At 44.2% G+C, this 59,828-nt stretch overlaps 2 protein-coding genes across 5 annotated transcripts; one reads left to right on the plus strand and one right to left on the minus strand.

Annotated features, from left to right (window-relative positions):
* Positions 1 to 997: 997 nt before the first annotated feature.
* Mia3 (MIA SH3 domain ER export factor 3) lies at positions 998 to 43,087 on the minus strand. Of its 4 annotated transcripts, XM_041635521.1 has the most exons (29): positions 42,939 to 43,087; positions 38,833 to 38,966; positions 35,087 to 35,173; positions 29,330 to 32,039; positions 26,636 to 26,941; positions 24,019 to 24,164; positions 18,422 to 18,553; positions 14,562 to 14,583; positions 13,861 to 13,949; positions 13,545 to 13,622; positions 13,326 to 13,436; positions 10,985 to 11,056; positions 10,708 to 10,812; positions 9,992 to 10,114; positions 9,791 to 9,902; positions 9,056 to 9,111; positions 8,511 to 8,601; positions 8,207 to 8,345; positions 7,079 to 7,180; positions 6,173 to 6,233; positions 6,028 to 6,063; positions 5,886 to 5,953; positions 5,668 to 5,768; positions 5,378 to 5,512; positions 4,569 to 4,637; positions 4,388 to 4,461; positions 4,235 to 4,306; positions 2,798 to 2,948; positions 998 to 1,812 (listed from the first exon to the last, which is right to left on the minus strand). In XM_041635521.1, exons 1-29 carry the CDS (start codon positions 43,069 to 43,071, stop codon positions 1,496 to 1,498), a joined length of 5,832 nt encoding a protein of 1,943 aa, XP_041491455.1. In that variant the 5' UTR covers positions 43,072 to 43,087; the 3' UTR covers positions 998 to 1,495. The 4 variants fall into 4 exon arrangements, with proteins under 4 accessions (XP_041491455.1, XP_041491456.1, XP_041491457.1 ...); XM_041635522.1 differs by lacking the exon at positions 4,235 to 4,306; XM_041635523.1 differs by lacking the exons at positions 24,019 to 24,164; positions 26,636 to 26,941; positions 29,330 to 32,039; ... (1 more) ...; positions 38,833 to 38,966; positions 42,939 to 43,087 and adding an exon at positions 19,395 to 19,664.
* LOC121435943 (cysteine-rich protein 1-like) lies at positions 39,002 to 39,371 on the plus strand. The gene has a single exon (XM_041635525.1). It carries the CDS (start codon positions 39,002 to 39,004, stop codon positions 39,233 to 39,235), a length of 234 nt encoding a protein of 77 aa, XP_041491459.1. The 3' UTR covers positions 39,236 to 39,371.
* Positions 43,088 to 59,828: the final 16,741 nt, after the last annotated feature.

Raw genomic sequence — 59,828 nt, forward strand, 5'->3', positions numbered from 1 at the left:
ACCCTGTCTCAAAACAACCATATAACTGAACTCAGTCCATAGTTGTGTACTGAAAACACAGGTAAGTTTCCTAGTTTGCCGTCATTTGTCCTCTTGGCACCTTCCTGATTGTTTCTTGTCATATTCTTGAAAGTCAGCTGCAAGGTGATGTGAGAGAGGATAGAATATACATTTCTAAAAAGAAATGGTTTTACAGTCATGGCACATGATTTTTATCTTGTTATCCACCCTTAGGGCAAGAATAGTTTTAAGCCAGGCAGTAGTGGTGCATGCGTTTAGTCCCATCACTTGAAAGCAGAGGTAGGCAGATTTCTGTGAGTTTGAAGCCAGCCTGGTTTACAGAGTAAGTTCCAGGACAGCCAGAGCAGCTACAAGAGAACCTTGTCTTGAAAACTTAAAAAAAAAAAAAATAATAATAATAATAATAGTTTTAAAAGCAACAAAGTATCATGTCAAATAAATTTATAATTTACATTTTTTCCCCATGTTTCAAGGTGTATGTGTGTACAACTTGTGGAATTTGGTTGTTTTCACTGGGTGGATCCAGAGGATCAAACTCCAGCTGTCAGGCATGGCAGTTAGGTGTCTGCTGAGCCATCTTGCTGGCCTACATAATCTTTTTTCCCCCCTCAGTTTTTGAGACAGGCTCTATGTAGTGCTGGCTGTCCTGTAACTCACAGAGATCCACCTGCCTCTGCCTCCCAGATGCTGGGATTAAAGGTGTGCGCCATGACATCCAGCCCCAAATAATTCTTGATACTAATGCAAACGCATACTCAGAAAATCGTTCCCAAACAGGCAGACAGCAGAATCAGGACGAGCGGGGCTGCCGATTTAAATAAGAGAAGATTCCCGTAGTGCTCAGTGGTGACTTAGAGAACTTAACAATGTCACATGGAGTGTGTACACTCAGCACTGCAGTTCCAGAAGCCCAGCTGTCAGATTTCCTAAATGATACATGTCTCAAAACAACCCAAAGAATCAGCAGACACTTGGAAAATATTAATAAACAAAATTTATGAACTATTACTACAAAGAACTTTAGCAACAGGAGTTTATGATCGAGTAAATGTTTTTTAGCGTAACAGTCTTTGAGACACAGATAGAGCTATTGATGCCTTGCTCCGTGTTTGCTGACACACACTAGACCAAGGCCATGGAAATATGTGTTCTTAAAGCATTTCCACAGGAAATGTTCATACTTCAGGATATTCTAAATCATTTAGCAATTACATATGTTACATGAACTAAACACAGGTATTCTTTATTGCACATTTCAAAGTTGGAAGGACACTAGCTTAAGAGGTGATTTTTTACTTAGAAGGGAAAATAATATTTTTTTGTTTGGCTCAAAAATGCAGACTGCCAAGGCAGCTTAGTACTAAAAAAAAAAAAAAAAACAAAACCTTTCAGGTTTTGAAGCCAATGAAATCCTTTGCTGTAATGAATTATGTACTGTCCACTTTCTCTTCTTGAGTCATGATGGAGGTCAAAGTTAGGGGCTGGGTTTTGAAGCCTGTGAATGGTCCTGGACACTGCTTGAAGAAGCAGGTGGGGCTTCTTCTCTTGGGCCGGAAGGCAGTGAGTCTCTTGCAGCAGGTGGTGGCAGTGGGTAGTCCTGAGGACCATGAGTTGGAGGTGGTAATCGAGTACCAGGAGGAATAAAGAAGTCTCTTGGACCAAGTGAACCTGGAGGTCTAAATGGTGTATGCCCTGGTAAAAACTCACGAGGATCAACAGGCAGGTCCCGTTTCCCAGGCAGAACACCTGGTGCATATTCTCTTATGCCTAATGGTGGGCGCATGCCTGCAACTAGAACACAAGAGCCACGTAAGTGAGCAGTCATCCCAAGTGCAATAACATACTTACTAATTTTTTTTTTTTTTTTTTTTTTGTGATTTTTCGAGACAGGGTTTCTCTGTGGTTTTGGAGCCTGTCCTGGAACTAGCTCTTATAGACCAGACTGGTCTCGAACTCACAGAGATCCGCCTGCCTCTGCCTCCCGAGTGCTGGGATTAAAGGTGTGCGCCACCACCACCCGGCTCATACTTACTAATTTTTTAGCCATAGAAAGTCAAGTGACTTTCTCACTGACTTTAAGGCAAGTAAGACTTAGTAAATTTAGTCTGTGGCCACTAAGCAAAGGACCGGTTTAAACACTACTCTGCCTAATTCCAAGTTTTCTTTTCACTCTGCAATTTCAGAACAGCTCCACTTAGAATAACAGCCATGCCAGGAAGATAGTGAAAACACAGATTCACTGTGAAACACACATTCACTGCAACCACGTTGGTAAAGGAGATGTTACTGCCTACCACAGTGTCAACTGAAAGTTCATGTGGCCAAAATACATTAAGGAGCTGGACTCAAATTGATCTACATTGACTAGGTTGCTATGATATTCTCTGTAACACCTCTCTTCTATCTAGTCCCAGTGAGAAGGGATTGTTTAGCTTTCCTGTCTATATTCTATGACCAGTGGCTTATGCTTCTGTTTGTATCTGTGACGTACAGGGTGTTATGGCATGTGTCACCCATCTTTTCCAAACATATGTAGCACCTGCAGAGGGAACATTACTGGCTTCCCTAAATGATCCCTTACCTTGTCTAACCACGCCCAACTCAGTTTAGGGAGATTAAATAGTACCTAGATGTGCTCAGAAGCTTGAGGATAGGGTACAATGTATTCGCAGTTTTATCCTCACCTGGAAAGCTCTATGGTAGCAACTACTTTAGCAAGGAACAGAAAGGATGAGCATGTTTTACAAGTCAATCAATACTGTTCAGATTATCATACCAAATGGTGGAGGAACTGGCCGAGGCCCAAAAGGCCCACATAACTGAGGAGGTGGTCCATATCGAATGGGTGGTGGTATAGGGCCTCCCAAAGGGCCACCCAAGAGAGGCACCCCTGGAAACGGAGGGGGCCCTTTGGGAGCCATGTTAACCTGTAGAAAAGAAGCAATTAAGAGTTTGGAAATGCTTTTATATGATAAAATACCAAGACTAGTAAACTGGCACCTGTCCAAAGAACTGTCAGCGTAACACCACCCCCCACCTCACGTTGCCCATGACAACTGGAGAGGGGAGAAGGATGCTGCAAGCAGTGACTCGAGTCACCACTTAATACCTGCACAGGAACGGGAAAAGCCAGAGGACTACCGGCTTTATAGGAAGTGATTGTGACACACCATACCCATGCCATACCCACTGCAATCCATATCAAAAGAAGCACTCATCACTGTCATTCCATATGTGCATATTAGGAATAGAGGACAGAATGAAAATCCATTTTCTACACAAGCAGTAAGCGCAACCATTCATGGTAGCATCAGTAGGCCTTTGCCATAGTATCCAATTCTCAGATCTCAGCCTGTGTTGACTATTTTGCTTTAAACATGAAAGGCAAGAGGAATGGAGCTGATTTGCTGTAGGTCATACTGCATGTAGGAGGGCAAGCTGGAACTCAAATGCCAGGCTTCACTCCAAGGCTGTGCCGCTCCAAAGCCTCCATAATTTAAGTCTCCAGTCTCTGAAGTCTCACCCAGACTGGCCTTGGATAAAGACTTCTCAAAACATGCACATCCCTGGGACCCTGTACTCCATTTCACAATATTTTCCGTTTCATGTTTGTAATTAGAAAGATGGTGCTCCAGTAATGACCCTCACTGGCTGGCAACACTACAGGACAGGAATTTCCATATTATGTTAATGTAGCACAGAAGGCTGAGTAACTGCAATAGCCACACATGTCACAAACGTAAGCACTTCTGTGAACACGGAACTTGTACAGCCATGGCTCAGGACCAGATCAACAGATGCTACACGTTTCTTTTCGTAAGCAATCTGATTTCCTATCATTCAAAACAGTTTGCCAGGTACAGATGTAGGGGTTTCTCAATGGCACAGTTTCGAGCAGATAAGCCGAGTAATGTGATTTACAGTGAGTTTATTTTACTCGTGAGTTTTCAGCACAAAGCGCACAGCATGAGTTGCACTGATGGTTTTTCACTCTGTAGCAATGGCTGCAGCAACTGCTCTACACTGATTAGTAACTTAGGACACCAACAACCAACCACTTTGGCTCAGCGACACTCCAAAGTCAAGGAGAACTGAAGTGATACTGCCACTAGACAGATGGTGAGCAAGATGAGTATCATGCTTTCATAAACTTTCTAAGGACAAACCAAGCAAAACCAAAGCCCACTCTGACCCTCGATCTCTAAACACTTACTGCTACTGGATGCTCAGCTAAAGGGGCCATGCTGGAACCTGAGGGGCCGTCAGGCTCTTGGGGAACAGTTTGCTTTTAAAGAAACAAATAGACATATGAACAAGAGAGGTGGTGGAGACCAGCAGGAAATACTCATCTGCCTGCAGAGCGTACCTTGCCTTCATCCGTGGCCTTCGCTGGGGAGGAGCTCCTGGAGCTGCTGTTCATCACAGGAGCTGGACCTGGGTCTGCAAGAGGCCGGAGAACAACTTAGACTCACCCTGCCGTGGGCTCTGAGAAGTATTACTTGAAAGTCCCTCATGCATGAGGCTTGGAAAGTCCTTAGGCCCCTTACCAGAAGCAGAGTGCTTTCCAGATGCCTCTGATGGCCATCGAGGGCGAGGTAAATGTCTGTCCAATGACCCTTGAGAAAGAAACAACAGAGGCCTTCACAGGTAGTTTTCAAGGGGAATAGCCTGTTGTGGATAGGGCTCAACTCTTAACTAGAAAGCAGCATTACAAATAGACCTGCTAGGCAAGAGAGCATATACCTGCAATTCCAAAGGGATCTCAATATATGAGTCACAATTTATGCAGAGACTTCAAGTATTAAAACAAGAGTTGTCTCAGTTTTTGTAAATTTATTTTAAAATTATTTTCCTTTATTTTTGTTTTATGTGTATGGGTATTTTGTTTGCATGTATGTATTTATACCACATGTGTGCAGTACCCATGGAGGACAGGAAAGGGTGTCAGATCCCTTGGGACTGGAGTTAAAGGTGGTTGAGAGCTGCCATGTTGGTTGTATGAAGTAGATCTAGGACCTCTGGAAGAGCAGCAGGTGCTGCTATCCACTGAGCCACCTCTCCAGCCCCAAGAATTGCTTTAGTTTTAAAGATGAGCAACAGACTTTATAGTAAGGATACTGGTCTGGTGCTTGAGGCTAGAGATGCAATCACACTGTACTGGTGGCATTTTCCCAGTCTGACTGACAGTCTTCCTAAGCGCCAGACAGAACCAGAGGAAGGTGGCATTTCATAGTCACAGTTTAATCTTACAGCAGCGCTTACAGTGGCCCGCTTTTCTATGGGGACATACCTGAATTCTAACCCATTAAGAGCCCACATCATGTACTGTAGTGCAGAGGGATACGCCAGTGCTCACCACATTCACTTCTAGGCATGTCTCCTTGACTGAGTGTGGCAGAGAGAGGTCTCCCAGGTGGCTCTGCTGGTAGGGGAGGGGAGCATTCTCCGCCACTCACAGGGGATGGACCAAAAGAACCATTCTGGCTCAGACCTGAAGACAGCAATGCCTTGTTACCACTATGACAGCCCCTTCCCTCCAGGAAGCTCAGGAGTCTTTCTAGGGCAGCATACCTATTACAGAAGTAAAGTTTAATTTACACACATTCCACACCAAAATCCTGCTGCCTTGTACAAAGTGCTTCCTACCTCTCCGGGGAGGGTTCTGAGTATTTGGTCTTCCCGGCATTGGCTTTACGATCACAGGTTCATCTTGCCTCATTGCCATCTTTTGGGTCATTTCCAGTAATCTTGAATATTAAGAAAGAATGGACTTAAATTGAAATAGCAATCAGTTCCTTATTAGATACCAACTAGCATTAAAACACCATAAAAACCCCTGAAAAACAGGTGTCAAGACTCCGTACTTGTGCCTTAAGTTAGCAGCTTCTCTCTTCTCCTCTGCCATGGCTCTCTCTGCAGCACGAGCTTTGAGCTGTTGGAAGAGAAAAGCATTGTGGTTCAGATGGAGTAGGCTGTGCACAAAATCCAAAAAGAAAAACCCCTTACCCAGTTATCATGAGCTTTCTTCTCGTGAGCAGCGATCTGAAAGACAACACATTAAATACACATTCAGGCTCTTTATACTGCCTACTTTAATATAGATTAGTTATCAAAACAATCTGCAATTAAGGCAGGTCAATATAGTTTTTACCTGGCTTTTAAATGATCGTTCTGTTTTCTGTAATTCTTCTTCTATTTCTTCAATTCTCCGCCTAAGAATTACACTTGGCATTATCAGTTAAAATACCACTCGATAAAATTGGCAGCAGCCCAACAAGGTTCCCTTAACTATGGGCAGTTACAGTTTTAAAGATTTTACCAGACATACAAAAACATGTTTTATATAAATTTACTGAAAGTACAGTATAATCAAAACACATTAATTTTCCTGTCATTTCATGGCTAGAGATTCTTAGATTATTATTTCCTTAATGATCTTCAATATAGTCTCAAAAAAATCTTGCAATGAATATCTGTTTCTATACAATTACACAACTTATTTTTCTTTCTACAAAAAAACAAAAAACAAAGCTAAACAGGCTAATGACTACTGATCTAGCAATGGTATAATCACTGCAGGGATTTTTTTTTTTTGAAGTTACATAGCAAACTGCATTGTTTAAAGAATGACTCTAAAACAACCTGTGGGATGAGACCCCTTTGACAAATCTCTATCTTCAAAAACACATTACGATTCATAACAGTAGAAAAATTACAATTATGAAGCAGCAAGGAAAATAATTTTATGGTTGGGGTTCAGCACAACATGAGGAACTGCATTAAAGGGTCGCATCATTAGGAAGGTTGAGAACCACTCTAATATGTAAAACTCCTCCCCACCCTGCCACCCACAGCCACCTGCAAGAAACAAGGGCCTTTTTACATTCCTAAGTAAGTTAATGTTAGCCTCTTTCATTTAACTTTTCCCTAGGTGAATGAATGGTCTTATAGCCCCTCCTCACTTAGTTTCTGTGTTGTTTTCTTCTATGAAACAGTTGTAGAAAGGAAATTGCAGCCCCGTGCGAGGCCCCAGTCCCCATGCAGAGCCTGAACTTACTTGTATGTTTTTACTTCCTCCGCAGCCAGAACCACCTTTTCATCTGCAGCCGACAGTCGCTGCTCTCTCTCTTGCCGCTCATACTCTTCTTGACTCAGTTTCCTAGGATCAACCATTTCTTAGGTGAATGTCGTTTCTTACAACAGGCTCTCTCTCTATTCAATTGTCATCTCCTACCCTGTGTTTGTTTGTTTGTTTTCCAAGACAGTGTTTCTCTGTGTAGCCCTGGAACTCATTCCGTAGATTGGCTGGCCTTGAAATTGGAGATCCACCTGCCTCTGCCTCACTGGGATTAAATGCATGTGCCAACACCATGCAGCTTCCTAGTCTTCTCTTAATGCCCCAACACATGAAGACATGCAAAGAAATGAAAACCTTCCCTGACATCCAAGAAATCAAACTGACCTCTTGGCAAGCAGGGTGCAACATTCTAAGTGTACCCCATAATTTCCTATGACAAGTAAGGAAAACAACTGTAAAAAGCACTATGTCTATGGGTAGCCTGTATGAAGGAAGGTGTTAAAGTGCCTTCCCGTCCTATGGAAAACAGCACTCTAATTCAACTAAGCAGGGGCATCTGCCCTGAAAGGGTACTAATCACTTTTTTTTGTTTGTTTGTTTGTTTTGGTTTTTTTTAGAAAGGTTTTTTAGTAGCTATGGAGCCAGTTCTGGAACTCACTCTGTAGACCAGGCTGGCCTCTGGCTCCTAAGTACTAGGATTAAAGGTAAAGGTATGCGCCACCACCGCCCAACACTAATCACTTTTTTATGTTGTACTAGAAGAACCATTGTATAAAAAGCTAAGTGTGAAGGAGTACACCTATAGCCCCAGCAGGGGGAGGCAGAGGCAGGCAGATCTCCAAAACTCACTGGCTGGCCAGCTTGCTCTTCTGGTCAATAAAGGATGTCTCAAGAAACAATGGTGGACATCAAAGGAGGAAAAGACAACTAACTATGACCTCTGACCTCCACACCCCACCCAAATCAAGTACATATAGTACACATGCGCACACACAGCAAGTCATAGAAAATAAAGCACAAAGGAAAAGTCAAGTCTCTGTGGGGAAAGTGTAAATGAACTTTAGACAAAGCGGTGACTGCACAGCCAGTAGAACAGTGGGACCCTACTTCTGCAGAGCTATCTCCTTCTGCTGGTACAGCTCATTCAGGATCTCCACTTTCTGCCTCAGAGTTTGGCATTCTTCTTCCAGCCCAGCTTTAGCGGTCTGCAGCGAGTTGCGGTCATCTTCTAATTTCTTGATTTGGTCTGTCAGGAAGACAAAGATTTCCTCTGTATGTGCACAGAGGCCTCAGAGACAGGACTGAGGGGGCAGTTCTGAGAAGTGAGAAGCATGAACACTCGAATCTATTTATCTTTTTAGTCAAATTTTAAATTGTTCTAATACATGGCAATTTTATCTCCAGAACCTACCTTCCAGGTTGCATTTGGTGGACATTGATGTTGTTAGCTTAAGCTGTAAAAGTTTTAGATCCTCTTCAACTACCGAGATTGCAGTTTGTGTCTGAAAATTACAGAAGAAAGATCTAGTCTTAAAAGTAAGCCATAGGAAGGCCTCCCGTGATGGGGAAGAGTCTTCTGGCTTGTGTTAATTTCATTGGTTAAATAAAGAGACTGCCTTGGCCCTTTAATAGGACATAAAATTAGGTAGGCGGAGTAAACAGAACAGAATGCTGGGAGAAAGAAGCTGAGTCAAGGAGTCGCCATGATTCTCCCATTCCAGGCAGACGCAGGTTATGATCTTTCCTGGTAAGCCAGCTCATGGGCTACACAGATTATTAGAAATGGGTTAAGAGGCTGGAACTAATGGACCAGGCAGTGTTTAAAAGAATACAGTTTCCATGTAATTATTTCGGGGCATAAGCTAGCCATGTGGGTGGCCGGGTGCCGGGGACACAGCCCCGCCGCTCCTATTTCTACACTCCCGGATGCTTCTGGGACTTCAAACAGGATGATACCCGAGAGACGTCCATCATCTGCTTAATCCTATTCTTGATCTTCTCATTTCGGTCACCTACAAGAGAAAAGGCTTCAGTTGCTTTTTCTTTGTTGCTTTTTAATGACATTCCCATGACTTCCCTCAAACCATGATCATATTCAAACAGTGGAATAAAAACAAAAACCTAAGAAAACTGATTAACTAATTTAGAACTGAAAATTTATATGTACAGAGTTTACCAGTTTGTGCAATAAAAAAACATCATCCTTGCTCCGAGATAGAGTGCTTTCCTCTGTCAGATCACCTCCACCTGGATAAATGTCTACTTAAAGATACCCAGGCCTTTATTCTCCCTCAAATCCACTGCCAGGTGGGACTTAAAGCACCCACAGTGGTAAGGAGCAGTTAGTATTCAACTTGGGAGACATCACCCTCTAGCATCCTACAATGCCGTATCTGTGAGTCCAACCACCTCAGGCCTAGAGACCACACCCCACAAGGATGAGGTACCTTTTTAATACTTAGAGGCATGAGAAGACTCACACAGCTCCATGATACATGTCAGTGTCTTTGCATGCCTACACTGTACTATACCTGAGGAACCCACCTGGCCTAACACAGACATTCATATCTACAAGTCCAGCGGTGTGAGCGCACTGCCATAAAGCTTACCACAGCTGAAAAGTAGCCTCAGTGAACTGAAATTGAAGCCAAGAGGACAAAATAGGTCCAGCCTCCCCGAAGCAGCTCTTACCTCCTACCTCTCCATTAGCTAGCTCATCTGACTCATTTCCTCCTTCATTCTGATCCTCAGATTCAAGTTCACACTCCAACGAGCTCAACTGTGTGATGCAGTTAGTCAAAGCCTAGCAAAGAAGTGAATGGTATAAGAGCCTCTTGGATTAAATCAGAAGAATTCACAGGATTAAATGTGTACTCATAAGGATAAACTTACATTAATATTGTCGTCTTTGTGAGTAAGAGCTACTTCTAAGTCTTTCTGGGATCTCTCGAATGACTTGATTTGCTCAGTGAGCTCAGCATGTGATTTACTCCACTCTTCAATCTGCTGCTGCAACTGCAAAGTCAAAACATATAAATTCCTGTGTGTATGGGAGACATCTGATCTATGTGGGACAGGGTAGGAAGCCACAGCTCTGCTTGGCATGTCACTAGGTGCTAAAATATCAATAAAGAAAAAGGGTGAATGGTCCCAGAACTAGAGGAAGAACATGAGCCTGATCAAGGATGTTGATCCAATTATTTCAGCCTTCAGAATACTATTGCTAACTCAACTTTGTTTTCTTCCCACGATGAACGGGTGGGTACATCTCAGACTCCTAAGTTCAGACTCTGATCATATAACCTCCTCTTGGTCAGTGAAGAAATAACTATTCAAAGAATGATTATAAAATACTTATCTGATATAAAAACCCTGACTATTTTTGAGGCTACTGATGTCAACGACTGACTGGCATTTGACAGGATAAAGAATAAACCCCGAGTGCTGGGTTAAGTTGTGAAGAAAACTCATGACACAGACATTTGCTCAACCTGGGAAGCATGGTTTCCACTTCTCAACACCCAGCCTGAGTACTTACTTCCTTTCCTTGGCAGGGCCAAGAAAAGACTGCTGAGAGGACACGCCACCACCTTTAGAACTGGCCTTACCTGCTCTTTCTTCTTCTTAAGCCTGGCATTTTCTTCCTGAGCACGATGACATTCAGATTTTACATTCTCTTCCCTAAGCTTGGCTTCATTAAGGGCAATTTGAACCTAACGTAAAACACTCCCAGTTAGTAAATAAGTTCCCCCCTCCAAAGTTATATTTTTCAACCAAACATCATGCAACTTTCATCTTTTACATGCTTTAGCATGCATCAAACTTTTGCTCAGCCAGACTAAGACAATGCTATTACTCTTGTGCAGGGCATACAGGCAGCCTCACCTCTGAAAGTTCTGATGCATCCATCGAAATGACATCCTTCAACTTTTCGATAGACTTCTTATTTTCTAGTATCTGACCCATGAAAGCAGAACACAGAGCCTCAGGTCTCAGCACAGTCACTAGTATACACACATGCTGTCCTTATTTGCTTTCTATTGCTGTGATAAACTAACCAAAAGTGACTTGGGGAACAAAGGGTTTATTTCTGCTTACAGCTTTACCATCCATATCTAAGGAAGTCAGGAGGCAGGAACTGATGCAGAGGTTACAAAAGAACACTGCTTACTGGCTTGCTTTCCTTGGCTTACTCAGCCCATTTTCTTGTAGTTTCTAGGACCATCAGCCCAGAGGCAGCACTGCCCACAGAGAGCTGGGCCCGCCCACATAAATCATCAGTTGATAAAATGCACCACAGGCTTTCCCCACATGCCAACCTGATGAGAGCATTTTGTCAACTGAACTTTTGTGTTAACTTGACATAAAACTAGCCAACACACACTAAAGGCAGAAACACTAATACATCCTACAACAGCCTATATTTTTGGTAAAAGTAAGGGATCCAATTTTGGCCTAAGGAGGGCAGGGAAATCAATGTAGTAATAATCCAACCATCTTAGTTAGGAGATAATAATGTGGGATTCCCCTCTGTATGCTGTAAATGTGTTTTGTTACCATTGGTTATAAAGAAGCTGCTTGGGCTTATGTCAGGGCAGAATAGAGCAAGTCGGGAATTCTAAGCAGAGATAGAGAAGAAAAGAAGGTAGAGAGTCAGGGAGACACCATGTAGCTGCCGAAGGAGAAGGAACTGGATCCTTTCTGGTAAGCCCCAGCCTCGTGGCAATACACAGATTAATAGATATGGGTTAATTGAAGATGCATAAAAATATGCCTGAGTCATTGGCCCAACAGTGTTGTAATTAATACAGTTTCTGTGTGATTACTTCAGGTCTGGGTGGCTGGGAAATGAACAAGCAACCTCCACCTACAAGATAATATAGCAGATGCCCACATAAAAAGATAAAAGAAAATGTAAAAAAATCTTTCAAGTCAGCCAATTCAAATTAATGTCACTGTTGTCTTCCATCCCCAGCTCCTCCTAGTGGTAGAAGAAAACTAACTTGGGGAAAAAAAAATTCTCTGCCTAGCCAAGTCTGCTAATAATGTATACTAATTTAGGAGACTGAAGCAAAAGAATCATGATTTCAAGACCTGTCTTGGTTACAGATAGAGTTCATAGCCAGCACAGGCAACTTAGTGGAAACAATCTCAAAATTAAAAAATAAAAAAAGGTAGTGCTATAGCTTAATGTTAGAATACCCACTTACCCTATGTGAGACATTAGGGTCAGAATCCCAGGGAATATGGGGTATTAGAATACCCCCTTACCATATATGAGACACGAGGGTCAGAATCCCAGGGAATATGGGGTATTAGAATACCCCCTTACCATATATGAGACACGAGGGTCAGAATCCCAGGGAACAGGGGGTGTTAGAATACCCACTTACGCTATGAGACACTAGAGTCAGAATCCCAGGGAATACGGGATTTTAGAATACACACTTACCCTATGAGAGACACTAGGGTCAGAATTCCGGGGAATAGGGGGTGTTAGAATACTCACTTACCCTAAGTGAGACACAAGGGTCAGAATCCTGGGGAATAGGGGGTGTTAGAATACTCACTTACCCTATGAGACACTAGAGGGGTAGGGAGTTGGGGTTCACTGCCTACACTAAAAACAGTTCGGTTTGGAAGAAAATAGATAAATCTCATACAGAAGAATTCCAAAGATTTATGAAGATACCACATCCTCAAGGGGTTGTAAAATGTAATTCTTCCCTCTAATTGTGAGCCATGTATAGTGATTTCCAAAGAATGCAGTAAACAAAGCTGAAAAGAATAATTTTAACATCAGAGAAATGATTGGCTATTACTTCCTTAGCTGGGTGATTAGCACAGCTGGGATAGGATATAACGGGAACTCTATTTTCTCTGTAATTGTTATATGAAACTGAAATAAGTTTATTAAAATGAGAATTTTTAAAAAAAAACAAAAAAAGATCAAGAACTATTCAATAAGGCTAGAATTCCTAGGTCATCTACCTGTTCTGGACAGCAGAGCTAAACTATTTGGTTTAATTATCTAGTGTTGAGAACAAAAATACTCTTCCATAAGAATAACTCGCTGGGTTACAAGTTAAACTCCTCCAAGACAAGCCACATTAGGTTCAACTTCCCTGAGTCCTCCTTTCGATTTAGTTAACAGCTCGGGAGAGTTGCCCTCGCTGCAGAACCCTTCAAAAGCTCAATTACGTCACCAGTTAGCAGCTAAACTTACCACGCCCTGATTCTTAACATTCTGTTCTCTTTCGGACTCTAACAGAAGATGAAGACTTTTGGCTTTGTCACTCAGAATTTCATTAGCTTCTTCAAGTACTTTAATTTTATCCTTAACAAAAACAAACAAATAAAAAGGATATTTAGATTAGTAAGAATTATTCATTCCATTTATTTTCACTTTTAGAATGCAATACTTACCCAAAGAGATTTTTTTTACCTTGTATTTAATAGCTTCATCAGAGAGAATCATGTTTTCTTTCTTTGTGTCTTGAACATATTTTTTGGACTCTTTGATCTATGTAAAACAAAGTGTTTAAGGTTAATAGTTACAACACAGAATGAACTACAAATTATAATGCTACCAAAGTCATGTCCAAGCTCACTACCTCCTACACAAAGCAACCGCCGACATCTTAGATGGCTCACAGGAAATGATGAAGTAAAATATGAATCTTAAAAAAACTCATAAATGGAATGTTAAAGACAAAAATTCAACCTGGAACAAGGGGAGGAAATTAAAAGAGTAATTATACCTTTTGTTCATAATCTGACAATTTTTCCATAAGTTCTGCATTTTCTTTCTTGATATTCTCCAACTTTTTAGAAATTTGCTTCTCAGTTACTAAAAAGAAAGGAAATGTGTGAGTTTGTGAGCCCAAATGAAGCCGATGCCCCAGGGAACTGCGGCAAAGGCATGCTGTCAGGTCAGGCACTAGGAGGAAAACATGCTTTGCATGACTAGTCTGTCCTTAAAGCAGTCTGTAGTGACTGCAATAAGGATGTAAGAATATTAAAGTTTTAACTTATTTTAGAGATACAGAAGAATCTAAAGAAATGCTATAACTTGATCCCATCTCAGAAAACGGAACTGCTTTAGATGTCATTTGCAAAGAGAAACAGAAATACAAAACAGCAGTTCATCCCACCATCCTGCATGTCATCTACTCAAATACAGATTTAACGTGTTCAGATGTAACAAACGTGCACTGCACCAACATTCAAAGTTAACTAACCCTGCTCTCCCCACTCTCTCAATTTACTGCTGCCGCCTGTCTCAGCTGGCGTCATCACGGTTCTATCAGCCAAGCTGGTGGCCTAGAAACAGTAAGCTTCCAGGAGTTAATAAAGCAGTCAGGCATGAGAAGTCACGGTACCTCTGTCTAGCTTAAAGAAAACTAACATTAAACACCAATGCAGAGGGTTGGTATAAGGGGAAACAAACCTAGAGATTTACCTTGATATACTCTACTCTTTACCTAAAAGAAAAGAAATAAAATTAAATTTGTTATCAAAACATAATTATTATATTGTTCCTAATACAGAAGTGAGAACCATAAACAAATGGAAATTTAGTAACAACTAGGTGCAGCAAAATAAATCCCCAGTATTAAAAATAAGAAGAGCTCGGGCTAGCATGATAGAGCAGCAGGCAAAGGTGCTATCGCTAAGCCTGATATTCTGAATTCCTTCCCCTGGACCCACAGAGTGCAAAGAGAGAACCTGCAAGTTGTACTCTGACCTGCACACGTACACCATGGCTCAAATGCATACAAATAAATAAATAAATGTAGTCTAAAAATTATTTTTAAAAGACAAAGCTAAAAGGCAATTCATATGTAATTGGTATTCATACTTCATAAATAGCTTCAATAGATAAAAACACTAAGATGTGTATCTTGTTTTGCAGCTACAAGTATGTTTGTGCATCTATTAAGGGAGCACCAATCTTAAGATATGAGCACTGATGCTTAATACACATGGCTACTAGCTTAGCAATAAATCTATCAATAATTTATTTACTTGATATCATCTGACAACTCCCAATAGCCAATCTCTAGAAATGAGCGTTTAAAAAGACAAAGAAACTAAACTAAGGGGAAAATCTTTGTCTTTAGATATGTACTCACCAGAAAACATCCTATTCAGAGTTGTCTACCTGCTGAATTTAGAAATAAACTAACATGGTTGGGGCAGTGGTTAAAACATTTGCCGTGTTAAGAGTGAGGACCCACAGGAATGGCAGTACGTATTTGTAACCAGTGCTCCCACGGTAAGACAGGAAGTGGAAATATGAGTCTCCCAGAATCCTGCAAGCCAGCAGCCTGCCAGATGTGGCATTAGATAATTAAATAGGAAACCCAGTCTCCAAAAAGAAAACTAAGACTACACCAGGGGTTGACCTTTGAGCTCCACACATGCACACTCACACATGTGCGTGCACACACGCACACACACACACACGCATGCACACAAACATCATGAACATACAAAAAAAATTAACAGCAACTCGGAATCTGGTATCAGAGTACCACATGACTTCCAAGACTACTAACAATGGTAATGTTAGTAGATGGTAATGGCCTGAAAAAGATGTATTTTCAGAGGAAATGTACAGGAGAGTTGACAGCTAAAACTGTTGTTCCCAGAGCAGTAAAGCAAAGGCAGTTATTAGTGCAGAAAGATTTACTAAATCTATTTTTTCTTTTGAGCTATGGTCTTATTCTGCAGCCCTGGCTAGTCTGGAACTCTCTATGTAAACCACGTAAACCATGTAGTCACTTGCCTATGCCTTCCGAGTACTGGGGTTATAGTTATAGACGAATGTCACAATGTAGTCACCTGCCTATGCCTTCCGAGTACTGGGGTTATAGTTATAGACGAATGTCACAACACCAAATTGCACTTATTTACTTATGTGGGGGGGGGGGGGGGGTGCACATGCCATGGCATACATATGTACACATGGAAATGAGAGGTCAACTTGTGGGAATTGGCTCTTTCCTTCAACCATGTTGGGTCCTGGGATAAAATTCAGGTTGTTAGTCTTGGCTGCAGGCACTATTACCCACTGGGCCACTGTGATGGACCACTAAATTTCTTTGTGACTCAAAACATATTTCTCTTTTCCAATGCTACTATTTTAAAAAAAAATTAATATTTATTTATATGTGAGTGTTTTGCTTGCTTCTATGTATGTGCACCCTATGCATGCCTTGTGGCTGTGGAAGCCAGAAGCAGGCGTTGGATAGCCTAGAAACCAGAGGTATACATGGTTATGAACTACCTTGAGTGCTGGGAATCAAACCTGGGTTCTCTGCAAGAGCAACGAGCACTAAATCATTGACTGAGCTGTCATCTCTTCAGTTCCTCAAATGCTACTATTAAATGGTGATGAGATATTCAGACCCATCCACAAATCACACGTGGAATTTCAAACTTATCAATAGAACACACGTATAAATATCTTGTAAGAAAATGCATTTGGGGGCTGAAAAGATGGCTTAGCAGTTAAGAACACTAGCTGCACTTCCAGAGGACCTGGGTTCCCAATACCAACACGGCAGTTCACAACCATCTGTAACTCCAGTTCTAGGAGTTAAAACAAAACAAAACAAAACAAACAAAAGTTTCCAACACAGGAAAACAAATGTCCATCTCTTTAATGGTGTAGCCTTGTCAATCAAAGAATCATCTGTACTCATCCCATATCACCCAAACTAACAGAGCAGGTAAGAATGGGGAAGCAAACTGAGGAATCTCAGGGAAAGCCCAAGGCTCCCACACTGAACTGTGAATCTCAAAAACAAATTCTGCTCAGGGGGAAAAAAAAAAGAGAATGAAAATGTAATAATGTGTGTTGGGAGCAGTGAGACCCCCCCCCCCCCCCGCCAGATCCTGAATTTCTTGTAATCCCCTGATCTGAGTGCCTACAGCTGCTCTGAACACGAGACCTTCAGGAGTTCCTGATGGCAGGAGAGTGGTTTCTGGTGGGTCTGGCTGGGGCGTGGCTATCTCTATATAATCTGCCCCTGAACACAATAAATGGGCATTCTTGGGGAATTCAAGGATGACCCGTGTCGCTGTCTCTCTGTCTGTGTGTGTCTGTGTATTTTAACCTCCAGCCCCCTTGCCGGAAGCTCGCGAACTGGGTGCCAGCGCACAGAGCGCAGACACGGGGGTGCTGTGCACAGCAAATGTGTCTTTGGACAACCTACAATCTGTAATCTCCAAATAAAAGAATATTTTTTGAACAGCACAGCATGTGATCAAACCAGAAAACTTGGGAAACACATACAAAGGCCAAGACTTTAAAGATGACTCCAGAATTAAAAGCCCTCTTCTCTTAGAGAGGACAGGAGTTTAGTCCCACAACCACCTGCACTCCAGCTCCAAATTCACATGCACACAAGCATATACATAGACTGAAATGACCTCATCTGCTGCCGTGTGTCGCTGTACTATTTTGCAGTGTGCATGCATGTGTTTATATGTGCAGTTTAACATTCCTTTTAAGTCAGTTTGTGCTTCATTCCACTTCACACTACATTATGAGCATTTGCTGCATCTCACTGTCTTTGTAATCATCAAATATCCCATTATATAAATATATATTAGGTTGCTGCAAGTTCCCGCTCTAATAAATACCCTTCCAGGGCTGACAAGATAGCTTAGCAGGTAAAGGCGCCTGCTGCCAGATGATATAAGTCTGATGATGAGTTCAATCCCTGGAATGCAGGTAAAGGAAGATGATGAGAACCAGATCAACAAAACTGTACTCTGACCTCTGCACACCCTCCATGGCCTGTGTGCAAGTGCACATGCAGAAAACACACACACACACACACATCTAATAACTAATTAGAAATAAAGACTGTGCCATTCAGCATTCTTGTGTAAGATTTTTAATGTATATGATTGGTTATTTCTTTCATAGAGATCACTACACAAGATTTATCATACTATTTAAGAGGATATATTATCCACCTGACTTTATTTTTAAAGCTTCTGATATATATTATGAAATTATTTTTAAGGATGACTTTAAGAATTCCCAGTTCTACTTACAGTGTACATATATCTAATGGTATAGGAGTTTTTAAAATCAAAATGATTTTCCCATCACGATAATAAATGTTACCTTGTTTTCTTAAGCCTTTATCAATACAAAGATTACACTAAATTACCAAGATAGAATTATAACCAGCAAGTTGCATTCATGTTACTAATTTAAAATAAATAGGTAAAAGGGGCAGTGAGTACGAAATACCTCATACACTTCCTGAGTCATGTGATAAGGTCACTGAATTTACTTACAACAAGAATAGTTCTCCAGGAGAAAATTGCAAATGAGACAATTCCCAAGATGGCAGTCACGATCACAGGCTGCCATGGTAGTCCATAAAAGTCAGGGCCGGGCTGAACGTTATCGGGCAACGTGGCAATCAACTGAAACCAACACATCAGAAATAATGGGAAACCTTGAAAATGTTTACAATAAAACATTCTAAAAGAATCTTCCCCGAAATTCTAAGTAGCCTGCATCAGATGAGCACTCCTGGCCTTCTAGCTTCAATACCTCCCACTTTTAAAAAATACAGGATATTGTCATTCTCATGTTTGTTTAACTTGGAGTGTTTTCAAGTCAAGTGTCTAAATATCTTTAAGTTGGCCATATATTTCCAGTTTCTGATAGGCTCTGCCATATTGTATTGTTTATATATAGTTAAAAATTCCCTGGATCATTCTTTTAGATAAGTTGTTTTATTACTTTGAAAAGTACACAACACGAAAACTTTAAATATAAACTAATCAACTTTTGTGGGTGCAATTCAATCCAGTGTGATAATATAATGTGTTCTTCCCCTCATAGTTTAAGTATTGGCTCCAGGTTTACATAAACGAAGACAAGTGTTGAATAAGTTCAGACAGCTCTTGATAACCGGTTTTAGGGGTCCTGCTCTCAAAAGTCATCTACGCGACTATTAGCTCTAAATGTTTCCTTAAAGGCAGGATTATTACACACCTGCCCACTCCAGACTTTCACTACCTGCTAATTATAATACTGGCCCCACCCCCCCGGCAGTGCCACCAGGAAAGGAAGCCTCCACGTAACGCGGTGCCTGCCACCTCGACAGTGCTCCGTGAAAACCCAGTAAGCAACCTAAGCGGCCCACACCGCAGCCTCGCTCCCCTCTCCGGGGCTGTCGCTCTGGGCACCCACTCTGCCCAGCACTGGTCCACCCGCCAGCCACAGCCGCGGCCCCTCCCTGGGAGTGGGAACTGTCACCTCCAGTAGCTTGGCTATGAGGGCTGCGTAGAGCACCGACAGGGGGCCCAGCAGCTCGGGATCCCCCGGGGAGGCGGTGACAGCAGGCACGGTGGCAGGCACTGAGTCCATCGTGTCTGGGGCAGCTGCGCGGAGGTGACGCTTCCTGCGGACAGCACCTAGCCGGCTTTCACCGCTTCCGCCTCGGGAAGGACCGGCTCAGGGGGGGCGGACACCAGGAATGAACTTCGCCTTCCCTGGACGCGGCACCTTCCGCACTAGGCCTCCGGGGAAAACACGTCATCAGACGGCGCCCAGGAGCTCACGTCAACGCACCCAGGAAGCGGGCGAGCCGGGAGTACAGGGCCGGGATTAATGCGGGGGCGGGACTAGTGCGGGACAAACCAACCGAGCAGGGCTGGGGGACCACAACGCGCTGAACGGAAGAATCCGGTGAGGGGGAAAGGTTGAGTGAGCATATAGGTTAGCTCACTCAGATCCATCAAGGAGAGAGAAGGGGAGAAAAGAGCATGGGCCTGGGCAGGAGAGTCCAAGTGAGGGCCAAGGGCGCAGAGTTAACTAAAGTCCAAGTGAGCGAGGCTGGGGGGGGGGGGGGGGGGGGGCGGGGGAAGGGGGGCAGAGATGAGCGCTAGAGGACCGAGAAGTGAGCGAGGGGAAAATAACATGTAGAGTTGGGCGGAAGAGTCCATTGAGGGAAGAGAGGGGACGAAAGCACAAAGTGGCTCTCGTCCAGTGAAGGACAATCCAGATGAAGAAAGCTCACTTGCCACATAAGGTCAGCATGGCCAAGGAACTATCAAAATGGGATTGTGGGTGGAGCCTGGGGAAAGAGAAAGCTGGGTTTCTCAGGCCCCTCCAGCAGCAATAATAATTGTATGCGGTGCTGGTATATGGTTTCCAAATATATTAAACAAGCAAAATGGGAAAATAAGAATACTGACCACCAGGAAAAAGATAAAGAACTAAATGTTTAAGGCTCTGGCATCATAATTCAGAGAAAAAAGGCTACACAATAACTGGTCTGAGATCTGTGCTCTTTCAGAAAGAGTCTAAAAGACTGGACCTTTCTCAAGCATTTTTTATTTCTGTGTGGCAAAATCTTACAGAACTCCTTCCAGATTTGAAAATGAATGTTTCATTGTTATAATCTAATGTTATCGCCTAGTTAGTCTCTCTGCTTTTGTTTGACATTTTCATGACAAAATATTAAAAACCTGGGCATGGTAGCTCCCACCTTTAATTCCAGCACTCTAGAGGCAGAGACAGGCAGATCTCTGTGAGTTTGAGGCCAGCCTGGTCTATATACTGAGTTCCAGGACAGCCAGAGCTATGTAGAGGGACCCTGTCTCAAAATAAAACAGAACAAACAAAAACAACCAATAAAATTTAAAACAGGCTCTAACTTCACATATTGAAAGAATTACTGTGTATAAAGGAATTAGATCTTACAGAGAGTTTCACACAGAAGGACGTTTTGAATCAGTACAAAAAATGAGTTGACTACAGTAGAAGGATATGTGCCCCTGAAAGGCAGGCAGCTCACACTAAGAATCGCTGATGCATGCAGGAAAGTAGGTCCAGCTAGAGATGACCACATTGAGTGGATTAAGGCAGTCTCAGAAAGACAGATATGTTTTCTGTCATTTACAGTTCCTGGATTTTAACTAGGCACACAAAAGCATGCATGTACATATGCCATGAAAACAGAAGTGAAACTGTCCAGGAGAAACTTCCTTCCATGACGAACCAGCGAGCTGGGGAAGGGCGAGCAGGGGAAGGGCGAGCAGGGGAAGGGCGAGCTGGGGAAGGGCGAGCAGAGCGGTGATGGGGCGATGCTGAGCACAAAGTATCTATTTGTATTCAACTTCAAAAATGAATACATTTAAAAGAATTGCTAATGCACACACCTCATAATAACCTGTCAGGAAGTTACTGTAATTAGTGAGACACTGGGGCAGCCATCTTCCAAAGGCCCTTCTAATTGTAGGATTCCAAGTGTCAGCCAACAACGGACCCATGACGCTGTGTTTCCCTAATCAAGGCGGAACTCATTACCTCCTGGGTAACTGCACCTTGTTGGAAACTTCATATTGCCTTGTACATCGGTCCTCGGGTTTCACATATCCTACCTCCATAAGCCTTGCAAAAATCAAGACTACGCTTGGCCCATGTTAGACTCCCTTTCACTACATTTGTTTGTGGGTGGGGATGCATGTGCATGCCATGGCACATGTGTAGAGGCCAGAAGATAACTTACAGGCTCTCTTAGTAAGAGATAACTTACTAGTGCTCTCCTTCAACAATGTGGGATGTGGGACTGAACTCGGACAGTCAGACTTGGCAGCCAGTGCCCTTACCCGCTGAGCCATTTTGCTAGCTGCCATACTAGAACCCTTAATTCCTAGCAGATGCCTTGTGCATAATGAACCATTAGAATGCTTTTTAGAGCATGCCCGTTGAGCATGCCAGCATCTCGTAGCGTTGCATCCCTTCTTGCCTTTCAGGTCTTACCTTCCTCTGTCACCCGACAAGTGGAGGCCATATCCTGTAGCATGTCTGTGTCTCTAACTCAGACCCAGAAGACAGCCCATACATGCCTAGGAATGTGAGGAAGACAGACTTCCTCCCACATCAACCACTGATTCCTTGCACTGGTCAGAGGATACTCCCGAGCCTGGCTCAGTCATCGGAAGCACCGGAACTCTAAGGGCTCAGGACCATCACACCTTTGACAGGCAGCTGCCGCCAGCATGAGCAACCGTAGAAACAGCTAAAGATGGATTTGCTCTGCTCCCTCTTTCTCACCCAGGCAGCCTTTCCCCTGAATTTGCTGGGCAGTCAACATCTTTACACTGCCCTCTGACTATAAAGGAGAACCAGCCCTGGGAGGAAGTCCCACAGCGTTCCAGAGACCTCGCCAGATGCTTCCCGCTGTCAGATCTCCGGGTTACCACAGCAGGAGTCGTTTTTATTTGACCTTTTCAGATAAGGAAGCCGAGATTCAAAGTTTAGTCACTTGCTACTCGTCACCTTAGAGAAAAATGGAAAGGAACAGTGGTTGGTAGAGACAGAAGGGAGAGTTGGGAGGACAGAAAGGAATTAAGGAGCAGAAAAGCACAGCGGAGCTAGTTCTGAGTGTTTTCAAATGATTAAAGTAGAGGGGAGAGATGGCTCAGCAGGTGTTTGTTACCAACTCCAGTCACCTGGGTTTGGTTCCCAGAGCCCACAGATAGAAGGAGGGAGCTGACTCCTTCAAGTTTTCATCTGCCGTCCACATATGTATTCACAAACATTAAATAAATACATACATAAATATAAAAACTTTTTAAAAAAAAAACCCGAGTACACGTAGAAATGACCACTGTCCTAAGTATTCCCTGATTTGATCATTACATAACATACACATATATCCAGAACCCACACCATAAGGATCTGCAGTTCTTATTATGCTTCAATTAAACAAGGCTTAGTAATTTGCACAAACTTTTAAATAGGGATTTGAAAGCAGATCTTCCTGACTCAAAACCTGTTTACAGAAACATCAACAGCAAAACGCCATTACACAAACCTCAAAATTACAGGCCCCACAGGAGACTGCTGTGACCCAGGTGACATCTGCAGTCCTGGCATCACTTTGTCCTCCAGCATCATCCAATTTACCTAGAAAAATGTCCAATGCCCCCACACACCGCAAGGGGGAGCTCAATCCTCCGCACTTGACTGAGCTATTAGAGATGGCTAAATGTCTTTCTTGGATCCTGACTCTCTTCAGAACGATTAGCCTGAATAAACATTTTGCCATCATAGCTCTTTCTAGGACATGGATCTGACAAACCACTTCCCTGTTTCAAACCTTCAAAGGCTCCCCGACACTGGCAGCTCAACAGCACTCAGGGACACGCTGCCCATCACCCTGCACAGACGCCATGGCTTCCCTAGTTATCCTACGTCCCCTTAACAGCACTAGGGACACACACTGCCCATCACCCTCCACAGACGCATCAGCTTCCCTAGTTACCATATGTCCCCTTCTCTTCATGCTTCCCTTTCTCTGAACACGTCACCTCTGTCCCTGTTGCTCCTGTCGCCCTTCCCACCCATTCTATCCAACAACAAACTATACTTCGGATTCCCTTTGATTCTGCTTACAATATCCCAGCTCTCTCCTAACCTTCTTTCTTCTCTTCCAGTCCTGACAAAAACCTTATTTTCTGATTCAAGTGAGTGTCTCCAGTTCCCTGAGGTACCAAAAGGTCCCCAGGAGGCAACTATGCTTCATAGGTGTGTGCCTGCCCAGCCTGCCAGGCAGTAAACACTCATGTGCTAAACTAAGAGCTCCTAATTAAAGCCATCCACCTGCGGCTCTCCTCAGGCATCACCTTCAGAGTTCAGAAAGACATTTTAAATTCTTCCCTCAAGTGACACCAAGGTGGCGGCCCATGGCTATGGCATCAACACTTTAGAGGTGCTAAATGGAGAATCGAAAGTTCAAGGTCAGCCTTGGCTGCATAGTGCATTTAAGGCCAACATTAAGACCTGGTACCACTCCTCACCCATACCGTCTCCCTGCAGAACACCCCTGTACTGGGCAACATTCTAGCTGAGGAAACTACGTCAGACTTACCATCTCACTTATGTAAAGGATGCAGGAATACAGAGGACCGAGTGCATTTTCTCGAGGCGGGATGTTCACTGGCTCCTCTGCTCCTGTCTCCAGGAGCTTTTCTGCATCACCAGCCCCAACAGGAGAGTCTTCCGTTACAAGGAAACCTAAAAGGAGGCAAAAGACACCTTATTTGCTCTTTTGCTTTAGAATAAGAATTGTTTCTCTTCATTTAAATATTGACTGAGTGTCCTCTAAATATTCGTCATTGAGCACAGAATATTTGAGTCCCCTAAGGAAAATTACAGAGAAAAGCAAAAGCCTTCAAGATCTTAATCGGATCCATCAAATTCTTAATAAAAATAGATTCATCTCCACTGTCCAGGGTACTCCTTCATGTCTCCCGTCCATTTACAGAAACTGAAGACAAACGCCCAGGTGTTCTCCATATAGACAGAATTGCCGGGCAGAGTGGTGCAGGCTTTTAATCCCTGCACTCAGGAAGCAGAGGCAGGAGGATCTCTATGAGTTCAAGGCCAGCCTGGTCTACCTTGTCTCAAAACAAACCAAAAAAATCCCCACAAAACCAAACCAATCAACCAACAAAAACCAAAACAAACAAACCAAAAAAACCAGCACCATCAAACTAAACCGTACAGACACAATCACATTCAGTCCAGCCTAATGACCCGAGTTTGATCTCTGCAACCCACATGGCAGGAGAGATCTGCCTCCTGAATGCTGTCTTCTCCACATGTGTGCCATGGCGATACACACGCTAAATAAAAATACAAAGAAAATAAAGGCTTGCGGATAGAATGCACTAAGGCTTAGCATAGCTGGCATGTAGCGGGTGTTTGATATTTCCTTTATGGACAGGTGACAACTGCGTGAAATCTGGTAAATGCCAGGAATGATGCAAAAGAATTCCCTGTGGAGTGGGAACTGGCACGGAGGCTTTGTGAAAGAAGGAAAGCCCAGCTATACCTGAGAGGTTGCCTCAGAGGGAGGTGAGGGGAAGGCAGGCGGGATTTCAGCTTGAGTCAACAGCCGTTAGTGAAAGGCAGGACTGGACTCTCTGGGGTCCCTCCCAACCTTAAGACTCAGTTCACTATTGACCCAGTACTGACAATGGGTGACATCCCCCCAGCTGGGTCAGCATCCTAGCACCTGAGGTGCATGCTGTGCCAATGGGAAGACTTGCCTGGAAAGGTAACCGGCACCGCATGGGAGGATATAAAGCAAAGATGCCGTTCCAAGTTCTGCAAGCACAACTTTTCCCAGTCCTGAAGGTGTTGAGCAAAAAAGCAATGAATCTCAATGGTGCCTGACTCTTTTTCAGTAAACAGGAACTTTCTGAATTAAAAAGAACTTGGGCTGGGCAGTGGCGGCACACGCCTATAATCCCAGGGCTTGGGAGGCAGAGGTAGGCAGATTTATGTGAGTTTGAGGCCCGCCTGGTCTACAGAGCAAGTTCCAGGACAGCTTCAAACCTACACATAGAAACCTTGTCTCAAAAAACAAAACAAAACAGAAAAAAAAAAAAAGAACTTGAAAAATGTTCCACATGACCATGCCATGCTCTGACGCATCCTTCACTCTTGGCTGGGCGACTTCTCTCTGCTGAGATGCTCCCTACCTTTTGTGCTTTAGCTGGAGAGCAGGGGATGGTACCCTACTGACTCGAACCCTTCATTTCTGGAAACTAACGCACAACAAAACACTGTGTATATGCTTCACATATACACAGGCTCACGCACACACAAAACACTGCTGGAGCTGACAGTCAGTGGAAACACACCAGCCTAACACACAGGGCCCGGAGTATGGTCCCCAGGACTGTGAAAAACAACTCTCCCCAAAAAGAAACCCAGTAAGGACATCCTCATGGTACTGTATTGGATGGCAGAATAACACAGTGAGAGCTTCTAGTGAACTAAGAGTGAGCTATACAACAATTAGAGAAGCATTGAAACCATTACTGAGGATTGTCAAAACCAATATTTATCTTATCTCCCACCAATATTTCCCATGTGCGTAAACCAAGGATTTACAATTATAAACGTCAGTCTAATCTGGACTCTCATTCCTGCACTGTTTCCTAAAAGCATTCTTTCAAAAAACATCTGGACTCCTTTGCAGCATCTTTAAGAAGCTGTATTTGCCTTATGGAGGAGAAAAATCAAAACAGCAACTGAATTCTGTAGCTATTCAGAGAAGTGGAGATGAAGAGGAAGAACCAGGACCCGGGAGTTCAGACTCTTAGCTGGTGCCTGTCAGCTTTTCCTGGGCCTATTTCACACAGCCTGCTCTCCCCGGGTCAGCACTTCATGTGCTGTTGTCTGACGGAAGGCTCTGCTTTAGAGCGTGTGGCCTTTGAAGGACAAGAGCTCAGGTTCACACTGAGGTGATTGACAGCGGCTGGGTATAGCCAAACAATGGTCTGCAATGACGGCCCCTGGCCTCTTTCCTGTTTCGATCTCATGTGTCTGAACGCTTGCTTTTCTGTTACTTGTGGAAAATTTTTAAATCTTATACACACCTGGATTGTCCTGTCTTTCCTGCGTTTGAGAATAAAGCCTTAGCAGGCCTTTTTACAATGCATGTCTACTTTGTAGAGAAAAATTATAAACTTTACCTGGATCTACGTCTTTCTCAGTATTTGATTTCTGTGATGCCTCTGAGGCACCCGTGTGCCCAGTCATGGGTTGATCCGAGAGACCAGGCTGTTCCAGAAGCGGCACACTGGTCACGGGTTGATCCGAGAGACCAGGCTGTTCCAGAAGCGGCACACTGGTCACGGGTTGATCTGAGAGACCAGGTTGCTCCAGAAGCGGCACACTGGTCACAGGTTGATCCGAGAGACCAGGCTCCTCTGGAAGCGGCACACTAAGATCTCCTGTGTTTTCTTGTGGTAAGTTGTTGTGCTGGGGTGGCTGCACCTCTGGAGAAGAACACATGGGGAGGGCTTGATCAGAGAGCCACCAGCAATCCCTCTTCACACAGCCCAACGTCCTGGATCACGTATGCACGAGTGAAAAGGGAAGCAGGAGTTTTAACTTCTTCCCTCTAGATTAACAATGACTGACGTGCAGGTTTACAGAGAAGCCTTCACTCCACGGTGTTTCATGAAAGAGAATCCATTGCTTTGCCTTGGCAACCCAGCGTGTGCCCACATAGACACGGAGACGGTAATTGCAGTCCAGCACGGAACACGGGAACCACATACAGAATATAACCTCCTTCATACACAGGTGGCTGGGTTCACAGAGCTCATATAGATAAGGGCATTCTGCACGTGGGTAGCTTGCCAAAGAGTCTTTCAAATCCTATCAAACTACTGCCAAGCAACAAAGAGTGGGCCCATTTCCTTCCCTATGAGCCTGAGTGCCTCTTTGCAGCCTAGTATTTTTCATCAGACACTAAAAAGAAGATGATTTATCTTATTTTACATGTATGGATATTTTGTCTGCATGTACCTATGTGTATCATGTATAAGCAGGGCCCACAAAGGCCAGAAGAAGGCATAACATCCCCTAGAACTGGAGGTATAATGGTTGTGAGCTGTCATGTGGGTGCTGAAAACAGAACGCAGCTCCTCCGCCAGAGCAGCCAGTGACCTAACTGCGGAGTCATATCTCCAACCTGAATTTTCCATCCTTAAGCAAAAGCTTTGATTTTTAAGAAATGCTCACTTCTCCCAGGTCTCAGGAAAATTAGCACCTCTGTGAAAACAGATGTTCCTGTAACTCTATGCCCACTTCGTTTGCCTGCAATGCAGCTACTTCTGTTTGCAAAGCATGGCTACCCAGAACACAATGTGTAGCCAGGGATCAGGAGCTGATGGCAGGGTATCCTGCATCAACAAATGCATCAACAAATGCATGCTTCTATTTGTCCACTGATGTCAGAAAGCCCCTCGACCTCGTTCCGGCCTTGATTAACCTAACACAAGAACCCCAGGGCCCAGTGAAGCATAACTGGAGTAAGTCACTGTCCCCAAGAAGCAGGAAACAGCAGGACACCCACAAAAGATAAAAATTACGCAGAGTGAAGGAACTCACGCAAGGCATCCATTTAATGAGCTGTTTTGGCCAATCCTTGAATAAAACACAGTTATTGTAAGGAAACTGTCCAAGATGCATGCATAGCAAGGGCTCTGAAAAGGATCCCAGTCACTCGGGGAATAAGGCCAACGAGTGGAAAATGGGATTTCTTGAAATTAAATAGCTTCTGCTCAGCAAAGGGAGCATCAAGTAAAGGAGTACGACAGAATTGGAAGAAATGTGCTCCCTACACATTCAACCTAGACTAGCCAAAGAACTCAGAAGGCTACATAGTAACCACATGTCCAGCCTCACCAGCCACCAAAGAAATGAAAGCACACTGAGTCTACCTCACTCCAGTCAGAACTGTGTCATTAAAACAAATGCTGGTGAGAGAATGACAGACACGAATCCGCATTTGGTGCTCAGGTATGCAAACTCATCCAGCTACTGTGGCAATCCAAAAACTAAAAGCAAATCTACCGTAGGAACCCGCTACACCACTCCTGACTATTCACCCAATGAACTCCAAGATGACGTAACCGGGAAAACACTGCAGATCAATGCTTGCTATCACCCTAGTCACGACTACTGTGTTATGGAGACAACCTGGGCGTCCGACAACAGAGGGACAGAGAAAGAAAATGTGGGATATACACATGGTAGAATCTTTTCTGTCATAAAGAATAAATTATATCATTTTCAGGATAATGGATGCAACCGGAAATCATCATAGTAAGTGAAGTAAGTCTGTCTCCAAAGGACAGACAGACATTTCTGGATCTCAGGGTTTAGACAGGTACATAAAATCATATAGATATCATGAAAGTTGAAACTTATCTGTCTGGAAGAACAAAGGTGCATCAGTGCTAACAAATAACTGTATGAAGACCCTGTGTTAAATAAAGCCCCTTCTATAACCTTCCATGAAAGCTGTACTTTGTTGAGAGTTTTACTTTGTGAATTATTTTCTTGATTATATATTTAAGAGTTTTATAAAATTTCCTTTTAGAAATGAAAACCAAATTCAGCTCTTCCATGGAAGGGAAAAAAATTATTAGGAACGTGAGCCCATCTGCATTCATGGTCAGTCTGAAAGGAAGCTGGAAGGGGAAGCCTTCCTTGTAGGTTCCTCTCCTTTACACACACGGGAAGAGTGACTAGAACTTTACACAAAGGAAATGAAGCACTTTAGTATATCCCTACCCCAAAAGTACAACCCCTCCCCACCACCCTGCTCCTGCTTCCCCAGCCTAACTCCACAAGGTCAAAGGCAGGTCCTTTACCTTCTACTGGTCCAGCGCCACCTTCCTGATGAGGTGGAGGTGTGACCAGTGGGGCCGTCTCCACTCCAGAGTGTTGGTACCTGACAAAGTAGATCAGGTCCTGCACATCATCCAGCACAGCAGCTTCTTCTAACAGGCTGTTCTCTTGTGTCCCCATATCTCGATTTTTGTGCTCTCGGGTATCGAGCATATTCTCTGCCACGCTTAGAATTCGTGACTCAGAGGCACGGAAGACTTTATCTAGGACTTTTTCCACATTGTAGGGCAGACTGTCCCGCTGCGCTGACTTCAGCCTTATGGACATATCTTGCAGCATGCCCTCCAGCACGTGGACGTCAAAGTACTTCAGGAAGCGATACAGGGACTTGTGGTCCTTGAAGAAGCTGTTGATGATGGGCAGGTCTTCCCGTATGCTCTTGAGCACCACGTCGGGAATTTCAGGGGTAGTTTGTTGGGGCGGGCCATTCTCAAGGTCTTCAGCATCAGGCCCCTGGCTTTCTGAGCCTCCAAGCGCCTCGGGATCCTCAGGCTCCCCCTCTGAGATTTCTTCTCCCCCAGGAATCTCCATAAGCCCCAAGGTATCAACTAGTTCCTTGGGGTTGTCGTTTTGTAGGTCATTCGGATCCTGACTCTGAACGGCTTCCCAAAAGCCTGGAGCGTGAGCTGCCATCTTCTCGGGAGGGCCGTGGGCTTCAGACGGCCCCTGAGCGCTCACGTCTGCCAGGGGGCTTTCTTCCTTGTCCACCACCCCACTGCCTGACTCCTCGCCCATACCATCTGCCTCTTCCGACGAAGTTTCACTCTTTTTTCCAACCTCCAAAATCATATTAGATGCTTGTTTGTTTTCTTCAGTGTCAAGATTAAGGGTTCCTACAATTACTTTTTCAAAAACCTCAGAGTTCATATCTGACCTCCTGTGGGGAACGCTGGGGCGCTTTTCTTTAGACTGCCGTGCACTGACAGCATTTTCATCCTCCAGTAGCTCCTCAGGGGGATCGTCGTCCTCCTCTGCTTCCGACCTTTGGGTTTGGACTCTGGGCACTTCCGGGCTATCGGCCTCCTGTGTCCCTTGCATGACCTGGGGGTGAGATGGTTCCACAGCTGCAGGGTCTTCTCTGCCCTCTCCACCAGCTTCATCTCTCCCCTGCTGCTGCCAAGGAAGATTTCTTTCCAGAGTAGGAACTTTGTCCCCCAGTTCTCTCGAAAGACCAGTTTCCTCTGGAGAGGGGAATCTAGGTTGATTCTGAAACGCCTCCCGTTGGCCCACTTTCGGCTCACTGACGGAAGCGCCCGAGACTTCAGTTCTGTCCTTGGATGCGTCCGGCTGGTTATCTCCTAAAAGTGGCGCAGCATCCAAGGATTCACGTTTGCTATGATTTCCCATCTCTGGGCTCCCCACAGCTCTGGGTACCGAGTCACTCTCTACGCCGTCTCTGGTCTCTTCTTCGTGGTCTATTTCCTTTGAGATATGGATAACTGGTTCTTTTAGGCCATTTTCTTTTTTTTCAAAGACGGCTTTTAATGTAAACTCTTTGCTCTTTTCAGCAGCTGGCAGAGGATCCAGCTTGCTACTCTGAGGTTGGTAAGTAGCCGCCGTTTCCGACTCTGCAACCTCTGATTTGGGCTCCTGGTGTGCCAGACCTCTCCTGGATTCCTGTGGTAGCTTCTCTTCTGCTGTAAGGACAAGTTCTGGCTCTGTTTCTGACTTCTTCTCACCATTTATTTTGGAGTCTTCTACAAAGGGGTCATCTTCTTCATCCTCAGGGTCCACTTGGCCAGCTGTTGACTCTGGCTTCCTCTGATGGCTACCTGAAACCATCGCATCCTCCTTGTCTTCCACCGGGTTAGAACTCTCTAAACCCACCGCACCTGTTTTTCCTTCGCCTCCTGTGACAATAGAGAAGAAAGTATCCCCCAAGCTTGTCAATAAATTTTTATTGTCCTTTTGGATGCTAGGAGGCAGAGTAGGTTCCACTTTATCTTCTTCGCCCAGGTCCTTATCTGTTGAATATTTCCCCATCACAGGCTTCCTGGGGACTCTCTCATCATCTTCATCTGCAAAGGATAGTAACAGTAGCTTATCAGAGTTGTCTGCATACTCCTCTTCTTCATCCTCCATTGGGTAATATTCAGCATCCAGTTCTTCATCGAAATCATCTTCTAACGAAGTGACCAGTCTGGTGGCCTCGTCGTCAGACACCAGCACGTCGGCAGTTGAGCCAGACTTGGTTTTCAAGTCAAGAGTCATTTCTGTTTTCAGAACTTTGTAAGCATCTATCTTCCCCTGCTCCGCGGGGACAGGAGAACTATTGCTGGTTCTGTTTTCACTTCCTGACACTTTCAATCTATCGTGCAGCTCTTCCTCAAAACTGTCCAAGGAAGACCGCACTCCCTGAGCATGATCCGCTGCACTGGAGGTATGTGGGTGGCTCTCCTGAGCTGGGGACTGTTCCTGCAGTTCCTCGGGGCTCTCTGAGAACGCACCTTCTCGTTCCCCTGAGTCAGCTTTGCCTAGCTCAGGCTCAGGCGGGGGCTCAAGTTCAGTGCCCTGAGCCCCTTCAGGAGATTTCACTCCCTGCTGAGAAACTTCTTCAGCTTTCTTAGACTCTTCCGGTACAGAGTCATCCAGTTCCAAAAACCCTAGAAGTTCCTCTACATTATAATTATCAAAATCGTCTCTTCCGCCTTCGAAGCAGACAAAATCTGTCTCCTGTACGGAAAAAACCAAAAGCATTAGTGTCTCAACAATCAAGTGTCCCAAGGGCACTTATACGGGACAGAGATAACTCTGAGTTTGTGCCTGGTTCCAGGATGTCTTTGAGCCAGGGTTGGGCTACTGCGGGGATATCAGGGTGGAAGCCACTTTCGTTCTCCCTTCCTCGGGAGAAGAATGACTCACGTGGCTTGTGAGCTCGCTTGGCCCCATTCCTGGTTTCTGTTTGGAAAATAATCTGTTCCCCCATGCTGTCAGTTTTAGGGGGACAGTTGGAGGCTCCCAGTTGGCCAGCTCTGGTGAGGTAAATCTGTCTTATTCTACACTGCAATTATTCCTGCATTTGTCAAAACCGTGTCATATTCTCTGAAAAGCACAGTGAGTAAACAAACGGAGACATGTTATCCTCCCTCTGCGCGATTCTGTTTCTCAGTTTGTTCTCAGCACTTGCTGACGGGTGGCATTGTCAGCTTGGCAGTGTTTGTAACCGCTTAGGAGACAAGCCTCTGGGCGTGGCTGTCAGAGTTTCCAGACCAGGCTAACTGTCGAGGGAAAGAACACCTTGCATGTGGGCAGCACCTTTTCCTGGGCTGAGGTCCTGGATAGTATACGGAAAAGGAAGCGATCTTCACATCAGACTTCATCTCTCTGAGCTTCTGGAGCATAACACAAGATGAGCAGCTGCCTTGCTGGGTGGTGGTGGCGCACACCTTTAATCCCAGCGCTTGGGAGGCGGAGGCAGGCGGATGTCTGTGAGTTCGAGATCTGCCTGGTCTACAAGAGCTAGTTCCAGGATAGGCACCAAAACTACAGAGAAAGCCTGTCTCAAAAAACCAAAAAACAAAACAACAACAACAAACAAAAACAAAACAAAAATCAAGATGAGCGGCTGCCTCACGCTCCTGCAGACAAGACTCCCCTGCCGTGATGAGCTCTACGCTCAAACTGTGAGCCCAAACAAGTGCTTCTTTCTTGAAGCTGCATTTGCCAAGTATTTCCCCAGGGCAATGAGAAAAGTAACTAACATAACAACAGAGGAGGGAAGTGGGGAGACCTGGACGGAGTCTTCCCGTTTCTAAAGTCTGTGCCTGATGACCTGGATGCTCAACTCCTAAGGATCTGTCTGGGGAGCTGCAGGACCACGCAGCGTCTCTACCCTAAATCCTCTATGCTATACATCTCTGCCCAGCCAGCTAGAAACAGGCAGAATTAACGGCTGTCATGTTCTAAGTCTGCATGGATTTTTGGAACATATTTTCCTGGACTTAGAAATGCCAACTTAAAATTTATCTTATGGCAGATAGGTGCACAGAGAGTGAGAATCTAGAGCAGCGCTTCTCAACCTGTGGGTCATGACCCATTTGAGGGTCAACCAACCCTTTCACAGAGGTCACCTAAGACCGTCGGAAAACACAGATATTTATATTACAGTTCGTATCAGTAGCAAAATGACTGTTATGATGTAGCAATGAAAAGAATTTTATAGTTGGGGGTCACCACAGCGTGAGGAGCTGTATTTAAAGGGCCGCAGCTTTGGGAAGGTTGAGAACCCCTGCTCTAAAGGGATGAAGAAGGCTGTCTGAGGGGATCTCCACTTTTATTACTAGTGGAACAACAACTTGAAAACAAAGCTCAGTGCGATACCTTTCTGTAAGTTACAGTTCTCAACGGTGATGAATATCTGCTTTTAAGACTATTCATAAATCTGCATTCTTCCCTTTTCCCAAAAGTAAGCAATCCGGTACCAAAGGAATCGCACACAGTACTCTGGAGAGGCCTGGCCAGTGCAAAAGGGGCTAATAACTTCCTTTTCTCATCACACGCACTTCTGCGCCATCTTCTTAATGTCAAGAGCAGGGTGATGAGAAATAAAACCCAGAGCAGCTGAGGTCTCGGGTCCCATGAGCATCTCACCTCCTGCACAGCCTTTGTCAAAAGAGAAGTCCGCCAGGGATCATGCTATAATGCTCCCTGAGATCGAGGACCCTGAGGACCGGGGATGGCTCTGCAACACTGACTACAGCCTCACCCCACTCAGGAACGACCCTCGATCAGCAGCTTCGTGCTCTGCGGCCACTTGAAAGAGATGCCCAAAGTGACTGGGGCAACAACTGTTCCCAGAGAAATGGGAGTGATGGGGATGAGCGGGAATAACTGGGAATGAGGGTTCTAGAACAAAAGAATCATTTTAGACCCAAGACCACTGTAAGCTGTGCCATGAATGAACGCTCTGTAGAGCGAGAGCTGGAACCTTACAGATTTGAGATTGGACCTCACAATAAAGCCCTTAGCATCGCTTTTCCCAGTCTGTGACTTAAGTATTTAATCACTGGAGTCAGGGAAAAAGCCTTTGTACGAATAGGTCTGCACGCATTTTAGAGTCTGAGTAATTGAACCTGATTTCTATGTATTTAAAATGTTTAGTACCCAGTAGGTAATTTTCAAATCAGGACACCTCTTTTTGCGTGTAAAATAAAATTATTTACCTCTCTGATAACTAAGTACAAAAATATTTTTCTTCTTTTTTTGGTTTTTGTGAGACGAGGCCTTGAATAGTTCAGACTGGCCTTGAACTCTTGATCGATCTCTCTCCACCTCCCAAATAATAGGATTATAAGTGAGTAAGTGAGTATCATTACACTTGGCTAATGTATTAAGTTCTTAAGTTCCACATGCAAAAAAAAAAAAAGAGAAAGAAACAGAAAAAGCCCTGCTTATCAGTCTATAGTCTCTCATAAGAACATCAACCTTAATATATTGAACAATTATCAGAATGCATAACTCCTCCAAATGCTTTTTAAATGTTCTTCTCTCTCAGTTAGTCTGATTCCAAATTAAAATCTGCTACACAAACATCGGGTTGTTTTTCCCCATCCAAAACATATTCGCTGACTTTCAAAAGAGTTCACTGCACCTCTTAAGATCTGTAAGGGAAAATGCAATGTCTTGCCTAAAACTGTCTTCAGCTGGCACTACCAATACCACCAAAATTTTAATCGATTACAAAGAACATAGAAACCAATTTGTAACTGAGAACAACTTACATCTGATGGAACATGTAGCTCCTTTTCCGTGTATTTGTGAAGAACTTTGATCAGATCCTTTGGAAAATATCCAAAGATTTGTCCAACCTGTGTGAAAAAAAAATGGACAAAAGGGGCAAATACCAATTAAGTTCTGTATAGGAAATCAAAGGAGAGAGTTCTAGGAGTGACAGGAAATACACAGACAAGAAAGAGCTAAAATTACCCTGCAATGATTGTGCCAATGAAAATTAATATTATTAAACCAACAGTTCTCCAAGCCGTGTTTTTTTATATATTGGCACATAGCATACAGTTAGAAGTAGTTAGAGATCTATATAGGAGAAGCTTCCTGAAAACTGTATGGCCAAGACTTGGCAAACCAAAGCTAACACAGTTCCAAGTGATCTCTGGCAAGAATTTACACGAGCACTTGACAGCATTGCCCATGAACCGCTTCTTACAAGTCTCCCCTAAGTCAATCCACAGCAGCCATGGGAATAAGCAGAAGAAAACGAGACTTCTGAAACGTATACCGCCACAACAAAACAATATCTCTTCATACCAAATACTATGGTAGCTTTCTCCAAGAACAGTATTTAGAAGTATCTGGGGGATTAAATAAAATTATGATGTGATGCATCCTTACCTACCTCTCAGGCTTCAGTTCCATGTGAAATGAATCTATAGAAAATGACCCCAGTCTTTCCCAGCACACATAATTAAGATGTATGAAGTGTGCAGACAGTGAATAAAAGCTCCACCTGAGAAGTGTCCTTCTCTAGCCACAGCCTGAAAGGAAGCAAAGTCCTGTTCCCAGCCAATAAAGCAGACTGATAGACGGACCGATAGGCCAGTCAGGGGCACAAGAAGAAGAAAAGCCACCTTATCACTGGTTCTAAAATATCGCCATTCACCAGTGTTCTTGGTTTATCTGGAGACCATCTGGAGGCCATGTTAGTAATAGAATAAAGCCCCAAAGATTAGATAAGACCTGGAGCATTAAAAGCTACAAGTCTGGCAGATAAACCCTGAAACTCTAGGAAACAAAAAGAGACTGTCAGACGGGAATTAAGATATGAAGACAAGTCATTCTGAAGATGAGGGAGACTAGCTAATTCCACAAATGTTGAGGTTCATGAAATGAGAAGGGAGAGAGCAGAATTACATGCCACCCATCTACAGGACTCAAATGCTATAGAGGCTGGGCTAGAAAAGAGAAGGAATCAGAGATGTGTGAAAAGGAAGGGGAAGTCCCTTCTTGATCTGTCAACCGAGGCCACAGCTTACATAAAGCTCCACCATCAGATGCGGGTGCTTCCCTCTCCTACCGTCTCGTGGAATCCAGGCTCTCGCAGAAGTAATTCTTATGTCTAATTTTGCTTCTGCGTACCGTCCCTGCCAAAGTACTGCTGATTTGATTTGGGGATGGGGAACAGACTCTGCCTCACGAGGGTCAGTTCTGCCTGAGCTGCTGCGAGAGCAAATGTAAGTAAGCACTATAGTACCCCGTAAGGAGATACTCGAAAAGAAGGGAGAGAAGACACGTGGCTAGTGAGCTGAGACACCAGCTGGCTGACGAGCAAAGCAGTAAAAAGGCGTCACAGGAGCAGGGCAAACAGAGTCCCACCCTAACACATATCTATCGGCCGAGATCACCAGGCTGGGTGCTAAAGCAGGGTTTCTTAAGGGGGTAAGGTGAGGACTTGGGCTGTAGACTCCTTGCCTATCATGTAGAAAGTCTTGGTTTGACCTGAAGCATTACAGAACACAACAGCACTGGGGAGGCAGAGGCAGGAGAATCAGAAGCTTAAGGCTAGCTTGGATACCTGAGAGCCTGCCATTAAGCAGAGAGAGAGAGCCGTGATGCAGAAGGAAGCATCTGTCCAGAGGTGCAAATGCTAAAAGGCTGATCTATCCAAAAGCCCAGAGGCGGGGAAGGTAGAAGGACCTCATAACTACTGTGTAAACAAATGGAGCACAGGTATATGGGGAGCAGCTCCAGAGTCAAGCCTATCCAGACACCCACTGGGGAGACACGAGAAAACAGCACAGACTCTCCCTCATGTCCGTGATACTGCTGGGAGGCGTCTAAATAAAAAGACTATGCCCCACCACTCCATACTTTAAAAAGTCCCCCATAGGAAGCTGAAATTTTTTTTCTCCCTAGGGGGCTTCTAGAACCTTATTCTGTGTTGGTTATTTGGTGTTTGATCGAGAGTCAACACTTTCCATGGTTGGAAGTGGGACTGTTTCTAAGGCGGAACAATCCCACGGGACATCACAGGCCCTCAGTCAACAGCCTTCCATGGACCAGCCCTCTTCAAAGGGAAAGGCAGCTCCCATGCTTCTCAGCCAGGTCTGCTGAGTCTCCTTAAAACATATGAGCATGACAGATTCGGTCGTTGTCTGCTGTGTCTGATACCAAGAGGCCCGAAGTGTCGGGAACAGAATCCCAGGGGAAACTTCTAGGCACAAAGCAAAGCTAGGAAAAGATACCTCAGAAGTTACAACCAAACAAGAAGATCCACAGTGAATACAATATTTCTCCTTTTGTGTGTGCCTGCCTACATGTGATATGTCTATGTTCATGTATGTGAATGTTTATATACGTACAGTGTGCGTGTGTGTGTGTGCACGCATGTGTGCAGTTGAGTGTGTATGGGAATGCATATGTGTGCAGGCCAGAGGACAAACTCACTGCCATTCCTCAAGTGCTGTCTACCTTATGGTTTTTGGTTTGGTTTGCTTTGGTTTTTGTTTGTGTCTTGAGATAGGGTTTCACTATGTAGGCCAAGCTGGCCTGGAACAGGCTATGTAGTACAAGCTGGCCTTAAAATTCCAGTGGTCTGCCTGCCTCTCCCTCCCTCACATCTCACCTTCCGTTTTTCACTCTCCAAGTAGGTGAAGCTGGGCGGCCTAGGCGGCCTGCTGGTCCACCTGTCCAGTACCTCCTAGACTCGGCATTAAAAGCTCACCCACACAAAGCTTGGCTTTTTAAAGTAGGTTCTGGGGATCAGACTCAGGTCTTGGTTGAGCTATCTCCCTAAACCTGTTTCAGCTTTTTGAAAGATTTTTTTGTTAACAGGGAAAAGGCATACAAACTTTAACCCTGAACACCTTAAGTGCTATCTTGCATACTGCTTATAAGATTAAGTCTAATGATAACAAATACTTCTTTCTTGATGCAATGAACTTTTAAGATTTTCAGGTCTTGGCCATTTTGACTTGAATTATATGTACAGCTTCGTGTATAACTGTGGGGCAACAGCCAGAACCAGTTCAGTTCTGTTGCAGCAACCTGTCTGCTGCTATTGTGTTTCAGGCCTGAGGCTTGCTAGGACCATAGGGTTGTCTCACCCCTACTGTGTGCCAGGCCTGAGGCTTGCTAGGACCATAGGGTTGTCTCGCCCCAACTGTGTGCCAGGCCTGAGGCTTGTTAGGACCATAGGGCTGTCTCACCCCTACTGTGTGCCAGGCCTGAGGCTTGTTAGGACCATAGGGTTGTCTCACCCCTACTGTGTGCCAGGCCTGAGGCTTGTTAGGACCATAGGGTTGTCTCGCCCCTACTGTGTGCCAGGCCTGAGGCTTGCTAGGACCATAGGGTTGTCTGGCCCCTACTGCATGCCAGGTCTGAGGCTTGCTAGGACCGGTAGGGCTGCCTTCCATTTACAGTCTAGGAAAGACAATATTAACAGCATTTAAATCTGCAGTACTACAAACCTCAACAAAAGTAAGGAAATAAAGGTTTTCGTGGTTCTACTTACACTCCCAGCCCAAACTTCCGGGGATCCCCCTGCAAGTTTGTAGTAGACATGCACATGGTCGCCTTTCTTAAAGCTCACAAAACGACAGTCAGGGCCTGTGAAGTCTCCAAGGGCTTCAGCGCGGTACATTAGCACTGTGTTCAGGAAAAAAAAAAAAAACAAGACGTTAATGCCGAAGTGTCCCAAGTGCGACGAGGAGGTGTGTTTCGCTGAGCGAGTGACATCACTAGGCAAGGACTGGCATCGCCCCTGCCTGAAGTGTGAGAAATGTGGAAAGACACTGACCTCTGGGAGCCATGCCGAGCATGAAGGCAAGCCCTACTGCAACCATCCCTGCTACTCAGCCATGTTTGGGCCCAAAGGCTTTGGGAGAGGTGGAGCCGAGAGCCACACTTTCAAGTAGATCCAGGTTGTGGAAACCCTCCCTACCCGCCCAGGCACATGCCAGGCCGTAACCTTGGACAGCGGGGGCTCTCAGTAGCCCTTCATGCCCTTAATAAACCTGATCTTTTGGAAAAAAAAAAAAAACAAAAAAAAAAAACAAGACATTAGGATGTGACTTCTCACAGCTTCCCACACGTAATTTAAAAAACAAACAAACAAACAAACAAACAAAAACCACAGGATTGTTTGTACCCCAAGCTGGCCTTATACTTTTTTGGGGAGCCAAGGATGGCCCAGAACTCCTAATCCTCCTGCCTTAACCTCTCAAGCACCGGGATTGCTGCTGGCACCTGCCGAATCTCAAAGCCGGGGTTTGTGTGTGTGAGGCAAGCCTTACCAGCTTAAAAAGCTCTTAGAGATTTTTCGAGAAATACATGAATCCCATTGCAGACAACAATCAATCCCTCCCAGTACTCTGCTGGAATGGATTTCAATTCATATTTTCCAAGAGTCTGAAATCCCTGGAGCCTCACGGCTGTAAGTCCCATCATCCGCTATAATCGAATGAGGGAATGTTTCTACTTTTCTCTCTGCCTGTCTGCGAAACCAAAGACAACGCATCGGCCACCACAGACCGCTGCTCTCAGGTCAACTCTGTTTCCCTCTCTAATCTTCTAGCGCCCCCCCCCATTCCCTTCTGCCATTTTATCATCATAAAAGGCCTCACTTTGTGGATGTGTAAATGCAGGTGCAGGTGCTGACTGGTTTAAACATAGCTAACTGTGGGGATAGCAGGGAGCCAGAAAGAACGCCTAGGAACCCCCAAGGGGTCAATTAACTCGAACCAACCACTAACAGGCACTACCTGTAAAAGGCTGCAACGGCCCCTGTGCAGCAGTAAACACCATCCATTTCATTTGTGGCTAAGTTGTCCCTGCACAGTGTCTGTCTGAATGAATTAACAGGAAGGCGTATTATCACACGCTATTAGGAATCCAATCAATCACAAGGCAGTGTTTTCTGAGCAAATAATGTTGATGTGTCAGCATTAAGAAGGTTTCTAGCCAGGCCTGGTAGTGTCGACCTGCAATTCCAGTATTCCGGGAGGCTGAGGTAGGAGGATCATAAACTCAAGATCTGACTGATGAAGAGAGGGAGTTCAAAGCCCAACCTAGGTAACTTAGTATAAACAGGCCCGAAGATGTACCTCAATAATAGAATGTTTGCATGGTATAGACTATTAAACAGGCCCTAGGTTCGGTCCCCCAGTTACACACACACACACACACACACACACACACACGCAAATCTAAAAAAGCTTTCAAAACAATTTTTCCTAAAAACAAAATCCAAGATGGATATCTCATTTTTCAGGGTCCAGACAAAACTATGAGACTAGGTCAGAAGTTTTTCTCTCACTTAAAATGCAGAACTATGGTCAGGCATGGTGGCAGATGCCTTTAATCCCAGCCCTGAAGAGGAACAGGCAGGCAGATCTCTGCGAGTTCCAGGCCAGCCAGGGCTACATAGTGAGACCCTGTCTCAAATAAACAAACATAAATACAGAGCTTCAATCACACTAATAGAAGCAGTATGTTTTTTAAGATTCATTTATTTGTATGTGCACTGGTATTTTGCCTGCATGTATGTCTGTGTGAGGCTGTTCGGTCCCCTAGAACTGGAGTTACAGACAGTTGTGAGCTGCCGTATGGGTGCTGGGAATTGAAGCAGGGTCTTCTGGAAGAACGGCCAGTGCTCTCAACCCCTTAGGCATCTCTCCAGCCCAGAAGCAGCATCTTGCCAAATGAAATTAACTGTGCATTAAAAGGCAGAGACACGGAAGTGATGGAAATTGCACTTTGTCTAAAAGCCAATTAGCAATAGTACACAAACACGCTTAAAAAAAATACATATTCAAGGCACAAGCATACAGATCTGGAGGGTGTAACTTGGTTTGTGAAGCTAAAATAAGACCATTTTCACATATATCAGCATCCTGTTTCAGATGGGACTGAGCAAGAAGCCAGACTGAAGGAACCTAAGGCTGGGATTCTACTCAAATTGGAAAAGGCACTGTTTCTGGTTCCCTCCTTAGACTCTTGGGGATGTATAGTATTATATCAAGGACAGCCTCTGTCTTTATGTGTTATCATTGTATATGAATGACATGCACACTGCATCACACCTTTCGTGACACCTGACACTGTCCCACCATGAAGCACTTCCTACCAGGCAGCACAGGCCTGGGCCTGCTTCTTCTATCATTACTCATTGCTTTTGGTTACATTTGTTTGGACACGGGCCACTTCTCAAGTTATGGTACAGCCCGGACCTCTCCAGCCACGAGTCTCAGTTCTTTCTGAAGCAGCACCAGTGATACTGTCCTCTCAAGTTTTGAGGGACTCAGGTGAGCCAATGTTTGACAGCAAAGAACAGAAAACACTGGGCAATAAATATTCAATAGCAAAATGGCGATAACTGGTTTGTTAACAGAAAAATGAAAGGGGAAATTCATAATGGTGGCTCCACCTTTATTTTATTTACAGTGTTTATTTACATTGGCCCGGGGGTACCTCTAGCACCTAGAATCTAGGTGATAGAAATTACAAGTACCCTCTTTCTCTTCCTTTAATGATATTGATGAATGGTGATATTGAATTTCACCATTCAAATGATGAAATTTGTTTTTTCATAAAACCAATTGAAGCATAAATAGCTAACATGTAGTTTTCTTAGTCTTTTAGGAGGAATCATATTCTACATGTACTGCTTGTGATTTATGAAGGACACAGTTGTTGGAGACCAATCTGGAAACCTTATGAATTATTCCGTACAGGACTGGGACCCAGCAACGAAGGGGACTAAGGATAAAGCTGGACTGACTCCTGGGACTCTTGGATATTTATTTTTCACCATTACAGCAATAACTCTCTACTAATCTAACCTTCCCTGTGGCCCACCTCTAACCCAGGACCAGGGCGCGACTGCGCATAGAGGAGAAGGCTGCGGCTTTCAGGTGGTGACAGGTGCAGCTTCCTGGCCTCTTTAAGAGCAAAAGATGTTGACCTTCCCACAGCCCTACTTAGCACTGGCAAGAAGCAAAAGAGACAGGACTGAGGCAGAGAACCAGGGAGACCTCGGAATACACTGCGTTCCTGGCCTTGGGTTCATCCCAAACCTAAACTCCAGTTCCTCCGGTTCCAAAGGTGATGCGAGCTGGTCCCAAAACAGCTAAGAGGTCGAAAAGACAAAACCGGGGTGCCTTCTGGAGGAACCCCGCCATCAATCAGCCACTGGGATTGCGCCCCAGGTACCTTAGAGCGTGGGTCTAGGTCTTACGTGGAACCAGGTCCCCGCGGCAGGCGTAGGGACGCTCTTGCCTGCAGCATGGGGCGCCCAGGATGCGGGGACTCGCCACCCCATCACTCGGGGAGCCCAGCTGGAGATTGGGGACCGGGAAGCAGTGAGCTGACCCCGGGAAACCCGGCTGGGTATGAGGCGCCCCCCAGCCAGGTCAGAGCAGCAGAGAGCAAAACCCGGCAACAAGTGGTAGGCGCAGCCCCCACGCCAGGGCCACCAGGGCGATCGGCGAGCAGAGCGTCCCTGCATGGATTCCGTGGGCCTGAGACCCCCTAGGCTAGGTGCGAGCTGCGGGACTCCGACCCGATCGGCCGTCGCCGCCACCCGGGAAAGCGCCTCCCGCCCAGCCACCCCACACTCACTGCTGCACTCTTCGTCCGCGCACACTTTGAGGTCCGAGAAGCGCCGGCCGGGGCTGGGGTCCGGCTGGCCCGGGACCCACCAGAGCGGTCCGAGCAGGAGCAGCCAGAGGAGCAGCCCCGGCGCCGCAGCCATGTTGTGGGCACCGCGGGCGCGGGTGACGCGGAGGCCGCCGGCGGGCGGTGCCGGGGGCGGGGCAGGAGCAGGCGGTGCCGGAGGAGGCGCCCGGGCGGCGGGCGGCAGCGAGCGACACGTCAGCAAGGGCTCAGAGCAGGCTGCGCTGTGCCTTGGAGGAGGCCGTGGCGTCCCTCCCGAACTGCTGCTGCCTTGGCAACCGCCACAGTCGCCTTCCGCCTCACCCAATCGCCGACTTCGGTTCACAAACGACCCTCCGCGTCACCCGGTTCGTCACTCTGCCTCTCTGCACCATCCCAACAGGTTCTTCTGCCTCCCTCCTTCAGCTTCGAATTTCTGGTCCATGCTAAAACAGCCATCCCTCTTCATCACTTCCTCCAACTGCCGTTCTTAGTTTTGAACCGCCAAGTCCCACACAGGGCTGGCCACAATAAGCAACTAATCCAGGCACAACCCCCTTCAACTCCCCCGAAGTACACACTCACTTCAGACTCCGTGGGATTGTTTTGACCCCGATCACACCCTTCTCCTTTATTTTAATGGAATAGTAGGTGAGATGGTACATTAGAAAGCTGCATCCTTTTAGGAGGTTAGTGGACAGAAAACCACTGTCCTGTAACCCTCTGCCCAAGACCTTGAGATCCTCGTCTCTGTCCATAAAAAAGTCATCTAGCCCAACATGTGTTCCTCCTTCCGTTTCCCACCCTCTGCTCTGCCAACCCTGGAGGCCAGATCAACTTCATAGCTCGTCTGGATGCCCTCGGGTAGCCAATAGCTGCTGTCTCGACAGTAGTAGTAGCTCGATTAAATCCGTGAGGATAAAGTCGGAGGTGTCTCTCCTCTCCTCAACCCTTTCCACAACTCCGCATTTCCAAGTAATATGCAATGGCTTTACCACAGACTACCCTGCCTCTCTTGCCTTTGGTGGCAACCTTCCCCTTCCTTTCCTCTGCAAGGCCCACTCAAACAGCAAGTCCTTGGTGCATTTGTGCTACCTTCAATAATTGCTCTCATAGTCCCCCAGGGTAAGTACCCTTCCGCCATCCTCCCTCTGTAGCAGCACCACACACCAGTCTTCAAATCACACACACACACACACACACACACACACACACACACGAGAAACCTTCCCAGGATGGTTAGCGCTTTACTTAGTGCATTTACCACTTAGCTTATGTTTGTTTGTCTGTCCCCTAACCAACTTCAAACAGCTCCATAAGAGTGGTAACATTTGTTTTATTTGTGTGGTATCAGTGGGCATGCTCAGCACGAGCTAGCACTGAGCTACATCCAAGGCCCGATTTGTTTAGTTCGATCCTCTTGGCTGGCTAGGGAAACGTCTGGAACACATGATGTGCTGCTCGACAATGAACTGCTGGTTGTACCTCGGATCCCCTTTGTCACATTATTGGATTGCAACCACGTCCCACGCACAGGGTACTCAGTGTTTTCCCCTCAGCAGCTGCCCAACACCAGGAACAGGTCCACAGATGTGTTTATTAGCATGGGACATGTCTGTCAAAGTGAGTGACCACACTCTCCCTGTGCCATTTCCTGTTGTGCTGTGTGCTGCCGGGGTAGGGAGAGCAGAGTAGTTTAAAGTCTTATTTCCACAGAATAGAATTAAATGACATTTCATTGGTTAAAAAAAAAAGAAGAAGAAGAAGAGTAACAAGCAATGTGGCATTTTGACTTAAATATGTTTTTACATACAGGGTCAATGCTTCTGTTACTGAAGAATAGGCTCCTTGGCGCATGAAAGTTTTCATTTTTAAATTTCTTTGTTTTCTCTGGAAGTGCATTGAAGCGATCAGAGGATGACTCTAAGACCAGCCTTCTACCAGATGGGTCCCAGGGATCAAACTCATGTCTGCTGACTTGACAGCATGTGTCTATTCATTAGCTCATGGGGTTCTGAAGGCTTAACTTACATGTATTCCTTTAAAAATATATTTCTTTAAAGAGACATTAGCAGTCTAGTGGATCATGAGAAAAAAACTTCTCAGGCGACAACCAGGGTGGTAGTGATGTCGCCCACTAGTGTGTGTGTAACCAGTGTGTGAGTAAGCACTGCTGTTGCTCATGCATTGCATCTGATTGTGGGGCTCTGGTGCTTAACATAAACTCTGACACTGGTGCATCATTTGCTAGCCCCACAAAGGGGATTTTCACTGTGTAATGGTTAAAAGCACATTTGTGTTGTTTGTGGTGGAAGGGACATAGAAATATAAGATATAGCAGGTTCTTGACCTTGGAGAACCTCTGCGTGAAAGAGAAGACAAGACAAATATATCTGAAACAAGCAGAAGACAGCATAGCAAAACACATCATTGCGGACTTGCCCTGACACCTGTCTAGAAGTGTAGCGGCTTATAATGAACTCAGTCAGAGATTGTAATAATATATATAGCTTTAATTGGAAAATAGACTTACAGAACCAGAAGTTCCAGGGAAGAACAGGAAAGCAGAAGGGAAGGCAGGGAGCACGCCCGCAATCTTTATAAGTAAAAAATATCCTCGGGGGACCCCGCCCCCTGCAAGCAAGGTGATTGGCTGAGTCTCCCCTACTTGGAAGCATCCGGAAAACCTACTAGTGGAATTGCCAGGAGCTGTCTTTTATGAACAATGGAAGTGCTCATTGAGGACTACAGCTTCCATCCAAAGAAAAACAGGGAAAAGACAGCAGCTGGGATGGATTGCACTGAATGGGACCAACAGCAGACTGGGCATCATAGAAGAAAATCCTGGTGAACTACAGATGAGATGTAAGCTCTCCCACAGGAAACAAAAGCCTGGAAGAAATGAACCACGAGCATCGGCAACTTGACCAGCCCAGTGTACATATAATCAAGGCTCCTAAGAGAGACAGGAAGTCAGAAAGCGTATGTGAAGGAATCATGAGGGAAATGTTCCAAACCTGACGGTCACTTACTGATTTAGGAAACTCAATACACTCAGACTCACAAATAGTGATAAAATAGTTACCATGCAGCAAAATACTTAAAACCAGTGGTAAGGGGCTGGAGAGATGGCTCAGAGGTTAAGAGCACTGCCTGCTCTTTCAGAGGTCTTGAGTTCAATTCCCAGCAACCACATGGTGCCTCACAACCATCTGTAATGAGATCTGGTGCCCTCTTCTGTCATGCAAGCAGAACGCTGTATACATAATAAATTTTATTTTTTTTAATTAAAAAAAGTGGTAAGGGAGGAAACTACAGGGTACTTAGAGCAGGCACCATATGTACATAGGAGTGAAGATAAAATGACAGAGCTGAGGTGGTGATGGCCACGCCTTTAATCCCAGCACTTGGTGGGCAGAGGTGGGCAGATCTCTGAGTTCCAAGACAGCCAGGGCTACACAGAGAAACCCTGTCTCAAAAACTCAATCATACTAACAATAAGATAAAAATATATTTAAAAAAATGACAGAGCTGAATGACGAGTTAATAGGAAGGTGTTTTATCAACACCCTACTAGAAAGCCAACCAATCACAAGGCAGTGTTTTCTAAGCAAAGAACTTGATGTGTCAGCATTAAGAAGGTTTCTAGCCAGGCCTGGTGGTGTCGACCTGCAATTCCAGTATTCAGGAGGCTGAGGCTGGATGATCATGTTTTCAAGGCCAGTCTCGGCTGCACAGTGAGACTCTGACCTCTAAAACAAAAACAAATCTGAGGGCTACAGATGTTGCTCAGTGGTAGAGCCTGAGCCTTGAATATGTAGACCCTGGGTTTGCTCCAAAGTACCACAGCCAATTAATAACAACAATAACAACAACAAATAATAATAAAATAAAATTATTGTAATTATTATTAATAATAGTAGCATAGTAAGAGACAGAAGACTCTGGTCAGATACGAGAAAGGAGATTATAAGGTAACAGAGAAATTTAGACCCCCAAAGAAAATGAACTGACATGTCAGAATTATCTTTCAGATATGGAGTGAAATCCTTTAATTCTTCAGAATTAAAATAAACTTCCACAATTAACTACAAGTGAATCACAGATAATAAAGTATAATGTTAGAAGGTGTAGGGGCAAATCTTACATCAGACATGGCTTATAGATGTGGCCCTGAACCAGAAGCAACCAAAGAAAAACAATGTAGCTAAGGTGTCCCTCTCCAGCCCGAAAACACCTGTCAGAAAGGACTTGGTAAATGGAAGTGAAAAGACATACAGAGGTAAGGAAGTGGCAGGGTGCTGGCCTTGTCTGCAATCCTAGCACTTGGGAGATGTAGGCGAGAAGATGAGGAGTTTAAAGGCTAGCCTTGACTGCATACAAAGTTCAGAGATAGCCTAGGCTATATGAGAACCTCGACTCTTTTCTCTTCAGAAGAAAGTAAGTGTAATTCATACAGTTAGTAAGGGGTTCATATCTAGAATACATAAGCAATTCTTACAGCTCAGTATAAAAGACAACTTAGTGTGTGAAGGCCACTAACCAGATGATACTGTGTGCCGTGAACCTTTAGAAAATGTAAAGCAGAAGCCAATGGGTGCATGCTTAGAGCTTACGAGGGTGGCTACAATGAAAAAGACAGTAACAATTGTAGGTGAGGATGTGGAACAATAGGGTCCCACACAGTAATAGGGACAGGCCGTAGACCTGGGTGTAGGAATAAATCAGTAATACTCCTGCAAGATAACACAGGACAAAATGTACGGCTGAGAGAAACTGGAGAGGAGGAATGGCATCGCGAAACTGCATACACACAGGAGGGCCACGGCTTAATTCTTCTTTTTATTTTCCTTTCTGTTGCTGCTTCTGATTTTTCCTCTGTTCTTTTGCCCCGTTGTTTTCCTCCTCTTCCTCCTCCTCCTCCTTTTTCTCCTCTTCTTCCTCATCTTCTTCCTTCTCTTCCTTCTCTTCTTCCTCCTCTTTCTCCTCATCCTCCTCTTCTTCCTTCTCCTCCCCCTCTTCCTCCTTCTCTTCTTCCTCTTCCTCATTTTCTTCCTCCTCCTCTTCCTCCTCTTTTTCCTCCTCTTCATCTTCCTCTTCTTTCTTCTCCTCCCCCTCTTCCTCCTTCTCTTCTTCCTCTTCCTCCTTTTCTTCTTCCTCCTCCTCCTCCTTTCTCCTCATTTCTCCTTCTGCATCTTTCCTGATGTTTTCCTCCTATTATATCTCTTATTTTTCTCTTTTATGCCCCCAAGACAAAAATTTCTAAGCAAGAAAAGATTGCCTCACAACCACAAGTTACATATTTCCAAAACCAAATTAAAATCTTTACACAGGAAGAAATTACGTTATGATCACAAGTTGCATGTTTTCCTTAGAAGTCCACAAGGAAACATTTTTCTTTGTATTGATTTTTCCACCATAACATCTTCACCCCAAAGCAATGATTCTCTTACAACCGATGAACCAAGTTTTAAGAAAGCTAAGACTATTTCAGTCAGTTCCTTTTGTACTGGCAGGCAGCTGTTTGACCTTTCAGTGTAAGGCTCCTATCCTGTTTCTACTATAGAGAAACATTAAACAAGTGGCCAGCTAGCCATTTCTTTTCCTTTATACACAATAGGGTCATTTAATTTCCTTTCAGAACTTTTTTTCAAGGTTCATACCGGGGCCTGTGATTAATTCTGGAAGTTACATGATCAAGGAACTCAGACCTAACCTTGGATGTAGGAGTATAATTGCTTTCTTTGATCATTACCCTGTTTCCCCACAGGCTGAATTCATGTGTCTATAATGCATGAAACTTCCTTATTTTTATTTTCCATCTTCTGAAAATCTCCCATCTATCAAAGGAGAAGGTGACTTCTAGCCTGTTTTGGGTTTTTATTGTTGCGTTTGTTTTTTATCTCTTATTGGAGCAACTGGCAGACTAACCTAAACTAGTTCCCTAATCATCTTTCTGACTGTATCTTTTATCATAGATCTAACTAATCACCATGGCCTCTCCAGGATGTACAGCATAGCTTTGCTACCCACTGGGCTGCATTGCCATCTGTAGCTCCTCTGACATGCCCACCGGCAAAAATGTGTGTCAATTTAGATTTGACCAAAGAGAATTTGAAATGATAAAAAGCACAAACTCTGAAAGAAATGAATCAGTACATTGGATTTAATCAAAATGGAAGTTTCTACTCTGATTTCTATATTCAGTGGATAGAAATTCAAAAGCAAATCAAACGGGATAAAGTGTTTGTACAACATGTCTATAGACGAATTAGATCAAAATATATGAATACTCTCACAACTGATTAATAGTAGATCAACCCTACTTGGAAAAGTGAGCAAAAGCGATTAATACCCAGCAACTGCACACACAGAAGGTACTGCAGTGGGAATCACTGGGGAGATGCAGTTCTCAACCACATTCTTACCCAGACGCGAGCATGGTGCAATTAAAAGGTTCGATGGGCTGGACAGATGCTCAGTGGTTAAGAGCACTGGATGCTCTGGACAGATGCTCGGTGGGTAAGAGCACTGGATGCTCTTCCAGAGGTCCTGAGTTCAGTTCCCAGCACCCACATGCTGGCTCACAACCATCTGGAATGAGGTCTGGTGCCCTCTTCTGGCATGCATACATAATAAATAAATCTTTTAAAAAAGCAACACTGTCTTCACCAAAAATTTTAAAAAAGGTTTGATGCCGACAAGTACTGAAAAAGCTGAAGTGTGCTAGAAGACTCACAGCGCTGCTGATTGGAGCGTGAATGGTGTAGTCAACAGTGTGAGCTGTTGGAAAACAGCGAGGCGATTTCCTGACTATAAAACACATCTGCCTTACACACCCAGAGAAAGGAAACAAAAGGCATGTACACACTCTGATGATGAGTGGCTTTGTTTGAAGCAGTAAAAAGAAGCAAAGCAAACAAAAAACACAAGCAAACATACGTCCATAAATAAGCAAATAGAAGATATATTTTGGAAAACAACTGAAAAAAAAATGATGGGCTATTGAGATTAGCAGCAGAGGAGATGTGGCGTGTGATAAGTTAGGCAAAAACACCTACTGTGAACTTCTACTTGCATCATGTGCTACAAAGGGCAGCACAGCTGAGCAGTTCCTGAGGGCACTGCAGGAAGGCCAGGAGTAGCGGTTTGAAGAAGACATGTCCCCACAGGCTCAGGTCTATGGACACTTGCTCATCGCTGGTGGCGCTGTTCCAGGAGGTTATGGAACCTTTGGGTGGTGCAGCCTGGCTAGAGGAAGTACATCCGTGGGGTGGGGTTTGAAAGTTTAGAGCCTCCCCATGACTGCTAGTTTGTTCTCTGTGTCCTGGGTGTCATTGTGTTATGACACATCAGCTTCCACATCCAGCTAACTGGGCTGCCTTCCCCCTGCTATAGACAACCACTATGGAACTGTAAGCCAAGGTAAACTCAGTCTTGGGTAAACTGCTCTTTGTTGTGGTGCTTTATGGTCACAGCAACAAAGTAACTAATACATTAGATAAGGAAGGGGCGGGCACAATGGATGGGAGTGACTAGGTATGTCTGTCCCTTCTCTTCACTGTGTGCTGATTTCATCTGCGTCTGTGTGCACACATATATAAGAAGATAATTTAAATGCTTAAATACAACAGGTGCCTAAAGTTAGAAAATATTTATATATGAGAAATGTATACTATTAAATAGAAATTATCAGATTCATTTTTTTTATTTCTGTAAATGGACAACTCTAGAAATCTGTTACTTAGACACAATTCAAACAGAAACTAGTCAGTCTAGGTTGGTAGCTCCTGCTATGATTCCCACATTCAGGAGTCAGAGGCAGAAGGATTGCTGTGAGCTTGAGGCCAACCTGGTCTACATAGTGAACTCCTGGCCTGCCAGGGCTGCATAGCAAAACCCTGTCACAAAACAAATAAAATAAAATAAAACAAAACAAAAGCTACTATCCTTAGAAGTCTGAGTTAGATTCTATTGAAAAAAAAGTGCAAACTACCGTGTAAAAATACAGTTGAAAGGGAAGTGTCTCCTCACTGGGGCTTGCAGATGGTTTCTTACTAAGCATTTCAAACTGACCAGTTTGGACTATGAGGAAACCTACATGTACATATAACATGAAAAATGTCCTCTGTCTTGGCTTCTGTCTCGGCATTCACCAAGTGGAGGAAATTAGCTACACTGTTGCCCAATGAAAAAGATTCACACTTTTTCCTGTCAGAATGTAGACTCACTAGACCATCAGAGAGAACTGCCTGGTTTATACATGCCACACATGCTCCTAGGTGCCTCTCTGAACTGGCTATCAAGGCCTCGTCCTCAGCTTAATTTGGGGAGACAAAGCAAAGAGGCTTAGGTGTGAGAACTGACTGAAACATGATTCCTGAAGGGGCTTTGGGTGGTTTTGTTGGGCATTCTCCCACCCTTCTATGCCCATCACCATTTTGAGAAGGGAAAACATTCATCTGCAGGCCCTAACGGCAGCTTTCCTGCCCAGGCAAGGCTTGGACTCCTGTACCTTTATGTTTCAATCCGTTCCTACTCACACTGTCCTCCTCCACCCCTTAGGGATCAGAGCTCCTTTGTATTTACACATCCTTGGGTTTTGTTTGTTTGGTTTAGTTTGGTTTTATTTTTAAGCTTTCAGTAAAGCACTTACATATTTTAATAATTTCCTGACATATAGATATAGATACAGATACAGATATGTTTGGGCCATTTCTGACTTTCTGCTGTTTGTTTTATCTTTAATTTTTTGAGATTTGTTTATTTTTATTCTATGGATATGGGTATCACGCTGGCAATATGTTTATGCCCTTTCTGTGTGTGGTGCCCACAGAAGCCGGGAGAGGGAGTCCGATCCATAGTCAGAAACCAGCTACAAATGGTTGAGAGAGAACAAACAGGGCACAGCTAAGAGAGGGCTGTCAGCAGAGAAATGGATGATGTGGGGGCCAGGTTTGAGATGGCTGTCTGCTGGGCTGGGGTGCTGAGGGAGGAGGCTATGGAAACTCACATAGCCCAGTGTGTGGTGAGACCCTTCCACCCCAGTGCACATCTTACTCCTCCTGTGTGTGCAGTTTGTTGAATAGCATTATCTGTGTCTGATGAATGTACCTCCTGGCATGGGAGCCCTTTCATAGCTCACCTTAGAAATATTCAAAGGCAGAATCTTGTGGCATGCCTTTTATTCTAATCTATCAGAAGACTTTTCTGTGAACAGATCCAAAATTATTCTCTTAGACAACAGGACTGTTCTACACTATTGACTCATCTAACAGCCAAAAGCACCATACAGGGATGGAGAAATGGCTTAGCATTTAAGAATACACACTGCTCAGGACCTGAGTTCAGTTTCTAGTATCCCATGTTGGGTGGCTCACAGCTGCCTGCACTTTAGCTGCAAGGTATCCAGCACTCTTTTCTGCACTCCACAAGTGCGCACATGTGCACAAACCCACATGCAGACACATAAAATTATTTGCTAAAAAAATCAAAAGCACCACACTTCTTTCAGGAAGACTGGAGAAATGTTCTGTTTTTTGTTTATTTATTTACTTACTTGTTTGTTTTGAGGTAGGATCTCTCTACAGAGCCTTGACTGACCTTGAACTCTCTCTGTGACCAGGCTGGCCTCAAACTCAGAATCCGCCTGCCTCTGCCTCCTGAGTGCTGGGATTAAAGGCAGAAAACAATTTGTTTAAAGGAAAATAAGGAAAATTCATCCGACTACAGTGAAGGCATGCATACAACAGCAGAAGCCAAACTGGGTGGTAAGGAGAGGACGGATTATGAATGCCGTTGAAAACCAACACAAGAATTTAGTCTCAGCAGAGACCTAGACAGCTGTGGGACTTTAAGTAAAGGGAGTCAATGACAGACGTGGATACAAGAGAGCCACCTGCTCTGAGGAACATAGGGAATGAGGTTTGTGTTGAGCATGGCCAATTGGGCTTACTCCCTTCCCACAGCTAAGAAAGTCTTGTCACCGTGCACTTTCTCTGGGAGTGAGTCAAATACAAGGCCACACTTCCTGCCAACATGTACTATTTGTCCATCTCTGACAAATATTATTCTACTTCCTACCATAGAAAGAAAGAAACTCAAACATCTGCCATTGGTACTAATACACGGGTGTATCTGTAGGTTCCTGTTTCTGGTTGGCCTGAATTTACCTTGGCACCATTTTCCTTGAAGTCAAATATTTGGTGTTTTGTAACAAATGCAGAACAGATTTCAGGGTGTGGCCTGCACAGCTCAGTCTCTACAGGGCAGACTGCCTGGCCTTGTCCCCTTAATTTTCAGATATGAACGGCAGAAAGCAGCAGCAGCAGAAGAGGTGGGGAATGTAGCCAGCCGAAGGCCTGGACTAGCCAGCCAAAGGCCTGAATGAGGAGTCAGTTAACCACGATGAGCCATTGATTTTTCTAAGTCTTAGATTCTTTATAGAATTGCGGCCACGGTTAAAAGTTTACAGTAATTATTAAGAAGAAAATAAAAGGACTACCTATTTGTGTTGATCAACTAACTGATCAGAGAAATTCCAGTCTGCTACAGCCAGTAGAGTTGGTGGATGCTCCAGCAAGCCTTGGCAAAGGAAACATGTTTGGACGATGCTACCCCAGGAAATGTTCTCATTCAGAAACAGCAAGGCCAGGAATGTCCTCCCAAGCTTGCTGGGAAGATCAAAGGCACTTTGTGGAGGAGTGCCAAGACACAGGAGAAAGAAAACACATTTTTTAAAAAAAGATTTATTTTTAATTCTGTGTATGTGTGTTTGTCTCTGTGTGTGTGTGTGCATGCAAACACAGGTGCCTGCGGAGGTAAAGTCTAGGGCATCGGAGCCCTTGGAGCTGGAGTTATAGGAAGTTGTGAGCCTCCTGATGTGGGTGCTGGGAACTGAACTCTGGTCATTAACAAAAATTAGTTTGTGCTCTTAACTGCTGAGCCATCTGTCCAAGCCTGAGAAAATACCAGAGCAAATCTCTGGAGGTGTTTGCAGTTCAACAGGTCCATGCACACGGAATGATAAACAGGGTCATAAATACCCTTCTACAAAGACTGGACAATGAGCAACTGTGCGTGGGCAAAGTAGGAGTTTTCAGTGGCTAGTGTGAAAGCCCTTTCCTACCCAAACCTCCACGGCATGTGAGAAGGTACATGACGGGATGGATGATTGACAGCAAGAAAGGCTCTATATGTGAACACTTACTTCCCTTGTTTCTGGTTCCCCAGAATAGAATGTCTGATAAAAATATAATAACCAATTACAAATATAATTTAAGTTTTAGAAGTCATACACAAACTATTTAAAAGGTTAATGTAATTTTTCCCACAAGACTTCATTTTAGCTCCATAATTAGATATGCTTAGTGTCTACATATATAAACTGATTTGCCATTTTATTTGCATCATGATTTTTAACTATAATCCAAGATTAAAAAGTAGAATCTTTATTTTTTCTAATTAGACAAACTTTAAATCACAGAAGAGCCCATTCCTGTAACTAAACTTACTGATTTAATGAAGGTGTAATCAATGCAGAAAAATATGACAATTTCTTGAAGAAGGATAAAAATAAAATGAAAGTTCACTATTTTCTAGAGTTTTTGCTTTGGCCAATAGAAGATGTTCCTGGTGTTACAGACACCACTAGATCAACTCACATGGTCCACATAAGTTTCAGGTTTTATTTCATTTTTAAAATGACTTTATTGTTGTTGGATGTACACACACGTGCTTATGTGCGTGCACACATACATGCAAAGGTCAGAGGGCAACTTTTGGGAGTTGGTTCTCTCTTTCCACCATGGGTTCCAAGGATCAAACTCAGGGTATTAGGTTTTTGTGGCGTGTGTTTTTACCTGCTGAGCTGTCTTGCTGATCCTCATCTTTGTTTTCCTGAGTAATAGATACTGCAGAATTTGTATGATAAATCTTTTAATGAGATCTCTGTCCTATCATGAGGAAATTCATTCCTTGCTTTCTCCCTCCTTCCCTTCCTTCCTTCCCCATCCTTTTTTCTTTTGCCACACAGATCAGTTGTTCATCTTAACCTTGACTTAATCTTCCGTTCTCTGCTGACTTAGTTCTAGGACCTTGGGCTCAGGAAAGTCCTTTATAAAGGCTGTGTGTGTTGCTCTTGGGGGCACACATCTGCAATCCCAGTGCTCAGGAGGCCGAGGGAGGAGGCCAGCCTGGTCAATATAGTAAGATTTCTGTCTTCAAAACAAAACCCAAACACTTAGACAATGGGGATGTTCTACTGGGAACTCACCAAGACCAGCTGGCCTGGGTCTGGAAAAGCCTGGGATAAACCCGGACTCTCTGAACATAGCGGACAATGAGGACTACTGAGAACTCAAGAACAATGGCAATGGGTTTCTGATCCTACTGCACGCACTGGCTTTGTGGGAGCCTAGGCAGTTTGGATGCTCAACTTACTAGACCTGGATGGAGGTGGGGGTTCCTTGGACTTCCCACAGGACAGGGAACCCTGATTGCTTTTCGGGCTGAGGGGGGGGACTTAATTGGGGGAGGGGGAGGGAAATGGGAGGCGGTGGCGGGGAAGAGACAGAAATCTTTAATAAATAAATGAATTAAAAAATTAAAAAAAAAACAAAATCCACAGTGAGTTCCAACAACATCTCACTCAATAGTGCACTCTGATGCTTCAGGTACACTGTTATGTGTGACTTTGCAACCCCTTCTGGGATTGAAATTTCCCTGATTCCAATCTCCAAGGTAATATTGCTTGGGTAAGCAAAGAGTTTTTGTTTCTTTTCCAAGCTCCTCACACTGTGGTGTGACTCTAATTTCTAATTTTTTGCTGCTTAAATAAACTGACAGGTCAGGGAGCAGGCCAGGTCCATAGCTAGGAAAGTCAGAATGAGGTCCAGGTACAACATCCTGGGCTCAGCATAGCATAAGGGGAGCTTCCCTGGGGAGCCAGGACACAAACGTTTACCCAGACAGAGGCACAACCTCAGGTAGGGACCCAGCAACAGACCAAAGCAACAGTCATACCAAAGTCCATCTTGGTGAACCAATGAGTGTGCTCAGGTTCTTTTCAGGAGCATGGGAGACTCACAGGCAGCTACGCCACTGAGAAGTCCTCCCCAGCACGGGTGAATTCATGGAGTCGCAGTGCTGGAGCTCTCTATGGACCCTGCAGGCATCTCGCTAGGTTGGGAAGTCTTCTCTGGGCCTCTGCACCCTCCTGCATTACTTTCTGGGTGTCGCAAGCCTCCCTCTAGGAAGGAATGTTTCACCCTGGAGGATATCTGACAGCAGTTACCAGTGTATCGCCAGGGCGAGGCATTAAGGTGCCTTCTTTTTCAGGAGACTGGGTTTTCCTCTCCGTTCATGATTGTGCTATGGCAATACTGGATGGAAATGAGGCTGGGTATGGTGACACGTACTTTAACCTCAGCAATGAGGCAGCGGTAGGTAGATCTCTGTGAGTTCCAAGCCAGCAATTGTCAGGCAACTGAGGCTACATCTTGAGAGCCAATCTCAAAAAAAAAAGTAAATATGGAATAACTTTCCAAGGATTATGCTCTCTGAACCACCAATAAGTTAATGTAGTTTTTCTGCAATTTGTCCTCATGTGGATCAGGGTATAAAACCAAATTACTTCTTGCCAGGAGGTGGTGGCACACGCCTATAATCCCAGCACTCGGGGGCAGAAGCAAGCAGCTCTCTGTGAGATCAAGGCCAGACTGGTCTATAGAATGAGTTCTAGGACAGGGAGAGCTCTGTTACACAGAGAAACCCTGTCTTGGAAAAAGAAACCAAAAGCCAGGTTAGCCCTATTTAAAAATGGCCACAGTACTAGAAAACGGTGACTAAAAAATAACTCTAGGGACTGGAGTGACCGCTCAGCAGCTAAGAGTACAGTCTGCTCTTGCAAAGGACCCACATTTGGTTGCTAGCACTTACCTCAGACAGCTCGCAACCACTGATAAACTCCAATTCCAGGGTATATGGTAACCTCTTCTGGCCTTTTCGGGAACTTCATTCATGTGAACATACCTATACAAAGACACACACACAATTGCAAATAAAATCTTTAAAAAATTAACATTAGTGCCATGCCATATATTTGAATTATTTTTACAAATTTATTAAAAACAAAGTGCTGGGTTGTGGTGGCACACAGCAAAGGCAGGCAGATCTCTGTGAGTTTGAGATCAGCCTGGTCTACAAAGTGAGTCCTAGGAAAGCCAGAGATATTACACAGAGAAACCCTGGTTTGGAAATCCAAAACAAACAAAGCTTAATGTTGTATTTTAGGGTCTAAAATACTTTTAGCCAAGCTCTATATCCTCTTAAGATACTCTAATATACTGTTGATTGTGGGGTTATACAAAACCCTAATGTGTTTTTTTAAGATTTATTTATTTATTATGTATACAATAGTCTGCCTGCGTGTGTCCCTGCAGACAGAAGTTGGCACCAGATCTTATTACCAGTGGTTGCTGGGAATTGAACTCAGGACCTCTGGAAGAGCAGCAGTCAATGCTCTTAACCACCAAGCCATCTCTCCAGCTCCAAAAACCCTAACATTTTATGGCATTTGCAAGACATTCTTCCCAGCTATTCTGAAAAAGAAAAAAACAACAAAACAAAACTGTCATTATATCTTAAGCATTCCCACAATCCCCCCCCCCCAAAAAAAAAACTTAACAGAAAGAACAAACTCAAAAGAGCAGGGAAATGTAGCAGAACGAGTCAGAAAGTAAAATCAACTCAAGCTGAATGTGAAAAATTTGCAGACTCCTCTCATGACTGATTTTCACAATATGTAAAAATAATAACTGTTTGCGTCATTAGCTTTCCCATCACTGTGACAGAACGCCTGTCACTGTCACAAACATCCTATAGGGGAAGAGTTCATTTTGTTCACAGTTTCAGTAGATTCATGGTGGCATCGCTCCATGTTCTGCAGCAACATATCATAGTGGCAGGACCATGTGACAGGAAATTCATCTCATGTCACATAGGAAGAACAGAGAGAGGTTGGGGTGAGACGCAGACCACGGATATGGCCAGTCACATACTCCTACCATTGGGCCTTGCTTCTTTCTTATTGTCTTTGCTTGTCTCTGCCTCCAGAGTTCTGGGATTAAAGGTTTGCACCACCACCTAAAATATTATCATACTTTTTGGTATGATAATATTAGGAATTGATTAAGTGATGAATCCATAGTTGAAAACCTTGATGATCTTAACTGTCACTGGAAAGGAAACACCATCAGATACTCTCTGGGCATTTTTATGTAATCAGATTGAGAAATCACATTAACCACTACAATCCATTTTAGAAAAAAAACAATATAAACTCCCTATAATCTATAAATGTTTATGATAGAATTAAACCTTATCAGAGTGCAAAGAATTAGAAAGAAGAAATTTTAAAAGAAAAAGCCACGGATAATAAGACATCACTGTGATGACCCACATGTTAGAATTGACTGAAATAAAATTTAAATTATTTCATAAAATGGCTGCAATGTCACATCCCCTTGTCTCCCAGCACTTGGGAGGAAGAGCTCTGAGTTCCAGGCCAGCCTGGTCTACATAGTGAGTTCCAGGACAGCCAGAGCTCCACAGTGAGACTGTCTCAAAAAAAAAAAAATTACTCCAAAGACTTAGTGGAAAGCATAGTTATAATGAACAAATAGGGTATATCAACACCTAAGTGAAAACTTTCTTTTGAAAAATGAAATTTAAATAATAAAACATAGTATTTAAGTGAAAAAATAATGAAACAGGCTTATGAGAAGATTTTACACTGTCAATCATCAAAGAGTCAATTTGAAGATAGACCAATATGCATTATCGGTCTAATGATCAGAAAAAAATTGAGTGGAGATTTTATTACAATCTCTTAATACTAAGTGATAAAACAAATATATAATTAGAAGTCCTCAGAGTGTTTGAAAGTAGGGACATAATTGAACAGAAATTTATTTGAGGCAAAAATGTTTAAAATTTTTCCAAAATAGCAAACAATAAACTGGTGGGTCAAGGAGACTCAGTGTATAAACATCTGACAAAAGAGCCACGCGCAGGATACTATTACCTATAAATACAGAGTGCGGAATAAAACGAGAGCAACCAGCGCCAAGTGAGACGCTGCCGATCAGTAAAAATGGTTAAAGTTTAATTTCATTGGAAATGAGACTAAAAGTCATTGGGAAGGTTTACAGAGCTGAAAGGAAAAATAAAACCTGCTGGCCCAGTATAAATATTCTTCAAAATTGTAATAAAAACCAAGACAATAGCAACAGGACTGCACTGCTAGCAATGCTGAAGGGACCTGCAGAATTAAAGTTGACTCACCATAGGGAAACAGACCGACACTCATTCCACCCTATGTAAAAAATTTAGTGGCTTAGCAAAATCATTTCTTTCTCCCTACTTTATGTCTTGTCTGGACTTAGCTGAATGATCTTCTATGAGTTACTGGCTGGGGTCACTCAAGCGACTTTCTTCAGCTATGACTTGGGCTGAAATAGCTTCATCCCATCGTCTGGTCGTTGTGGTGTGGTGGCTAAACTGATTAGAATAGACCTGTATCTCACTTAAATTACCCCCAGTCATGTATCTTAAACTTGTTGCCCGGAGTCCTCCTTCACAATAAAAGCCAGAAGTGTAAGCCCAGGGCTAGAATGGCTATAGTACCACTTTCATCATATTTTCTTAGCCCAAACCACTACAACTTAATGCCTACAGATAACTGCCACGTTAATGTTCAGTTTGAACTGGGAGTTTGTGTAGGGTTTAGCTTGCTTCTGCTACACCTGTTGAACTGGAACCATTCATGTGGTTGCTTTCAGCCAATAACTGCTCTAA

Source organism: Microtus oregoni, unplaced genomic scaffold (assembly GCF_018167655.1).
Source record: "Microtus oregoni isolate MIOR12 unplaced genomic scaffold, Mior012 000047F_ref0000412, whole genome shotgun sequence".
Taxonomy (NCBI): domain Eukaryota; kingdom Metazoa; phylum Chordata; class Mammalia; order Rodentia; family Cricetidae; genus Microtus; species Microtus oregoni.

What these genes read in the sequence shown, in the direction of transcription:
- Mia3 (XM_041635521.1), bottom strand. Translation starts at nt 43,071, where the DNA reads ATGGCTGCGGCGCCGGGGCTGCTCCTCTGGCTGCTCCTGCTCGGACCG. An exon ending in AGATGATGGACGTCTCTCGG is followed by an intron (nt 8,602 to 9,055) that starts GTATCATCCTGT and finishes TGTAATTTTCAG; the next exon opens with ACACAAACTGCAATCTCGGT. An exon ending in GCCAGTTCCTCCACCATTTG is followed by an intron (nt 1,813 to 2,797) that starts GTATGATAATCT and finishes CTTGTGTTCTAG; the next exon opens with TTGCAGGCATGCGCCCACCA.
- LOC121435943 (XM_041635525.1), top strand. Translation starts at nt 39,002, where the DNA reads ATGCCGAAGTGTCCCAAGTGCGACGAGGAGGTGTGTTTCGCTGAGCGA.